The sequence below is a fragment of the Vanacampus margaritifer genome, chromosome 1 (genome assembly GCF_051991255.1).
Source record: "Vanacampus margaritifer isolate UIUO_Vmar chromosome 1, RoL_Vmar_1.0, whole genome shotgun sequence".
NCBI lineage: Eukaryota > Metazoa > Chordata > Actinopteri > Syngnathiformes > Syngnathidae > Vanacampus > Vanacampus margaritifer.
The window spans coordinates 52,660,769-52,732,857 of NC_135432.1; the positions used below are offsets into that span (position 1 = coordinate 52,660,769).

The window sequence follows — 72,089 nt, forward strand, 5'->3', positions numbered from 1 at the left end:
TAGTCATCCAGTCCAGTCATGGTGACCAGCCTACTCTTCTCCAGTCCAGTCAAGGCGACCGGCCTACTCTCGCCCAGTCCCGTTGTCATGGCGAAAAGCCTACTCTCGCCCAGTCCCGTCGTTATGGCGAACAGCCCACTCTCGCTCAGTCCCGTCATGGCGGTCAGCCCACTCACGTCCCGTCCAGTCATGGCGACCAGCCCACTCATGTCCCGTCCAGTCATTTTCTAATCACCTTACTCTCTATGTTTCAATCAAGTTCCTCACATTGCCCTTCATTCCTGTCTCCCTGCCGTGTTTCCCCGCATTTGGGTCCACCATCTTGCTGCGACTCACACCCAGCATGACAATGGCATGGGCAAATGTGAAGGCACATAATGTACAACAAGAGTGTGGCTTTGTGGTAAAATAGTGTGAGGACTAGACTGTCCTGTCAGCAGTGTAGAATTGTCTCCCATTGAAATGTGTTGTATTATGAAGCTCAAAATGCAAAAACAGAGGTTAAGCAACTGAAGTTGTGCTTCAAAGAAGAATGCGGAACAATTCCACCGACAAAGCTTGAACAATTAGTGTCCTTAGTTCCCAAATACTTGCCAAGTGTAGTCGCAAGGCAGTGACTTGGTAAAGCTCATTGATAAATATAATTAGTTAACACGGTACAAACCAAATCATTGTTTACGTTTCTGAATTATAGAATGGAGCTAGGATCCTCTTGACTATCAAGACTAATCGGTCAGTACAGGAAAAGTGAAGCAAACTAAACTCAGTTTACTGGGATAAGGCCATCGGGTATAACCAAAGAGACACTAGCATCATCAGCGGACAGCCGGTTTGCATTACTCACTAACGTGACTGCAAGTGCATGCATGAGCTCTTCAACCTGCCTGTGTGTTTTTTGTTTGGGTATTTGGTGAGAGGCAAACGACGAGGAGGGGTGTAATAAGGCAAACAAAATATGGTGATGAAAAAAAAGTCATTTGCAGATATATATCTGCACAAGTTTGTTATCACAGTCTTCATGGATGAGCGCATACCAGGTGTCGAGCAATGCAAGTAAAAACAAAGGAAGAAAGAAATTAAGATGGGCTGTAATGCAGAACACATGTAAGTCAAGTTAAAAGGTCAGAGGGGGACGCACTATTTATGAGCACATAATTTTTGGGACTAAAGTGTAACAACAATGCTGGTTTTACAACAGCAGTCATTGGATCCTGCATGTGGCCGTAAGTGCCTGAGCACAGAAAAAAAAAATTCATGTAAATATTTCCATATGTGGAACTAATAAATAATCACAATTCTCTAAAGAAGTAATATCTACCAAAACATCTGTGATTCTTCATTATGCAGGCAGTGCTTTACACATGGGGATGGATAGTTTCGAAGTGAATAGAAAGAGAAAACGAGGGGTCCAATGTGGGGGAAATGTTGGAAAGAAAAGTGGCTTGTCGACAAAAGTGAAATATCTGAGGCTTGGCTCGGAACCAAAGTCCTGGGTGGGGAAGTTTATTGTGATAATCTTTGCTTTAGAGCTCCAACACTCCCACTTTTACTATTGGATGTTAGGCGGTTAGGGACACAGATGCCATGGAGGATTAAGGATTGTAAACCCTGAAAGAATGCACTTCAGTCAACCTCAGATATGATTCCTGTTGTTGTGGCTGTACAGAATGAACATGGCAGGATAAAATGTTGCTTGAATGCTTGGAGTGGAATAGTTTGTTTCGCGAAATCACTCCGATGGGGTGAACTCAAAGCTAAGGAGGGAAGCAAGAAAGATGCCATAAAAGCTTCTTCCTGTTTCTTGGCCCTCCATCAAGCTAACTTTTTCTTCCAAAGTCCTTCAAAGTTAGATATTTCTGATCGGATGCCAGCCCAAATAGGTGAAATTGTCCATTGACAAATTAATTATCAATTGCTGTTATGCTTGATATTTTTGTAATAATGATGTGATGATTACTACTGACAAACATTAAACAGGGACTGTGGCCGCCATGGTGGAATATTACGAAATAATGCCAGTTTCCCCCCCCAAAAGACAAATGATGAGCAATTTACATAAGTTTTCTATTCACTGACTTACTTTCATCCCTATCCTCTTAGTCGTCATCAGATGACCGTAGGATTCATTTCATTTTTTAACTCCAGCTTCAGGATTTCCATGATCACACAGCTGGTTCACTTCTCTGTGGTTTATAAACCTGAGAAACTAAATGGAAAAACTGCAACTACAAACTGACTTAAGTATTGAGAAAACAAGCTGTGGATGGAATACAATGAAGTTAGTAATCAATTTCTCTCCCTTCGGAGCTATAACATCTTGAAGTTGGAGTGTGTCTGTGTTGATATTTGTGCATTCCATGTCCAACCAAAAAAAAACACCCCCACCCCATTCCCCTTTAAGATGTTACTGATGCATAAGCATTAACTTGTGGAAGTTTCACACCTCTTGTGTGACAATTGATGTGTCTCTGTAAGCTTAAATCCACAAAATTAGAAAGCACTTGTACTTTTTGGCCCTACAAAATCTACATACAAGTGCAGAGGTGGCGTCCATCAGTCCGCCAATGACGGACGCCTGTTTTTCTGACGAATCAGGAGAAACTTAAAAAAAAAAAAAAAAAAGACAGACTGACTGAAATTCCCCACCTTCGCAAAAGACCAAATTAGTTGGCCTTGAAAAATGATGTTAACCGACTGATTATTATTACCAAGTGCATGAAAGATGAGAATGAATGGTGGTTATAATAATTGAGCCTCAGCAGACTGCAACAGCTGTATGTTTGAGTGCATTCCAGATGTGTAATGGCATGCACAATATTTCAACGCAAACGAGGAGGTGCGAGGTTGTGTTCTTCTTTCCAGATGTTTTTGCGATGCTCTTTTTGTTTTGTAAATGTGTACAATTGTGTGAAATAAACTAATTACACAACTTGTATATTTTTGAGTGTGTCAACAGTGTGTTTTAGGGATCGCCCACTGTTCTAAGCTGCTGATTAAGACTCCTGCTCCTGCTTTGTTTTGAAGGAATTCAAGTGGTCCTGCTTCTTATTAACCTGTCAGAAGGACAAAAGAGGCTGATAAGCATGTCTTGGCTTTCTTCAGTAGTGCCTGATGCGAATATGTTGCAGCTTCTGTTTGTCTCCTCCAAGACCTCTGAAGAGGGTTGAAGGCTGATTATCAGGAAACCGAAGCAACTGACTTGTTTGTGTGCCCACGTGGGAGGCCAGAGATGTGTGTGTGATGGTTTGTTTACGGGGGCTTGGAAAAAGGAGTGTCCAGATGACCCTGACTCTCATCACTCTTCGAAATCTGACTGCGTCTGCTTCCAACTTTCACCATGCAGAGGGACGTCTGGAGATTAGTCTGACCATGTTGGAAAAATACACAGCACGAATATTTCAGCTCAGATGGACATCTGGTAAAATCCTTCCTCCTCTAACGCATGAAGTGAACAACCTAATAATCTCTGAAAACCCCACAAAATAGTGAGGTACAACCTAAAGTAAATCCCGTAATGTATGAATTTTGGACCCAAATACAAATCCGTGATATAGTGGATCTGCGATAAGTGAACCGCAAAGTAGCGAGGGACCACTTCATTGCTAGTTTGTGCTTCCGTGTCTAAGAATCATGGGAAATGTAGTCCTACTGCTGCGCCTGCTGTTTCAGAGCCTGCGCAAGCTGAGCTTTTCTGGCGACATTTCCAATGTTACAATGTGGGAACGGTGCGAGATAAATGGCACACAATGTTTAGCGTTGTTGAATTGTCAGACAAGATAGCATTTAGCAATAGTTAGACATTATGGAGACTGTAATTTTGAAACTGTATCATTAAAAAAAAGCAATCAGTATTTATACATATACTGTAGCACACCGGTCCAGCAATAAGGCCACGATTCAGAGTGATGTCCAGATTTTTCTTTAATTTCTCTTTCTCCACCAATGAGGTTATCAAATCTTGAGACACTGTGAAAATTAAAATAAAAAACAGTTCCGAATGAGTCTGATGCCAATAAAAACACACTGTACAAGAAATAAATTAGTCATATAGTGTCAATAATATGTCCATTCAATAAACAAAAATATAATAAAATCAAGACACAGTTACCGTGTGCGCCTCTCTGACAATGTATCATGTGCTCCTGCTTTCGTGTGTTTTCCGGCTTCTCTACCACACTCTCCATACACGGCACAACCTCTACTCACTTCCGGTCTTGTGTTCACAAGCCTTCAAAATAAAATGTCTACTTATCGAAGTTGTTCGATATTATAACTCAAAACATTTAGGACAACATGTTTTACACAAAAAAACAATAATAAACAATCAGTTTGTCTCTTATTTACTCTCTTATACTTAGATTCCTATTTATCAACCTTTTTGTCTAAATGAACTTAAACCCCTCTGTATTCATGAAAATATTAAACAAATTTACACATTGCAAAATTATGCCACACTGACAGCTAGATACACATTCATACATAGACTTTCAATTGGAGTAATTTTCTGGTTGTTAGCGTGTCAGCCATATTTTATGTGTTCGTGCGCCCGTAAACTAATGCAAAAAAAATGACAACCTACAAAGTGCCCATAGTTAATGGCTCCATTTAAACGCACTCATAGATTTTGGAAACAGATTAAAACCAAATATATGCATACAACGTATACATTTTTTAAATCAGTCAATCAATCCATCCATCCATGCGTTTAAAAAATATATATATTTAAGTGTATACATTCATTTCATACATTTAAGTAGTTTTTTATTTATTTATTTAATTGTTTAGATATGTAAATGTTCCTTTAATTATTAGAGCCCAAGGGTTTGGGGGGGTGGGGGGGTTAAAGGCTGCTGACATGTGCCGGGTGCGGGGACTGGGGGGCACTGGGGGTAACTGCTATGTTTGTTGACAGATAATTGATTGAATTGATTGAACACCGCCAAACAGGCCAATGCACTCATCATTATCCAACCTTTTTTGCTCGGTCCCGACAGCTATTGGAAGTTGGCTGTGCCGTTTACCTCACGCCGGTCACACATTGTAACAGTGGGAATTTAACCGCTAGAAAGCTCAGTTTGCGTTGTCTGACCACTGACCAGTGATTGGCAACCGCAGAGAATAGTAGGACTATACGTCCCATGATTCTTGGATGTAAAAGCAGGAAGTAGTTCTAGTTCCAGTCAACATCTCCTACGTAAGTCCGTGCTGCTGCCAAATGTGGTAATCCCTCTTCCAAGATAACCAGGCTGCAATGGGCAACAATTTACACAGTTTGTGATACTAAACAATATTAACTAGAATAGTGCGAAAGTTCATTTAGGAAGTTGAAGCACTGCAAGAAGACGTCGTCAGGGGATTGGGTTCTCATCCAAACCAAGCCCGTTAGGTCGGGGCAGCTATCTCCATGACAGCAACTCCAAGGCGATGGTCTCCCTGGATCTCGTCCCAGTCAACCAGCGCAGAATCCGTAAAGCAGCATCAAAATCAGTCATTGACACCCAACTCCCTCTCCATCCGCCAGGACGTGGGACTCAAGACTTAAAAACAGGACTGTCCTGGCCAAAACGCGACGTCTGGTCACCCTATAACAGTGGTTCTCAACCCCAGTCCTCAAGTACCCCTATACAGCCTGTTTTCCATGTCTCCCACAGCCAATACAGGTGAGGATCATTATCAAACTTCATGCAGAGCTGATTAGCTGATCGTTTGCAACACCTGTGTTGGCTGAGAGACACATGGAAAACAGGCTGGATATGGGTACTCAAGGACCAAGGTTGAGAACCCCTGCCCTATACAATAGGTCTGGTTTGGTTCTTTATTGAACATATAAACACAAAGAAAACACATTACAAGTCTAAGATATAAGTTGAAGTAGAAAAGAAAACAAGAATAGGAAGAAAGAAAACAGTTTATATGTTCAAAAGGGGTAGGAGGAAGTTAAAAACGTATGTAGTCTTACCCCTTATTCGTTTTATGTTAATAAATAATAAGGTAATGTATTTCAACAAAAGGAAATGTATAAACGTATTTCAACAAAAGGAAATGTATAAACCTAATAATATATGCAAGTGCACTTTAACATACGCACATTTGCCAGCGACATACAGGTATGTACATGAAATTAATAGACATATACCATAATACATTTATAAATTATACCCTCCAAATAAATTACAGCATATGTACATTTTTAACAGCTCATGACTGATGCAAGTAATTTTTTTTTAAACTTTGCTTTTAAACAATTTTTTTAATTCAGCAAGTGACTGACATCTTTTCAGGTCAGTTCCAAAATTATTCCACAGATTAACACCTTTTACAGAAACATACCTTTGCTTAATATTTGTTCTTGTTTTAATTTTTTTGTAGACACTTGTACCCCTTATTTTATAAGGACTCCTACCTAAGTGTGATGTAACATCTGGTCAAAAAGTGCGATGTGTGTGAGGCCCTGTTCTCATTTATTCGCAAAACCTGTTTCCATAGCCAAAATTGCCATTTTCCTTTTATTGACACACTGAAAAATCCACACCCTCCAAGCTTGAAAACTTTTTTGCAAATGTTGAATTCCTGATGTCTCATTTACATCTAATCAGTTAGTCAGCCAGAATGCAACAGGGAGGGCAAAGAGATTGACATTAAAATGCAAAGGGAAAAAGTTCATTTTGCCATTCATCATTTTTACAGTTACAAACTACAAGAGTGTATAGTGGGTGGGAGTGCCAGAGAAATGTGTGTCACAGTCAGGAGTTTTAAGATAAACTAGCCTGACGAAATAAGAGCCCTCTGCTTTGCTGTGGCCCCCATCATCCATCTGGTGATGTCACCTATGATTGTGTGTTAGGCAGACTGCGTGCACACATAGATGCGTGCGTGCTTGTGTGTGGAATTTCAGCCCATTAAGTGACCCTGCGGAAGGACCTTTGGGAAGTGAGCAGGCTCGATATGGCTGTCAGGTGGAAGGTTGATGCATCTCTAGTGCGCCACAGCTGCAAAGCTGTTTGCGTGAGGCTGTGCACGCGCACACCCTGAAAGCCCCGGGGTATTGTAAAAAGAAGCACTTATCAAACCGAGACCCCGCCCCATGCTCATTGGGAACCTGAAACCATTCCCAAACACCGCAGGAGGAAAGGGGTTAAAAGAAGGAAAAGAATTGTAAGGACAGAGGTCTAGTTACCTTACCATTGCACTTGGTGAAAGCCTTTTGCTTGGATTAGTTTCGCACTCTCACTGGGACCCTGAGGTGAAAGGACCGTCCAATCAGGATTAACGAGCAGCAAAGGGCTTTAGATAGCTTGGTGATGAAGAGGAAGACAAACTGACTGACCCCGCCTTTTTCCCTGACAAAAAAAAAAAGGAGGCGGGACCGAATGCTTGGCAAGAAACAGATGTGTGTGTGTATGTATGTGTTAATGAGAGACAATTGATCTCAACACTGCACTAAGCGCTTAAATTGTCATTTTGAATGAAGGACAATGAATGAGCTTGCCAAAAATGGAAGGCATGCTAAATCTAAGAAGCACAACTGCTTGATAATGAGTTTCTGTGGCATTGTGGGTGTGAGAAAGTGCAAAAGTGCATTTGTGCGTGTGTGTGTGTGTGTGTCTGGGTTCACACCTGTTAGCTCAGACACAGACGCTCATTGCTGCTCTTAATTATCTCCAGCATAAATCAACGATGGGTGTGTTGCCATGGCAGCCAGTGCTGGCGATGGCAGGAAGATAAAACCAGACTTATTTCATTAACCTTTAAATAAGTTTATATTTATTTTAGTAGTGGCACTATGAATACCAATTCACCATTTTTTTGTGTTCTGGTAAAAAATTTGTGATGAATCTCTCTCGTGGTCTTTTTTTCCCTGCAAGGATTTCCTATACTGGCTAAATGACTATATTGCATATCATCCAGCAAGCTATTTTCTTCCACTAATATGGGGTGAGGTCGAAGGGGCAGCAGCTTTAGTAGGGAAAACCAGACTTCCCTCTCCCCAGCCACTTCATTAACTAATCCGGTGGGGGTCCTGAGGCATTCGCGAGCCGGACAGTTGGACCTACCCCCGACCACCTCACCAGGGAGGCGTCCAGGAAGCATCCTAACTAGATGCCCAAGCCACCTCACCTGACTCCTCTCAATTGTTGATGGGCATGGCAGTTCTCTTAGGTGAACTGAATCATTAGAATCAGTTCATTAAAAAGAACCGTTCAAAATATTCGTTCATCAAATCGTTCATCGTTCAAAAATTCAGTAGACACTACACAGTACACAGAGGGGATAATAAGATTTAGGTGTAGCCTACATGTGGACATGTTATTTATTGTAATAATATATTTCAATTAAAGATATCCCCAACAACATCATCTCTCTGCTGCTGTAGCGTGAGGCAAGTCGTCATGTGCTGGTGACTCGAGAGACTGTAACTCGCTCTATTTTGTTTTCATGCGCTTTCCCCCGAACTCCACATTAGCCGTTAGCTTAGAGAAACACATGACAATGAAAGCTTGTCCCCGCCAGCACGGAAGTAGTGGTGTTTCGGTGAGTAGTTCCTTCCTAAGCAAATCGTGAATCACTCATGGCAAAACTACACTCACTGACTGAACTGGTATGGCAGTACGTTCACTCAATAAATCGTATGCAAACGGGAAATGGAGGTAGCATGTTCACTCACTGAGTCGTTCACCTACTGATATGTTTGTGAACCGGAAATGGCAACAAATTTATTCACTGGCTCGTTCACTCCATGATACGTTCCTTCTTCGCGAACGGGAAGCTTCCTCACTGACCTGTTTATGAACACCAATAGCGAGGTTGTATGTTTAACAAAAGCCCACCCCGTCTGACACTGGCGGCTGATTGGTCGTTCGCGAAGACTGACGGCATGAGCTCAAATAAACTGAAAAAAGAACGATTCTCTTCAGGAAGTAAACCATTCACTCACGTTCACTGAAAGGATTTGTTCTTTTTTAACAAAACGGTCGTAAACGACACAACACTACTCTCAATGTAGAGAAGAAGCACCTTGTGACCCTTGGTGAGGGTAGGAACCTAGACTGACTTGTAAATCGAGAGCTTTGCTTTTCGGCTCAGCTCCTTCTTCACCATGGCAGACTAAAACAAAGTCCGCATCACAGCAGTCACTGCACCGATCCGCCTTGTCGAACTCCCACTCCATCCTCCCCTCACTTGTGAACAAGACCCCATGATACTTGAACTCGTGCACCTGGGGCAGGATCTCCTCCCCGACCCAGTGAGGGCACTCCACCCTTGTCCGACTGAGGACCAAGGACTCAGATTTGGATATGCTGATTTGATTTTCATCCCAACCGCTTCACTCTCAGCTGCGAAACCCATCCAGTGAGAGTTGGAGATCGCAGCCTGAAGACACCAACAGTACCACATCATCTGCAAAAACCAGAGAAAACATACTGAGGCCACTGAGGCCATCCGCTCAATGCCTTGACTCCATCCATCCATCCATCCATCCATCTGCTGCTTATCGGGTCGGGTCACGGGAGCAACAGCTTTAGCAGGGAAGCCCAGACTTCCCTCTCCATAGTCACTTCAACCAGCTCCTCCGGCGGGATCCCAAGTCCTTCCCAGGCCAGCCGAGAGACAAAGTCTCTCCAGTGTGTCCTGGGTCGTCGGGCGGAGTAGGTGCAGTCAAGGTGTTAATTCCACCTACAAACTCTGTCCATAAAGATTATGAACAGAATCAGTGACAAAAGGCAGCCTTGGCCGAGTCCAACCCTCACTGGAAAAAAAAAATCAAATTGCATATCACTATACTGTATACAATGTTATCTAAAAATCTGATTGGCCCAGAAGTCGCACACTTGAGAAACAAACCAAACTTTAGATAGCAGCTAGATAGCCACCTACATCTAGCTGCTACGGATCATTACTTGTTATCAGAGTGTTGAGTGTTTGGTGGCAGTTGAGGTTACTTCTTGTGTTAAAAAAGTTTTCATGCCTTTTTCAGACTCCATATTTTAGTTCCTTCAACCGTTTTTTTAAATAGAATTTAGTTACAGGACATTCGAGAGGAGTCTGATGTTTTACTGTTAGCCATTCTTGGTTGTTTTGGATCATCATCCTGTTGGAGGACACATGATCTACGACTGAGAGCAAGCTGTCAGACACTGAAAGCACATTTCGCTTCACAAAACCTTGACAGCCTTGCGATTCGAGACATCCTGTGTTGGATGCTGAAAATCAGCCCAATAACATAAACATGTCATGTTATACCATGTTATACAGTAAGTTATTTTATTTGTGTGCTTCAGTTGTGTGTCTGTAAACATAACTTTTCAGACTCCATATTTTAGTTATCACTCTCCCAGGAGCTTGGTGGCTTGTCAGTATTTGAAGTTTTCAAGTCCTAACAGTTCAAATTATTTCAGTGACCATTGTTTTTCTTCTCTCTTTAATAGCATTGTCCATGTGTGTAAATAATGAGTTGCAAAGTAAGAATGAAAATCTGCTCTGGCATGTATGGAAGCCAGTTAATAATTATTAACATCTTGTACTGTAAGAAAGAAACAGCCTCATAAACTACATCTGTTATCAAGTCTTGACCTAGTAAAATAGAAAATATTTCATCATAAAATTAAAAAACAATCATGATCTGAACATGTTTTTGTGAGATCCCAGTAGCAGTGTATTCGTATGTCTTATATACACTTTAGCCTGGGAAGGACATCACTGGACAAAAGGCAGCATTAGCAGTTGTGCCTTAGGGGTAACAAGGGCAAGAGAAGGGTCTCTTTGTATGCTGGGATCATGGACATTTTGGCTGGGAATGGCGTTTTAAAAGGAGCATTTTCCAGATGCCTCAGCAGTAAGTGAGGCCTCTGTAACCGCTAGTAATTCAATTGTGCCACATGATTTCTTGGTGAGTAATCCACAAATGGGCACTCAGTGAAAACAGCTCGGAATCCAGGCATAATGAGTCAGAGGTAGTAAGGAGGCGGTGGGTGGGGGGGGGGGGGACAGAGGGGGCAAATGCCGGACCCAGGAGGATGAGCTGAAAGATTGATGGAAATGTGATGCACAGTTAGCTGAATGTGAAAAGAATGTGAACAACGGTTAAAAAGAAGTGAAAAACCAGATGAGTCAAGAACAGTGCAGCCAGGAAGTGGAAACCGCAAAAGTACTTATAAGAGCTAGTCAGAGTAAAACATTGCACGTTTGCCATATTTGGCATTGTTTTCACGTGCGTAACAGTTTGGCACTGAAGATCACACCACAATAGACACACAAAGCAAGCAATGTTAACTGACAAGAAGCACAGACGCTCTACGCTTGGATATTGGCCATATGTGGAAATCTGGATTGTTTCAAGCAGAGTAAGGAAAGTTCTTTTGGGTAGAGCCAAGAGATGAGATGCACCCCGCCTCCCATGTCCCCAACCACCACCCTCTAACCATTGCGCCTACACACACATTCAGGAGTACGTTGAGGACTCTCATTCATACAGCAGTGAGAAGAACCACATAATGGTTCATGGAATTCCATTCAAATGCCCAATTTGAGGACCTTAAGAGCTTCTGTTTTAATGCTAGACTCACCAATCAACACAATTTATGCAGTTTGAAATTTCAAACAACATAGAAAAAAACATTCACAATTATCACTCGAGTGTTATATTTGAAGACTTGCAAGTGGATGCTATTGATTTGCAGCTCCTCAAAAAATCCAGTCCAAATGGACCTAGGAGAGGAAAGAAGGGCACAGTTTCCATAGCAACCATTTTTCGTATAAGTGGTCTTTGTTCCTTCTTCGTTGTTTCTCTCACGGTTCCCTATTTTTGGTGGAAATAAACCCCCAACAAGTTTGGAAAACAAGCAGCCCAAGGTGGGAACATTTGTTCATATTTAAAGAGGAGAGAGGGATTTGTGTTGCTGGAAGAATGTACATACAATACAGTACAGTAGAACGAACAAAACAGATTCAAAATCCAGATGCACTTCTGGAAAAAGGCCTTAGTGACATACAGTACAATAAAGCAGGGTGATATGGTACAACTAAATCTAGACATGCAGTGACACAACTATTCCTGCCCTATATTTCATATTTAATCTGCTCGGCCTGAGGATATCTTGGCCCAGTGCTTTGTGTAATCTTGTCGAGGGGCAGATGGCACTGTCACAGAGTCAATCGGATCCCCTGGATTGGGATGGTGTAGGAGGCGAGTTCTCCAAGGGCCACGGCGCCAGGATCAGCAGGTTTGGCTGGTGAGATGCAGAATCAGCAGAGTCGGCAGAAAGTCACTTCACCATTTGTTCAAGGCTTAGCTAAGATCCAGAAACATTCAACACAAGGTTAGAAAAAGTCTTTGGCAGAAATGTCAAATTGGACTTCCACTTTTATCGTATATTCGTTAGACATATTCAGAAAATGTTTGTTTTCTTCAAATGGAATATGACAAATCCCTGAAACTAATTCTGCAGCCTTGCTACCAAACTTCGTAACCCAAATGGCATGGCTCAGTGGTAAAGTGGTCATCTCCCAACCCAGATGTTGTGGCTGCCATCCCCAGCCCTTGTGACCATCTAGAAGTGTCCTTGAGCAAGATACTGAACCCCCAGCTCCTGTGCCATCAGTTAAGTGGATGTCAAGTGAGTGTGAGACACTTTGAGAGTCTTAATAGGTGAAAAAGTACTATGCAAGTGAAAGACCAAAGATCAATAACCAAGTATTAAGCAAGTGTCAATAATTGTGCCAAAGTTCATGCCGTCAGGTTTGCCACACTAGAAAGAATCATCTCAATTATTTGGATTATTGTCTAAGTCTGTGAGACTTTGTGCTCCATCTTCATAGATGGAACATGCGGAGAAATAAAATCACTTTGCACCCTTGGTCTGCCTTTCAGGTGGGAAATTGAAGAAATGGCCAGTGGAATGACTATTTGGTAGCAGAACGTTGGTCTAAAGCTGGGATAGGCACGGTCATGATTATGTTCTGCAGGAGACTCTCAGCTGTGTTCGAGGAGGGAGACATCAAAAACATGCAGTACTGCGGCTCTCTAGGACCGAACTTGCCCCACCCCTGGTCTAAAGGATACGCCTGGTTGGACCATGTCTAAATATTGGTGCAGATAGTCACACAATTTTGGTCAGATTTCTCCATGCACGATGTGAGTGTGGTGTCACATTTAAAGGGAATGAAACTTGGACTAGCAGCGAATAAGGTTGGTGCTTTTACATTTCCCTGCCGACCGGAAGTTAACATGGCACCTTACACTGTGCACATAGAGTCCAGTTGGAACGGACCACAGACCACCGCTGCTTTAGCTAAACAAACCAAAAACTAACTAGAGTCAGATTAAAAAGTTTGGAATAAAATTGAAATTGAAATTTAATTGAAATTTAAATCAACCTCAAGGGTAGGAAAGCATCCCAAATTCATGAAAGGTAGAAGCAGGTACACAAATCATAATGTGAAAGTTTCCTAGGCAATATATTTAATAGTTGCTTCGATATTTCAGTGTCAAATCACTCTGGGAAACCAACCAACAAAATAGGATGACTAAAATATGTGAAAGCAGGCAGAAGCCTTACATCACACACTGGCAGTACGTTGACAGGCTGCTCTAATTTTAAAACAACCACGCTGAGTTCAACACTAGTCCTCACCAGACCTTTTTGCCTCCTGTCTGAGGATGTTCTTCAAGGGCTTTGTGACGCTACAATGCACAAGGGAGATTTTTCTATCAGCTTACCTTATATTCCAAATTCACAGAATAACACTACAATGTTTGGACAGTCAAATTTGCACCACTGCTGGCAGTCAAACTCAAATTGGCCCCAAATACCCAATACAATCTTATCTTCAATTACCAGATGATGTGAGGGAATGTGTGTGGTCTTCTTATTGGACGAGGGAAAAGCAGGGACTGTTGAATGGATCTGCTGGTGTCCCGGAGCACACTAAGGACAAATGAATGAATGCATGGGACAGTAATGAAAAGGGAATGAAAAGGAACGGAAGGAAACATGGCACTGAGGTTTGACTTGCTACTGACAGGATGAAACAAGCACTGTATGTGTGTGGTTATTTGTAAGATGTTATATTATGAATTGACACATGACGCAAAAATACACTAAATAAACAACAAAATAACTAACAAGTGTGAGATGGAGTCAATTGGCAAGGCAAGTCTATTCGGGAAATGTTTTGACGGTATTAACCATCTCCTCTCCACCATCTTCTTTTCACGATTTTTGATTAGTTTTGCATTTTTCCTGTGCTCCTTCACTAAAGCAAAGCAGACCAGGCATTTTGAAAAGATAAATCAAAGGAAGTAAAACAGGGTGAATAGACGTCACAGTTTAAATGAGACAGTGCCATTTTGATAACCTTGCTCTCGCAAGATGTATTCTCACGGTATTTGTGAGTTCACAAACTCCCGAGAATCCATCTTGTACGGCTCCCATTGATTTCCACCGATACGAACCACTGGTGGTTCCGACCAATCACAGAGCGACATTGCATTTGGGGGCGGGATATGCAGCTGTGACGAAAACAAGAACCGCCGAAGCCGTGAAAAGAAACAAAACAAACATGGCGACACCGGTGGACGAATGCATGGACGCTGCATTTGATTCTGTTCTCGCTGAATTAGGGTGTATTCAGACCAGAAAAGTCCTTTAGTCCGCTTGTTTGGTCCGGACCAAAAGCGGACTTTATTTTTTTCGTTTGGTGCGGTTCATATTCACACTGTGCTTTTTGTAAGTGGACTATATTGCGTAATTACGTCGACCGCGTGACAAGCTGTCCCATTGGACAAAAATGACGAGGGCTGAACGGATAACCTGCGAAGCTTGGCTACAGTGGCTTGTTAAGCCCAAAAAGGCGCATATGTCCTGCAGTTGGAGCGGATCAGCCGTGGTTCGTATTCAGACTGCCAAGCGAACCGCACTGAGCGCGTTTGGAAGCGGACCGAGACCACCTCAAAAAGTGGGTCTCGGTCCGCTTGTTTGGTCCGCACCACGATTCGTTCGTATGTATTCAGACCTGCACAAAAGGTCCGGATCAGTGTGGGAAAGGAACTCTGGTCCGTCTAAAGCAGACCAAACAGTGCAGGTCTGAATACACCCTTAGTCTCTTGTATCCGCATATCAACATTGCAAAACCAACGACATAAACTCAACGCCATGATATCAGCTAGTCACAACAGTCCATGTCGGTGACGACATTTTCATCCTTTGCCGTGATTGGTGATTGGTCACGATTCTGCTTCGTCCAATCAGCTCGAAGTGTTGTACAGCATGCCCCACCTTTCCCGAGCAAATCAACACGGAGCAGTCCCAGATTGATATTGTAGAGGCTACCATTTTGAGCCTTGTGTCTCGAGTTCCAGCGGATTTCACCAGCCCCATAGTTTAGGCCATGTCCCAGCATCCCTTTTGTTTGTTTTTTGCGCAGTCAGTAAGTTAATTTTAGGTTAATGTGTATATCAATCACACAGTGGTCTTGGCGATTCGTACGATAAATGAATTTAAACAAATGAATTTAAATAAATGAATGGAAAAGTATTTTAACTTTAATCACTTGCAGGCGTGTTTTCCTCATATCAACTACTTCCTGCTTCTGTGTCTAAGAATCAGGGGAATGTAGCCCTGCTAGCCTAATGCTGCGGTCGCCGGTCAGACCGAAAACATTTTGAATGTTGCTAAGCGGGACAGGTACGAGATCAACGGCACAGCCAGCTTAATTCCAATTGAAGAATGGATAATGGTGAGTGCATTGACATATTTACAGCTGTTGAACTGTCAAGCAATATAGCATTTAGCGTTAGCTAAAGTAACAACACAACCAGATTGACTAGCGATTAAAATTATTTTAAATAGTTTCTGGCGAGAATTTTTGCACAGTATATTTGATTTTTAGCAAAATTATAGTGTCCTGGTTTTTAATTTTGAAAATGTGGTCACCCTAGCACAATCGTAACAATGGTAAAAGACAGTAGGTATGTGACCTGTGCAGATTTTTCAGTTTCAGTAGCTGGTCTTTGTGAAAAGTAGCTCAATCAAATTGAAATCGCAGTATGTGGCTGTAAGAAGAAACCAACCTCCTTCTTCACTGTCCAGCTGCCCTTCACACACCAGTTAAAGATTGAAACGTGAAAACACGTTGAGCTGCGTAAAGACAGACACAAGCGAACTTCAGCTCACTTTCCCATAAAATAGCACAGAGGAGAAAAGCAGAAGTAAAGAATGGGAAAAGGTTGAGTGACTAAACATTTGCTTTGGCTGCCGCAGAGTAGTCTGCTCGTCCCCTGACGTCCACCCAGAGGAGCCCCTCGTTTTGACCATAAATTTGAATGGAGTGGGAGTTATCATACTTTCCCCCTGCATCCCCTCCCCAACTAAACCCCACATTCCTCCCAGACACTGCTTCATCCAAACAAAGTGACTAGTTCCCACCACTAGACATTGGGAAAGACAAATCTTTGTCATGGAAAAAAAAAAAGACGTCTTAAGAGTCCTTGGGACATTTTATTTTGTCAGTGACAGATCAACACTTCTTCTTTGTACATGCATAAAACATGTTCATTCTAAATTCCTACAAGGCGGAAAGTACAATTTGATCATCTAGCATGTGCTATCTTCACTCACACACTTTTATCTAGAACAAAAGACACGGGTGTTGAAGAGGAACTCAATATATGGAGCGTGTTTCAGATGGATGAAAACGGTTATAACAGAGACAAACGCACTGATGAAATGAGTGTGAATTCAGAGGCCAGTAGTTATAGAAACCCTGGCAACACATTCCAATGGTGTCTGCCTCCTCCCTCAGAGCGAGTCTTTTGTGCTTATTGAAAAGCAGGGGGGTTACAGGGTTTCTCCCTTTAGGGTACTGAGAATAATACGCACTCCCAAGACAATGACCTCATCCTGACACTTTGTGGTTCGCCTGTGAGCGATGGTGCTCGCGACATTGTACTTGCGGATGGCATGGTAGAAAAGGGAGTGGGATACAGGAAGTGTTCTGTCAACAATGGATTATGAGGAATGTTGCAAAGACCCTCAGGAGGGATGTAGATCTCTCTCCACTGTCTTTGTTTGCCCAACTGATCTGTGCATGATATTGGCAATTGCTGGTTGGCCGTTAGTGGTGGAGTGTCAAACACACACATAAAGACAAGCTCGGGTGGGTGGTGAGCTTCGACAGGAAATTCCTTTACAGCTTTTCTGCTGACTAAGGACTACAAGTGAGAACTGAGTAAGAAGGAATGTAATGTATAGTGTCTGTGTAATTTGGGGTCCAGTTTGGGCAACATATGCAGAAGACCTTACTATACAGCTGTGAATGAGCTGCTGTGGAACTACAGGAGCCATAAAATAATTAAATAAGCAGATAAGCAATAAGCCTAATTTCTTCTTCTTAGTTGCCAACTCTAAATTGCTTAGTTGGCCTTTATAGCATGTTCATATTATTTAACAAGACTGCCGGGGTGAATAGATTTGTTAAATGCCTAATTGTCTTTATCACACCCATCAATGTTTACATGCAGGAGATCACAGATCAAGTTTCTGTTGAAACATCCATTAAGTAAATTCCAATCTTGGTGTGTGATGTCAACGATAAATTTAGCTGCTGTCAATTTAGATCAGTCTGGATAAGGTATGCGCTAATAGTCATCAGTCCATTTAGTCCATGCAATAATCCCACCAACAACTGTTACTACACTCCACTGATCTAAACACAAATGACAAAAAAAAAAAAAAAAAACTGAGCAGAGAATGCATATTGTAATTGCTCAGGAGTCCTTTCACAATGACCTATATTAGCTCAGATGCTGCAAATACAAAAGCCACACACATGGAAAAGCTGGATGATGGTTGGTTGAATCCCACTTTTGGCAAATGACGAGACATTCGGTGTGAAAATAATTTGCATAAATAAAGCCACAGATGGTGAACAATGGCAATGTGGGGGAACATGTGGTAAGCACGTCTGCGTGACGGATGCCATAGCCAAAAGAAAAGGAGTGGCAGATTGGAACAGCCAAACTGGAACAATAGCGACCTCACGTGGTTTATGTTGGATATTGCAGGCAGTTTTGTACAGACGCACTGATCTCAGCTCCAGGATGAAGCCATTATTGTTCCATGAAGGTATGGTGTTCTTTTGAGTAGTGTTGCTTTTATAACATATTTCTCACGTGTGAGATTTCATTATGGTTTGTAGGTTGAACTTTTAGAAGGACTTTAAAATGGTGGCAGGTGTACTCCCTTGAGATGGGTTTGAAAGTGTTGGTTAATTCTTAACACAGCAGCTTCCCAGTTATGAGGGTGTGAATAGTTGCGCAAACATTATTTTAGTTGTTTCTTTTTACTTTCCCACTTGAAACACATTACTAGTGTTTTGAATAATTTCTTGGTCTCTTTTTATTTCATAACAGCTTGGCATTTGAACAATGTGTAGACTTAACTGCAGGTTAAAAACAAAACATTCAAATTGAGTTTGACTATACTGTATATCACCACTCGTATGGGCCCATAGACAGAAGAGGTAAATTGATTGTACACCGATGACTAATTCGATCCAAGGTGTGTATGTAACATTTGCACTATAATAATGCACCACAATATCCAAACACTTCTGTAACCTATAAGCATATTAATGTCTGTAGAATATAACATTCTTTAAAAAAAAAGCTGTAAATAAACCACACATTTTAATTTCATGCTATTATGAAGTGTCCAGTATGTAGTCTGCTTTGTGATTTTGTTTGTTGTCCTGCTGAGATTTTTGGAATACACTGAGGATGAGGAAAGAACTTCAGGTATGAGTGGCAAGTTCCTGTACATCTTATACTATAATTGAAAATACCAAACACCCCACTAATTACAGTACATTTCCAGTCGTCTCCGGTTGATCCTCTGCAACAACATCTGGATGATTTCGTGGTGTAAGAAAAATGAAACTTAGTTCGCCATGAAACTTTTATTGGCATGAACAATTGAGATTTCATTTGGAAAACAACTCATTATGAAAATAATGTGGCAAGCTTTAAGATGGGAAAACAGAAATTGTGTTAAAGTGTGCTCCAACTTCCAAGTGTGTCTCACAAACGTACAGTGGATGACAGACATGCAACACTCTGTCCTAGAACGTATCTCCCAATACGTAACAATGTTTTGCACAATGTTAAATTGAGGAGCCAAAGGACTTGATAGGAAATTCTGTGTATCGTTTTTCTTTCCTCAAATCCATCCAAACTGGTCACCAAAAAAAAAACACATGGCACATAGACAAACCATTCACACCAAAGGACAATTTAGAATCCTCAATTGATCCATTATGCATGTTTTTGAAATGTGAGAGGATGCCGGAGCACCCGGAGAAAGCCCAGGCAAGTAAAAGAAGAACATGCAAACGCCACACGAGCCCAGAATTGAACCTCCAATCTAAAAAAATGTGCAGCAGATGTGCTAACTACTCGCCCCGCAACCTCCCCATCAGATGCTCCTCAGAATAGAAACGGAAGCATGCAAGCATTGCTGTAGTGTGCAGTTGCTTTATTTGACAGGTCACCAGAGGAAACTAGAACTATTGTCAGCATAACAGGTGCAATCAAAAGCATCTCTCCACTAGAGTAAGACAGACAGATGAACACGACAGCAGTAAATGTACCAACATAACAATGAGCCTGCAAGATTCTGTATTTTAAATTCATCAAAACTATTCAGAACAGATGGCTTATGCAGACTTGTTTATACAGAGCCATGCAAAAGTATTCATCCCCCTTTTTTTGTTTTGTTTTATGTTTTTGTTACAAACTATTTTTAATATAATTTATTTGAGGGATCAGGGGCTGGAGTCTAAGTGCACATTTTCAGTTTTCAAAAAGAAAAAGAAAGAGAAAATGTTAAACAGATGAGAGTAAAATGAATGTTTTCGACCATCAAGGAAAACTATGTCTGCACTCGGGGGGCAAGACAAAGACTGATTTTATTTTATTTTATAATGGCTGTGTCAAAATACAACGTACCGACTTTAGGGAGTGATGCACATCACATTTTTTATACTATTTTAAAATTTCATATAAAGAAATCATTTCAATTAGAGGTTGTAGCGTAAGAAAATGTGTAAAAATCTAAGTGTGTGAATACTTTTGCTAAGGACTGTAAATATTTGCATCAACAGCAAAAAAAAAATGAAGGTGGGCAAAAAGGGTATGCTTAATAATTGCTCTTTAATCAAAATTGACTGTTGTCATATTGGGGACAAGCAGCACTTGCGTTATTTTTAGCCAACAGTTAAGCCAGCAAAGACATACACGAACTAATAGTACAAAGAAAAAAAAGAGGAGTTCCACCATTTGTTGTGAGAAGACATCTTGATGATTACAACCTCCATCTATTTAACTTGTGTCATTTGCTCTGCGTTCCAAAGTAACTCCGAGATATAGTCAGGGCCTTTGTTATGTCACGTTGCCTGACTTAGAGGCCTACCTAAATCTTGTCTCCCTTTACAACTGGTTTGCCAAATTGGTCCAAACCTTGCAGTGAAATCTCCAACTGACCATTATGACAAGGTGACAGTGTGGACAAAGATTCAACGAATGGTTCATCTGCTGAGAACTAGCTTGGATGGCAGGGCATGGTTGGTGCTGCGGAAGCCGTCATTCCCAGTTCTCCCAGTCTTCTTCCAACTTGGTTCAACAAAGGAAAAATAAAACACTTAAGTATTCCACCAATTGATAAACTACTGTAAATGAGGAGAAAACACAAACCTCTCCAGAAGCTTCAATTTTAGAAAGCGCCATTTGAACTTCTTCCTCTGTCATGTCGAGATCAAAGTCTTTCTCCCAGTCCTCGCTCACATCAGTACTTGAGCCTAGTGGACAGAAGAGGAATTACAGCCTTAAACTTTCTGTCAACTTGGCTGTTCCATCAACAAATGATTAATGACGACAACAACAAAAAAAAAAAGACAAAAAAATAATAATTCTCATATGACTGTACCTTTTTTGCCGTTGTTAGAAGGCGTAGACTTGCCACTGTCGGAGTTGAGCTCAAACACTCTCAGGTCGTGAGGTCCTTCCTCCTTTGCAGCCTCTCCTTTTGGGGTCGTTGCTGTCACTCTCTCCACAGTGACCTCAGACTGGCTTCCAGTTTCCATTTGTGCCTCAGGAGCCGAATCGCAAGTCTGCTCAGGCATCTGCGCTTTTTGCATCTTGTCTACAACATCGTCCACAGTGACCTCGGTCAGCTTTTTTGCCAGCTTGGTGACGACGGCCTCGGGCAGCACCTCCAGCTGCGTTGGCAGACTGACGCTGTCGCTGCTAATCGAGAGGGTGGCGTCACGTTCTTCACTGGGAGACAGGGTCGCACTACTCAGCTGCGTGGTTGTTGAGGGGGTCGTCGAAGGTGCAAGCGCCTGCGTTGAGCTCGTTTTCAATTGTGGCGTGGCACCGAGGAAGTCGTCTAACAGGAACAGAGAAAGACATCAAGGTAATGTGAGTGAGTGCAATTTAAAAATGAAGTCTGTAAGTGGTTAATAGCATACCCTCCTCTTCCTCCCAGCCAAGGGTCTCTGTGTGGGAAGTCTGTTCTGCTCTCTGCTTCAGCGCCACTCGCCGTGCCTCCTCCTGAGTACAGAAACAATACATGTGTCGAATTATTTGCACCAATATAACCATTGCACCCACATATTTGTTAATCAAATGATTTTCTTTAAAGCAAAGAAATTAGAGCAGCACTAAATTGATGAAAACCATCCATGTAATTAACATTTTAGTCATAAACATGCATGTAAAAAAACAAACTATGATGTACATTTTATGTATCCAACAAGTCGATATGTACATGTGGTGGGAGGCCTACAGTATGTGCATGGCTGACACTGGCAGAATGTTTCTCTGCGTGAATTGTATCCTTTGCCATCCTCATTTACTTGTATTTGTATCTGTCTGAAAACAACTGGTATCGAACATCAGGGGGGGAAGCTGCATCCAAGTTTTACTGCGCTGTCACTGACAATTGTATGCAAATTCGGATTCTTGCAAGCGCGAGAAGACCTCATAATGGCGGCCAATTTAAGGCATACATGAAGGCAGATGCGATTTTTTTGGAATAAGTAATTTTTAGAACAATTGACATCTTGAATTTAGTTCCCCTTTTAATGGTAATGTAAGAGTTGCAAGACAGTTTAAAATATTTTTTTCATGTTTACAGTTTAAACTATTAATATAGGCAATTATAAACATGGGAAGGCATCAACAAGGGGGATTAGTTAGACCAAATTTGTCATATTCCAACTAGGCAGCAGGGGGCACCAAAGACTATGAAACAAGTTGCGAGCAAGCCAACTGGCCCAAGAGGTTAAAAATGAAGGACTATAGTGTGTTCTGAAGGATGCGTTTACCTGGTCAAGCTGGAATACTTTGTAGAAGTACCTCTGCCAGAACTCTGAATGGGCAACCGCTGCTGGAACCTTTAATTGAAATATCCAAAAACAAACACATCTCCTGATTATTTTCTTTCGCACTAATGGTAGCATCCCAAAAGTAAACATACCATTTTTGTGTAAAGCGCTCGTATTGAGGGACTGCTAACCAACAGCTCAGAGATCTCTCCTTTCTTATCCTCCATACTGAAGTTGGATAGCCAGGTGTCAAATTGCTCTGCGGGGCCTGGGGGGAAAACAGTGTAAAATACAGTGTAATAACACATCTGAACAAGTGTAAAGGCAGCCAATACCACACAAATCTACACACCCCACTAATCATCCTACTCTATTGTGTATAGGCATCTTACATCACCATCTCATAATAAAGAGAACTAAACGCAAACATGTATGTTTCCATACAACTCCTCAGAGATAACTCGCTGCAAAAGATATTGAGCAAGGCGCTAAAGTTCACAAGGGAGTTAAAGAGGCTGTTAAGTCAATGATGACCACTCAAGCGATTCATTTTTTCCTCCCTAACCAATGCACGATCAATTCAAGGCTTTATCCTCAGAGGGAAGTTATAATAAAAATATTGATGACTGGTCTCCAGTCTACTTAGTCGTAAGTGCTTTTAAGTGAATGAATGAAAAAGTAAATGGACGCCATTCTGCATTTAGCATGGACACATGAATCATGTCGCTTTGGTCAACCAATCATATACTGAATCAATGGACTGTAATTATTTCCATCGAGGTGCATTTAGTATTTAGTGTAATAGAATATTAATGTTTCATTTATTCATTTTTTTTTTGGGGGGGGGGGGGGGGCAAGGTGAGGAAAAGCATTCTGTGAAACTAGAAGCCAGTTTGGAGTGCACAGGTCTGGTATTTGTAATGTCTCATTCAGACTAGGACAATTCTAAATTTAATGGTAATAGAGAATAGAATAGAGAGAATTCACGGGACACATTGACAATTGTATGTAACAAAAACATTAGAGGTGGTATTCATGGATGCTTGTTTTGGGTAGGGAAGGGCGAGTACCGACACCTGGTATCTGTATCGGACTGATACCTGGCCTTATTTCAAGGAATCAGTACTTGCGAAGGCAACCGTTACCTCTTGTGGCCGTTTTACCATGAGGAACCAGAAATGAGAAGAATGGAAAAGTGCCATTCATGTCATGCAATTTTAAGGAAAATTTATTTTAAATTATGTCATTTTTTGGTGAGATTTTATGTATCAAAAGTACCGGTGGTGATTACTTCTACTGGTATTTGTCTGGAAAAAAAAAGTGGTATAAAACATCCTAGTTTTGAGTCAATGTGTTATTAGATGGCAAAAGTAAAATTGTGTAATCCATATCAAGCAGGTACACATTTTCTTGGCATATTGTTTGAAATAAAGTGTCTGTTTGTGCCAATACTTTTCGGTCAGGTTTCCAAATAAGGAGATAGTATTTGCTTTAGAATAGATTAACCGTATCATGTTGCACTCACTTTTTGAACCGTTGTGTACGGCCACTGGCCAGTGACAAAGACGCCTTGCTTTGCGAAGGTCCACACCCGGACGATCAAGCATTTAAATTAATTTGTTAAAATGTATATTTACTTGTACATTTATGTTTCCATAATTATTTACACAGACTTTTTTTTTTTTTTTTACAAGTATCTAAGTTGATGTGTCAAATCTGCTGCTCTCCCTCATTCACTCGCATTTACCTATGGTATGCTAGCATCTGATTGGATAGTGTTAGTCAGCTGATAGGGGATCAGGAAGTGTTGTCGCTCTGGCTGCGGTGAATGACGAGTAAACTTTTAATGAAAGAATTAATCCGTCTCCATCATTTCATTTTTTCATTTGTGTCCCATTAACCACCATCGAATCCTCACATGATTAGTCTACAGCTACGCTACGTGTATTTCTCATAAGTTTGTGAGTTTTTTTTCCTCTCAAATCTGCCACTATAAAGTCGTAAAATTGCGATATAAAATAAACATTTTGTAAAGTCGCAAATTTGCGATAAAAACTCGTAAATTTTCGAGTTCATAAAGTGACAAATTTGCGACATCAGGCTTAGAAGCACCGGACAGTATTAATTGTGTTTGCAGGACCTCTTTTTGCTCTGTCCCAAACGTACGGACAGAAATTGGTATAAAAAAAGAAGAAGCTTTTGGGTACTCAGCACCATCAGCCAGGAATCTTCTACAGAATGACTTAAAGCTCAAAGAACTGGTGTCCTTAAATGTTTTTAAATCTAATTTAAAAGACATGGAAACAGCTTCCATACAGTGTCGATGTTTTTAGCTTGGCTGTTTGAACAATTTTATTGCTCCTTTAATCCAAAATGTTGTACTTTGTACATTTTTTAATTTGTCCTTCTCTGTACTGTATGCCTCTAACTTTGTGTTCTTTTGCTGCTGCCTGTCTTGGGCCTGGCGACGTCTCTCTTAAAAAAGAGGTTTTTAATCTCAATGGGATAAATCTGGTTAAATAAAGGTTAAAAGAAAAAATAATGTTATGCTTAAATATATATATATATATATATATATTATTTTTTAAGATTGAAGTGCCATTGGAAGACCCCCAAAAAGTTGCAAAAACCCTGTAACGGGTTCATAATTTTAGTGAAGCCTTAACATATCAAAGCAGCCTTTGAGACAACATCATTGAACAATAGCTACAATGGCACCAGTGCCTCAACTTATGAGTTTTTTTTTTCACGAGCAAGCTTCATACAGTGTAAGTCAGTGCTCGTGTGAAATGGGGGGGGGGGGGGGGGTTGAGCTGTTATAAGGTGCAACTAGCAGAACCTTGCTTTACAAACAAACCAGTTTTTAAACAAAATTTTGGGCCTAATATTGTTTGAGGTTTGCAAATAGTTTTCACATCCATGCACAACACTTGTGTGCTGTCGCACACTCGCATAGCGTAAACATCATTCGCTATGCAAAACTCGTATTTCCGGTATCTTTGGAGTTTGTTTTTGTTGTTAAGCCTTCAGTATGGCTACCATGATGGCTTGTTGTTGACAGAACAAATTAAACTCTTAAGTCAAGGTACGACCATATTTGACTTCACATCTCCGATCTGTCTTACCATCAGGCTCATTGCAATATGTGGCGGGATCAGCCTGCAGACTGTAGAGACGTGCCTGTAAGGACAAAATATGATGTTATGCATTTACACTGGAAACCAGGCATTTGCATACACAATTAAGACAAAAATGCTTTTTTCCCCCTCACTGCCTAATATTAAATTAGACTAAATGTTTCTGTTTTAGGTCAATTAGGATTACCCAATTATCAAATTATTTTTATTTGTTAAATGGCTGAATAAGAAAATACTATTTTTAAGACGATTTTCATTACTTTCTTCAGTCATAATTTTACATACAGTATTTTAAGATTGTTTTGCCTTAAAATAATTTGGGAAAACCAAGCTCATAACAGCATGCCTTTGAAAGCTTCCGATTAGTTTATTGACAACATTTTGCTCAATTAGAAATACACTTGTCACCTGTGGATGTAATTGAAGGCACACCTGAAACACGCTGCTTCCTCAAGCAAAATCACTGGAAAATCAAAAGAAATCCGCCAAGATATCATGAAGACGATTGTGGACTTGTACAAGTCAAGTTATTCTTTGAGGGGAATTTCCAGGAGCCTGATCGTGCCACGTTCATCTGTTCAATTGCACGCAAGTCTAACCACCTTCGGAATGTCCAGCCATCATTCCACTGACGGAAGCTTACAAGATTGAGAACATCATCTCGGAATTGGGAAATAGCATTAGTGGAAGCACCATGTTGTGGGGTTGTTTTACTGCAGGAGAGACTGCAGCACTCCAGAAAACAGATGCCATCATGAGGAAAGAACTTTATGTGGCAATACTGAAGCAATATCTCAAGCCATCAGACAGGAAGTTGAAGCTTTGGCGGGTCTTCCAGATGTATAATGACCAAAAGCATAAGCTAAGCTAAACTGGTTACAAACAGGCTTATGGGAATCAAAGTCAACATTTTGGAGAGGCCATCACAAAGCCTTGATGTCAATCCTATTGAACATTTATAGGCATACTTGGCTCGGATAAACCAATTCTGTCAGGAGGAATGGGCCAAAAGTCCTGCCAAGTGCCAACTATGACAAAATGTGGAAAGATATAAAAAAATATATAAAGATATAAAAAATGTAATACAGTTTAAAGGCAATGGTACCAAATAAGTATTTAGAATGGTGTTGAACTGTCACAACGCTGCAACAATTCTGTTAACTGTCACAAAAAGTAAGATTATGGCCACACCTTTGAACTGTCGTACACTTCTGTAGTTCCTGCTGGTGTTGCCACCAATGTGATAACATCGCAGTCAATAGTTTTATCCGGGGGTGGAGCAAGTGTATCTGTTATGACTCCTAGGAAGCTAGAGAGGCTCTTCTTCACCTTCTCTGTTGTCTCTGATGAGCCTTCAACCTAGAAAGAATCAGTCATTTTGTTGAGAGTTAAGCATTTTTCTCAGTCCAAATGATTCCCCAAAATTACAAATTTTCCACAAAACCAATAACGTTCCATAAATGTCAAGCCTATTCAAATTACTGACAAAAAAATAAATAAATATGAGGGGCAGAAGCAATGAAAAATGTTAAGTGAGTAACTTACCGCTAACTTGTTTTTGACAGCCGTGGCTGTGGCCACAATTGAACAGGCTGTGTCATGCTGTACCACTGTGGAGAACTCTGTCAAGTCCCTCTTAATAAACTCTAAGGCCTCAGACGACTGTAATGAAAATAACTTTATTACAATTTGAATAAAGATTCATATAGCCACAATGAGCTACCATAGCCACAACACAGTGAATGTCTGCTGTTGTTGCTGCTGAATGTTATGCTTATTGTGCTTGACGTCACAGGTGAGCTGGAGCCTATCCTATCCCGCATCTTTAGGTGAGACTTAATATGCAAGTTTTTCAAAAGTGGAAAGGAAGTCTCAGTAGAACTCAGGAAATATCAGCAGAACGTTGTTGAATGGCATATGCAAACTCATCATATAAAGCAATGCTTGCCAAAAGCGTCACTGTGCTGTGTGTCAGAGTTGTTCATATTCTGTAGAGGGGAAAAAATAGTTACCTTTATATTGCATCGGTATTGGAATAAGACAGCAATGTTGCTGAAGCACTTACAAAGATCTTCTGAATAAAAACAACCTGATTTCTGTAGGCATTTAAATGTAATTTGTAAACCCAAGCTATTCAATCTAAACACTCAAGAAACATTAGCTGTAAAATTACAGTTTAAAAACACACGCAGCTTAGAATATGATGTGGACAATGAACAGTTACCTTGTCTTTAACGGCCTGGAAGCTTTGATGAAGCCAGCCTCCCCACCAGCTTTCTCTGTCATGGTATGCACATTAGATTCACATCAGCTAGATTCACACCAACAGCAAAAATCTGCATGCCCCTAGAATCACTTTCCTGCTGTAAAGTCATAATAGACTGCGCATAACCTCGCGGAATCTGCGTCAGCTTGCTGCGAATTGGCTAACGGTTGGTGACAGTTTGAGGTAGTAAGCTAACAGTCTAGCAAAACAAACGCTTCGCTGTGCTCTGTTATTGATGCTTTGCAAAACTATTTGACTGGTTAAATAAGCACATCAGACGTGGACATAAGGAATATTTCCATGTTATTATTCGTTAAGTGGTGATTAAAGTAGCAAGAGAGCAAATATGTCAAAGCTAAGCTAACGGTAGCTAGGCTATATTTTTGTAAACAAACGCACTTCCTGTAATGATTCCGAACATTATTCACAACACCAGTTTGTGCATATCAGTTTCACGAAATAATGATAGCAACGCTTACGAATTGCAAATACATCTACTAATAATGTTCTCGAAAACACATTCTTAGATAAAACAACTTTTAGTAAAACTAATATTAGAGTTCAGACTCACCCTTCAGCCATGATCTTTCTGCGATGACATCATCAGTATTTACTGAACTCTAACCCCAGTTACGTCAAAGAAATGCACATGCGACGAAAACAACATGCAACATCATCAAATATTGATATATACGTAACAATCAGACACTTTGGTTCACATTTTGGTCAGCTTTATTTCTCACTTTATATGTATAGTATATTCTACTGTCGTCATATTAGGCTGTCTACGGTGGTCTAAGAAGACCAATACGGCTGGACAAAGCTGATAACTCACGTAATACACGTTGCTTTGACAAATTAAAATGTATTTTATGGTGAAAAACATTAAGATGAAAAACATTCAGACATAATAATAATAATAATGAAAATAATAATAATATTTTTTATTGTTGGTCTTTTTTTTCTTTTTTTCTTTTCTTTTTTTCTTCCTTTGGTTGTTGGTCTTGAGGGTCCAGCATTTTTGAAAAACGTTTCATAAATTTTTTTTTGTCATGTTTTCAAGGAAAAATAGGTAATTAACAATTTACATATTTTGATGAGTTCTGATCGACCGTCAATGGTACACTTGTTACCATAAATTGTATTTGCCATATAATGTATTGTGCTTTTACTGTTTAGTGCAACCCTGTTACAGGCATACATAACTTACTAATAATTCTGAATAAATCCTTACTCTTAAAAATAAGTTACATTTTACTTGACTTATTTTTAGTATTACTACTGATAATTAAAGTCACAGGGTTGCAAATTTAAAGCAGAAGAGAAGACTTACCTCAGGGCTGTTAACTTTTGACCAAACCTTGGAATGAGACATTGGTTGGGCCCCAGTAGTCAGGTGGGCCTAGTTACCGTATGAAGCTTAAAGAATTTGTGTGATGGTAAAATAAAAAAAAACTATTTTAAAAAACGGCAAATCAAACCCATTGAAATTAGTAAGCCATACAAAATTTGAGCAACTCACTAAGGGGGGACTGAGTACACCAGGAGCAGAGGATAATGTAACAGGCAATACGGCGGTGTTTAAGATTTATTTTATTTATTCATCAAAGCAATGTTGTTACTGTGTGTATTTTCAATTTTTTTTTTAGAGAAAACATGGCAATTAATTAGTTAATTTACAGACATATACAAGTGTATCTAAGGTTCATTCCAGAATTGGAGGACTTTTTACGCTGCACTCATCACATTTAAAAAATTCCACATGCAGTTTCTGAGTAAATTTACTTGTCCTGAGACCAAATTTTAAAAAAAAAAAAGAAGAAGAAGAAGAAAGAGAACAGAATGCTTGAAAATAGCTAATAAGTCTGGAATACTCCCTAAAATGCAATTTTTCTCTTGTGCTCGTAAGTTTACGAGTTTACATTGGGGCATGTAAACTTATGAGCACAATAGAAAAATTGCATTTTACGAGATACATTATAGTCTACAAATTTTTTAAATCTTTGGTTGTTCAATCCCTACCATGGAGAACAAATTATGTCCAGGCCATGCATATGCGTGCGTACGTCTGTGTGTGTGTGCCTGTGTTGCGTGTGTGTCCTGACCCCCCACACCCCACCCACAGCAGCTGTGTTTTCTACTCATTAGTATGTATTCCGTTTTTTTGGCGTGGAGTGGGGGTGAGTCGTCTGTTGGCTTTACTAAACTCAAAATGAAAAGAAAAAACAGACAACACAGCACTGGAAGCGTGTTGTCACTTAATTGAAGATTGCCCTCATCCAGACGTTACACCATGTGTGCATATGTCCTGCAATATGTATCCTCTGTCCAGTGTCTCTTTTGCCTTAATTGGCTCTTTCAGTCTCCCAATTAACTCTGTCAATGCAGATTGAATGAGCCAAGTTAGACAAGTGTTTCTCTATTGATCAGAATCTGATTTAGTTAACATATCCATCTGTCAGAAATATCATAGAATTAATGAGTTTAACTGGCAAGGGTTTTAATGTTTCACCCCATCATTTTATTGGGAAAGAACTTACTTAGGGTCTCCTGACAACCTCACGACTCTAGCTGGATTCTGAAGTATTCGGTTAAGGTGAACGGTATGGGATTTTTAATAGGTTTTAGGCGAACTAATGAGTACGCACTCACACGCACGCACACATGCACACACACGCACGTGCACATACTGTACTCACGCACATACAAAAGAAAAATTTAAAAGAAAAATAAATTTAAAAAAAAGCAATGATGATGACATGTCGAATCGGTAAAATTACCGAATGAACAATACTGAACTCTCAAGAAAAAAAAGGGAAAGAACTAACTGACATTTTAGCAATCATTTTTAACATAAAGTACTCTGAAAAGGTCATAGGCCAGCATTGCGTTGTGTTTGTTTTAAACATGCAATGACAACCATATAATGTACAGAATAATAATTTGTCAGCCTCTCTTAGATTAACATTGCAACATAATATAAGTTACATTATTGAACATAGTCATCTCATTACATGATATAATTATATCTCATAGTTACACAGCTTACAGTTTACCTCAAAACTATTCTTAAACTTATACATAGAGAAAAAAACACACAAAAACACACACATACTGTATGATGCAAAAAAAAAATTATATTTTGTTTAATTATATTACAACACTGCAATTGGCTGGCAACCAGTTCAGGGTGTACCCCGCCTACTGCCCGAAGCCAGCTGGGATAGGCTCCAGCACCCCCCCCCCCCCCCCCCGACCCTTGTGAGGACAAGCGGTTAAGAAAATGGATGGATGGATATATTACAACACTGAATGTGAGTTAAGTTTCGCGACTAATAACCTGTCTGGTAGTTCCTGCTTAGTATCTATGCGCGGAAAGGCAAGTGGTGGCCCACGGGCTCTTGATTAATAAAAATAATTTAAACACAAGAAAGAAAGAAAGAAAGAAAGAAAGAAAGAAAGAAAAGTTTTTAAAGAAAAAATTATAATTTTTTTTTCCTGAAACACAAAAAATATTTGTCACAAACACTGATAAACATTGACTGTATGTTTTTCCACGGGGGTAAACCAACAAATCTTGGGGAAAAAATGGGGAAACAAACAAAATAATAAAAAAACCTGAATTCACATGTCAAACTACGAATATGCATTGACAGTAGTTTTCATTTGTAATATCACTATTCACCACTAGACGACAGACATGGCTTAGTTGCACCGGAACCGTATATTGAGAGAGTTTGGCAAACTCTGCTTCGGCAGGGTAACAAGATGGCGTTCGTATGTCAAGTGACTAGCAGTTGACCAATCACAGCGTGACCAATCAGAGCGTGAACTGGAGTTGGCCAAAACTCTCTAAATACGGCTCTGAGTTGCACTTATACCGCAACATCAGTAAGCCTAACATTTTTTTTTTTTTTATGATATGCAAGACAAACAGAGTACATCAATAATATTAAGATTTTGGGTGACTGTGGAAAAAAATGCACAAAATGAATTTTTGCACTGAATGTTGATTTGCTGTTCAACAGTTTTGTGTTGTTCTTAATGGTAATTTTTATGCATGGGAGCCCTTTGTACTAAATTTATATATAGAGTTTTCTCCGGGTACTCCGGTTTCCTCCCACATTCCAAAGACATGCATGGCAGGTTAATTGAACACTCCAAATTGTCCATAGGTGTGATTGTGAGTATGATTGTTCGTCTCTGTGTGCCCTGCGATTGGCTGGCAACCAGTTCAGGGTGTACCCCGCCTACTGCCCGAAGCCAGCTGGGATAGGCTCCAGCACCCCGCGACCCTTGTGAGGAAAAGCGGTCAAGAAAATGGATGGATGGATATATATATATATATATATATATATATATATATATATATACTTTTATACATGCATTGACAAATGTATTATGAAAATGAAATATCTTAAGGTCATGTATTTTACACACACGCACATATTTTGTCCATATCATCATACATCTGGTTAGAAAGTGTGTGAACGGCGGCACTGACTAAAATAATAATAATAATAATAATGATAATAATAATAATAATAATAATAATAATAATAATAATAATAATAATAATAATAATAATAATGCTCCCCTAAAGCATTTAGGTTGCCTATTCCTGAAGTAAGGTATATTGGCAATGTGCAGTTCAATTCTTCAGTGCGCTCCGGTAAAGGTGCATACACTCAGAAGTGCAGCCAGCGGCTTAGCGCAGATAACAATTTGAAATGAATGAAAATGTTTTAAAATGACTTTTCTGAAGCATTGTTCATATACATCATTGTGACCAAAAGCTGCTGAGGCTGCTTAACGTGTCGCCTTGATGACAGCAGTGGCTGACCGTAATGGTCCACAGAGGACCTGCCCATATTGTATGATTTAAGAAGGATATCCATTACGCAGCACACTCACACCCACGGACACGTTTACTCCAGACTGCTGATGCCACACCGTGGGTTCACACCATCTGGTGCCGATCAGGAAACACCAGCTTTGCACAAGTCAATGTCTCTAATTATCTACCTTGACCAAAGGGAGGCCGGTCCCCACTAATCTCCGCAATGTGTTCTGCTTCCCATTCCCACCTGTGCCCTGATAAAAGGGGGGCCTTGTGGGAGGACCTCGGGTCTCTGTGTCAGGGGACCAGGCACCAGGTGATGCGGCAATGGCGGTCCCCACGCCAGAAGCTTCCCTGCTTGGTTTGGCTGGCAGCTGCCTCCCCCCACTGAGACATCCCACAGCTGACAATTCCCCAGCACTGACAGGGGCTCCTTACAGTGTCAATAGCCTCATATATTAGAGCTAACCGCCTTTGTGGTGAGTGAGGGTGTCAGGCTTTTTGGCCTGACAGCGCTTGTTACCATGATGAAATGTAGATTGAATGGAGGGGGCCTGTGTCTCAGGCACGAGAGCTCGGACACCCCCAGCCTTTGTGTCCCACGCATGGCTATTGTTCAACCCCATTCAGGGCTCTCGGGAGAAGGAGGAGGCCCGAGAGGAAGGTGGGTGAGAATGAGTTACATCTCTTCATTTCTCCCCTGATCTGCGGCTCATCTGTCAGCCGTGGGAGGATAAGCATGTATTTTACACGCTTGATTTGTTGCTAAGTGAAGGCAAGTCATTGTTGTGTTGTTTGCCTAAATCATGTTCATGGTTATCAGTGTGTTTGCACTTTAGCTGATTAATCTATTTGTGGACATTTTATGGTTGGGATGTGCAGAAATATATTTATTGTATTTATTTATTTTTAATTATTTTTACTTTCGAGAGTCTGGTCACCTTGTGCCCTCTGCTGCAACTTGCTCTTTGTGTGTAGATAACCAAGTCATTATGAGACAGTGACAAATAGTTGTCCTAGAGCTTAAGGACATAGCTACGTCCCTCGCCTGCGTCGGACAAAAGTGACGCGCCTTCCTGGCGCCTGTGTTGTCCTTTCATCTCCTACACCCTGTTGAGGTAAAGATGGATGGTCCCCAGGCTCAAGAACGGCACATTCAGCTTCTGTGTTGTCGCATTGTGTCGCCCTTCTGTCCCTCTTTTGCTCTTTAAGAGGTCAGTGCCTCGAAAGCTGGTTAGCAACCAATGATATCCTTAATCTACTTTTCTTTCTTTTTTTACCCTTCTCCTTTGTCCTAGTGGCAGAGATGGGAAGTGATGAAGTACAAATACTTTTTTACTGTGCTTGAGTAGTTTTTTTCCATTATTTTGTACTTTCCTGAGTATTTATTTTTTTACACTACTTTTTACTTTTATCCGTTACATTTTAACATGAGTATCTGTACTTTTTACTTGTATATCTTCAAAACAAGGTCATTACTGTTGTTTTTAAATGCGTAAAAACGATTAGCTGACCTCAATGTCTCCTGGCTCCGCCAATCATATGAAGCGTACACGGTCCCGTGCATCCCAGCTTGTGATTGACTCTACTACATGTTATCACATGACATGCAATTGGCTAGATTAGAACAACTCAGAGAGTCAACTAGCCAATGTATACCCATTTTTGCTCTATTAGCTAATATCTTTCATATTCACATAGCAGGAAACATCTGCTAAAAATACTTTTTACTTCTACTCGTCAAGTAAATTTCAGAATCTGTACTTTTTAAAACTTTTACTTGAGTAATTATTTGAGTTAGTACTTTTACCAAACTACTTTACTTTTATACTCAAGTAGAGAATGTCAGTACCTTCCCCATCTCTGCCTAGTGGTGTCCAAGCTTTTGTGACATGTTATTCTGTGCTTTTATAAGTATGACAACTCAACTCTTTCCATAAGTTATGTCTCGTAAAAAATGTAAATACTTAGAAGGTGGTGTATTTATTTAAAACATAAGAAGTATCATTACACCCCCCCTTCCACCCTCCTCTTGTGGCCAATTTTACAATCAGGAAATAGAAATTTAAATAATAGAAATTTTAAATAAAAATGTTGAGCTATATGTGTCTTTCTTTAAAATTATCTGCTGTGTGTGTGTGTGGGGGGGGGGGGGGGTATCAAAAGTACTCGTGGTATCATTACTTAGTATCGATATCAGTGACTATTCAGGAGTTCAGTACTCATATTGGTATCGGCCTGAAAAATAAAAGTGCTATCGAACATTACTATTAAAAAGTATATAACATTATTTTGTAAAGATATAATAATACCAGCACACAAGTTTTATGATCATAACAAATTTAATTTAGGAAAATAGTAATCCTGTACAAAAAGACACACAAAATCAATTTGTTGACAATCATTGCTCTTCATCAGATAAATTACAGTCTTTGCAACTCTTGATAGAATCCCTGGTGCAGTTTTAAGAGAATATTTCTCTTAAAGCAATACAGAAGAGACTAGTTGAAAAAATAGCAGCAGTTTGCATGTTATAAAAAGTATTTACATTAGATACAAATTGTGGTTATCAGGTCCGCAGTTTGCACAGTCCCTCATGCTGATATCAACAGAAGTAGTCACAGTTACTTGTTCATTGCCAAGCCATGCAATGAAGAGGGGCCTGTGGGTAACACTTGGCAGAGTGAGCATGGGCAAGGCATGCCAGGGAAATGCCTGTAGGCGCTAGTCAGGTGGAGCGGGTCCTTCAGAAGGCCTGGAGCGTGAAAGCCCAGAAAGCTGGCGGACGGAGGCGAGTGCGGCGCTGGCACCGCTGCTGTCGCTGGAGTGGATGAATGATGCTGGGTGAGGGAGTGCAGGGACTGGGCCAGAGGATGCAGCGGCAGATGGGCAGGTGATGCTGCAGAGGTGATGGATGGGTGGGCAGTGCGGCTCTGGACGGCAGCATTGGCTCCGTAAACGTCCCCCACCAGCTTCTTCATCTCCTCCAAAGAGCTGGACAGCATGAGGATGTAGTTTCGGGCAAGGAGCAAGGTGGAGATTTTGGACAACTTGCGGACAGATGGGCCGTGAGCGTAGGGCATGACCTCTCTCAAGCCGTCCATGGCCTGATTCAAATCGTGCATCCGCTTCCTCTCCCGACTGTTTACTTTCAGTCTCAGGTCTTGCACCTCATCCTTGTTGGGCTGAGATCGAGTTTTGGTCTTACCAGCCGTGCTCTGGTCGGGCTCCCTGCCTGAGTGGTTTTCATGGCAGTATGTCTGAAACATCTTGTTTGAGAAGAAGTTCCCAGCGGAGTCATCCACAACCAGGTCTGGGGATGATGAGCGGCTGCAGGTGGAACCAGCATCAGAATCCATCTTAGTTGAAGCAAGACCAGCACAAAAAGGGAAAAAAAAATCTGGGATGTTGTCAGATGCTTCCCAGTTTTTCTTGATCTGTGTGTGTTCCTCGTAGTGCAGCCACAGTCACACTCCCCTTTTTTCAGTCTGATGACCAGTCTGTCTAAACTGTCATCCTCTGGGCCCACTGGGGTCTATTTATACAGCCAGCACAACAAAGGAACAATAAGTCGCATAATGAGACACTTAGAGCTACAGCCAATTGCCGAAGGGACACGTTCACCCTCAACACACACACACATACACACACACACACACACATGGCGTCCTGCAGTCCCCATTGCACCTTCCCACACTCACATTTAGCCCAACCATCTCCCCCCAGCATCCCAGAAGAATCACAACACATTAACTAAAAACAAGTGTTAACAAGAGTTAGTTAACAAAGATAGTTAAAACTTTCATTCAAGTGTGATGATGTCATTATATTTAAAAAAAAACATTAACTTATTACATACCCTTAGACCACAAATACTTAAAACAATTCAGAACTAAAATCCATAAAGGAAAATGTTGCAGAAAATCACAAAATCCTTTTGCAACTTTTACAAATAGAATTGTGGTTGGAATATTGTTACATCAAAATTACTGTATATCACTTTCTTTTATTATATTTTATTCCAATTGCATTGTCATTATACCTTTATAGTGGCTGGGTGAACTCTTTTATGGGTGTTTGTACAAAGTATTATCATGTTTTTAACTAGAGATGTTGACCTTTTTTTCCCAGACCAAATCCAGTACGAGTACTCAGCTAGTACTTTCCCCCCAAAAACACTGAGAGCATTTTAAAGAAAGGCCTGAATATCCCAATATAGCATTTTTTTCCTTCAAATTACACGAAATTAATGGCAATTTCCTGTTCTTCACAAGAGGGCATCTGATCCTGGTATCAGTCACCATCACGAGTACCGATACCTTGAAATACCTTTTATTGGTGCTCGTCCAGCTCTAGTTTTAACCAAATAAATGCATGATAGTGATATTTTACTTTAATTGCTTTATCTAATGATATTCTAAAATCTTCATGTTACAATAATCATAAGTCATATACAGTCATGTATTGGTTGTTTTCTTTTCCAATATGTAATCATACATTTTTCATTCTTGCCCAGCTTTCTTTGTCAAAAGGCTGGGTGCAACTTTTTTTTTTGTAGTTTACTACATTTTTTAAATGGAATATTTGATACTGATGAGTTGTCAGTATCAATGGATTAAATGTGAAATTATATGTGAGATGTCAGTTTTGACTCAGGTCCAAGTTACCAAATATAGTTCATTTTTATAAAGATTCATTATTAAACGTGTAACACTCCGCATTTATCAGTGTTGTTATTTACACAGTACACGTGCACCATTCGAGGCAAGTGAAGCAAAAGTGAGAGTGTAGACAACCTTCTTAATTCCCTGCACCGCACCACAGCCACAGATATATGATGCCTGGAAGGCCTTATTTACATACGGTATCTATGCGACACTAGGAGAGGCATGAAGCACCATATGAGGTGCTTGAACATGTAAAGAGCAGTGTTAATGGCAGATTAGATACAATTCAAGCAGAAGCCAAGACAAAAGAGGTCAGATAAATTTGACTTGGCTCTCCAAACAGTCTGCGAAATCGCATCACTATCACTAGAAGGGGGCCCTGCAAGCGGGGAGGAGGTAGTTAAAAAGATACTAAAGAGTGGGCACGGCATTGTCTTCCCCTAATTCAACCATAAAGCCACTTGCACTCTCACATTTTACAAATCTGCTTGTCTTCAATATTAAATGGAATATTTTGTGGTATGGCACCAAAGAACCACATTTCAGATTTAAACTTTTTATTTTTAATATATTGATGTAGCGCACCAAGCTTGATATTGAATATCCCTCTGTAGACATTTTGAGTTTAGATTTAACTGTTCAAACTCAGCAAAACTTGAAATGAGGTTAAAAAATGTTTTTTAAATTTGATTTAATATTCCCTAAATAATAATTGAAAATCACAATTGCCTTCTATAGCATAGCTCAAGAAAAAGTAGTATTCAAAATATACATGTTGAGTTAATTAATTAAGCGACACAATACAGCCATGCTTGTTTCAAAAACAAATGACGGCAAACTTTCAAAGTCTATAATTGTGTTTGTCAGGGGCGCCTTCATTGACTTGCACAGTGCGTATAGTCTCAACTGATGCAGTGTAAGATATACTATTCTGTGTGTGCTTCTCAAACACAGAATCTGAATCAAGGGGGCCCTGAGGACCCCCCACTAGAGCTCCATCAGGGGGCCCCACAGACTGCTTTGCCCCTGCCAACATGTAGTGATATTATAATTGGGGAACCTTGAGCGACAACATGGGCCGTTTATTTGGAGCATATGGAATTTCCCATGGTTAGGCTCCGCGCCAACATGGCTGCTGGATTTCCCCTCACTAATTGGGTCAGATCCTAATTAACTATGTCGGACACAATGGCCCTGATTTCATTCTTCGGCGGCCTTTTCAGACTTTTTAATGCTTCTGCGGCACAGTTTTCAATGTGTTTTACAAACTGCAAAGTCAATGTGTGTTTAAAGGGGAAGTAAAGGCAAAACAATTGACAATTTACAATATGATCTTTGCAGTTACACTAGTCTAAACATGGTATTTTGATTGATATTGTGTTTGTGAATTTGAATTAAGCAGCAAAATCCACCTGTTTTATTCCATCTCAGACGGCGGCCATTTTGCCACTTGCTGTCGACTGAAAATGACTCAGGGCCTGCTCAGGGCTCAAGTAGCCTAATGACCAATCACGCCACACCTATTTTGAGAGTTTGGTCATGTGACGTTTGCGATCTGAGCCAAGATTGGTTGTCTGAGCCTTGAGCAACTTTGATGTCATTTTCAGTCGACAGAAGGCTGCCCCCTGAGATGAATAAAAACGGGTGTATATTGCGTCTTAGCTCATATTTTACAAACACAATATTAATCAGAACGCCTTGTTTAGACTAGTGGGGCTGCATAGAACACATTACTGTCAAAAAATGGTTGTATTGACTTCCAATTTAAAGGTATGATTAATTTAATTTTAGTCCAACTGTAATAGTACATGAGATTCGATTTTTGAGAATCTTCATTTACATTGAGATACAACAAACAAAACAAAGACTGAGCAACTTTTTGTTAGAAACTGAACAGTTGCTATCCACATATGCATAGATCATTGTTAGGGGCTCAAGCGGAATCAAGGAAACATAATCAATCTCTCCCTTGAACTACAGATATATGCATGAGCCAAACAAATCTCTTTCTCCTACTCTTTCTTGTTCTTATTCATGTGTTTGCGGAGGCAACGGGCCACACAGAGAGACACAAAGGTCTCTGAGCTTTGCATTTTACAAATGAATGCATAGCCACCCTCCATGTTTCCACATAATCCTTCAATTTTTAACCCTGCGTTTGGCTGTTTGACTTTCTTCTCTGTTCGGCACCTTTTGGGACCCTCCACCCAATTGGAGGTTCTCTGTGACAGACGTTCTTAAGGTTTAGAGACCCCCTTTCTTTTCCTGCATGGGGTACACGGCAATGAAAGTGCTCAGGTGACCAGAAAATGAGGGCATTATCACAGGCATATGCTTGTAGCAACAGAGGATCAGGCTAGATTAAGGCCTATCATGGCTCAATAAAGTGCTAAGCTGAAAGACAAACCTGCTGTGTGGACCAAAAGGCTTCCTTCACTCTCTGCTGACTATTGTTCAACTGGATCAGTGGCTACATCTTCTGTACACGCACACATGGGCTTTAATCTGGGCATGTGGTTGAGAGCATTCCCCTTGGAGCCTCCAGCTGCTTTTGTGTAGCACCATTTTTTTTATTTTTTTTTTATTTTTAAAGCAATGTCAACTTGAATATGAAGGCTTTGAGATAAAGATATTAAAAGTGAAAAGGCACCTTGGGCAGGATTTGACTGGATACATCTATAATCTAAACATCTCCTATGTTGTCCCAAAAGTATCAAAGTCTGAAAAAAACTATATAAAAGTGTAAAACAACGTGTCCAAACGGGATGACAAGTGTTTCAGCGAACAGGGAGTGCTGCCCTTTGTTATCTCTCGCTGCTGGAGCAAACTGTCCTGTGATTTATTCATTGACACTGCCGGCAACAATCGCATTATTTCAGCGACAACAAAAAAGCACAAAGGTGCTATGAAAATCCTCTAGGATGTTTATGAGTCACTTAAGAGCCCAATAACTTTCCCCTTCGTCTTTAAGCAGCCACGGAGGATCACCTGCTGTGGAGGGCTGCAGGGCGAGGGGAATCAGAAGAAGGTCCGTGGAGAAGTGCCGATTATGAGCGGGATAAAAGGAGTCCGTGCCTTCTCTTCTTGGCTTGAATGGGCTCAGTCAGCAGGCTGCCCATACATTGGCTAGGCCATGCTGATAGAACTTCATAAATTACCCCACAATTACCCCGGGGGAAGACAGAGGGTGGAAATACTGGCCTGAGGGCGAAATAGTGAAAGGGGCAGAAAGTGCAGAACCGGTTGCCGTGCAGACCCTCATCAGGAGGAGTAGGGCCCAGATCCAGATGTTGGCCTTCAGGTTGTGGTGATGCTAATGATGGTTTCTGTCAACACAACTGCTTAAAAGTCCAAAATGTAAACTACAAGAATCCTATTATTTGATAAATAAGCATATGAATGGCTACAACATGAATAATTAAATAAAAATGACACGTAAAAATATTTAGAAATGCATGTACAGTATATCTAGTTTTAGAGGAACGGGATGAATATTACATACCGTAGTTAATGATGAGAAAAGCTGTTTTTTTCTGTGTTGTCTGGTTTTGTGATGTCGTGCTGACCATGCACAATAGCGTCCCTTCAACTCTTCAACACAGCAGATAGGGATAGATTTGGGGCACACGATTCGTGCGTCTACAGCTTAATGGCATCTGTGCATGAGTCACCTCGATGTTCAGTGTTCAGTAGCATGTGAAGTTCTGGTGTTCTGTCAGATCAGCATACCCGTATAGTAAACTCTGTCTGGAGCCTCACCCTAAACTCTGTATATACTGTATATATATATACTACTGAAAGGTATATGAAGTATGTACTGTATGTGTACAGTATATGTATGCACCATATGAATGTGTGTATATATGTATGAACATATACAGATGTGTCAAAATGGCGATTCATCAATCATCAAGTTAGTCAACAACTATCGTCGTTTAGAGCCGTTGTTCAACTAAAAACGGTTCAAAATCTCTTATTTCAGCTTGACAAAAGTAAATATTCCCTGACTTCTATAGTCCTTCATGACAGCAAACTTTATGTTTAATCAAAATATGACATTAGCTACTACCTGTTTTTACTTTGGAAAACAATGATCAACGTTTCCACCCTATTTTCTGACATGTACGTATATGTGACCGGCTCTGGTAAAAGGGTCATCATGTGCCAAAAAAATCTACATTGAGATACAGTATTGATATATAGTCAAATTCTGCACTTAATTCCCTTTAAAATGATATTAACATATCGCAAAAATTGACAAAGTTACAGCAGTTTTAATGTTGGAAGGTTGAAATCCCTAGTTTTGAGAAAAAAGGGTTTGTAGTTTTGATACTTGCATCTTTCAAATGTCCATAGCAACCAGTATTTTAGGAAGAAGATATGAACCTGAAATTTTCAGGAACCATTAAAATATTAGTGGAAAGTCGATTCCAATCGCAGGCCATTCTCTGATATTTGAACCCTTTAAAAGTTTTGGAAGTTTGACCTCTCAACAGATGAAATCAGCCTCAACTTTGAAAATCCTATTCATCTTACAATTATATTCTGAGGCATCAGCCAAAGTTTGGTTATTTTATTGTTGCTCCTTGTGGTATTTCTTTGTTTAAATGAGGTCATAATACCACAGTGGGAAATTTGAATAAATAATTTTGCGTGAATTAAAATATTATTTGCAATTTGGTGTGGCCTGTGACAAATACTTTTATTGATAACAGCATTGATGGTATGTCTCAAATCAAATGTCTTTGGTCATATAAAGGAAATGAAAAATGGTTCAACAGAGTATAATTACTTATTTTCATATACTTCTATTACACTTTTCACCATTGCGCTGCTGAGAAATGAAACTAGAGACCTCAAGGAGTTTTGGGAGAAATCTCAAAATTGACATTTTCGTGTCTAACTCATTAAACATCTCGCCGACATGCGGACATAGACCAAACCAGTAATGGAATCATAATCCATTTATGACATCAAGTTGTAGTAAATTTTATCTATCGCAAAAATAATCACTATTTGCAGACGTAGTATAAATAATCTGTAATTGACATTAGCATGACCTAAAGTAACCTCATAATATCATTTTCAGAAAAATCTGTGAATACAACATCACTCCCTCTTGTGTGATGTTGATTTAATGCTGTTTGTATTTGGCTGTGTTTCACAATTAAAAATACTATTATTATTATTCATTAGCCATCTCTTCAATTTGTCATGGATTTTCCTGCTGTGGCCAAGTCCATAGAGATTGGCTACATTCCTGTGGATCTTAAATGTATACATTAAACTGATTGGAGATGGTATCATAGCCTTTATCTTTAACATGCTTGTCAATAATTTTCTTTCTAATCTCCTGAGAAAACTCTCTCTTCCGCTTCCTCTGGTCCATGTGTAGTATGGTATGCATGCATGCACAATGGGACTACTTGTCAACCTTTAAATGGGCCCACTGACAAGTTTAAAGGCACCTGTGATGCTAATTTGAGGGCACACCTTGGTTGAACATGTCTTTTTTTATTTTTTTATTTTATTTTTTATTAATAATAATTCTGTTGAACCACAATTCAAAAGCAATGTCTGGTTTTATAAACAAACTGCATTATAAATATTAGGTTTTGCCATTAGTAGTTTTGCCTTACAGGAATTAATTGACAGGTCAAAAAAACTATATATATATTTTTTTTAAAGAAAAGATATGGTAAGTGAAGTAGTTCATTGAAAAAAAGTAGCCTATTTATGTGAAATCAAGAAAGACTGAAAAAAGAGGGGAAGGCAAACGCACACCAAGAGTGCAGGAGGCACAGACGCCAGGAAAGCGTACACACACACACAAAAAAAAAAAAATAGCATCGCACACCCAGATAAAATACAAGAATAAAATATGTACAATTAGGATGTATAAAATATAAATTACAATGCATATGAGAATTACAAGAAGTATTTGAGGTCAAAGTCAATATTTAGTCCATAGAGAGTGAGGGTTTTTAACTGATGAATCCAATAATTTTCCCTCCAACAAAGCTGCCATTGTTTTTATTTTATTATTATTATTATTTTTAAATAAAAGCAAGTTATTTGTCAAGATAGACTGGCAAAACCGGTTGTCGTTTTTATGTTGAGCCGGTGTTATTATTGCAAGTTGCTGAATGTAACTAAAAAAGTAACATGTAATCTAATTGAGGTAGTTTGTTGCCACTTTTGATGTCAAATAATCAGTAAAGTACCAAAGTTACTTTTTTCAAAGTAACTGTGGCAACACTGATTAACAGGCCAAACATTCAAGGTTATGTAAACTTTTGATCTGGGCCATTTCAAAATTGAGTCTCTAATATTGATCAATACAAAACAAACAGACCAATTGACACACACAGACACATTGTATTTCTTTGGCAGCGTGCATGTCACACTTTTGAACAGTTGGCCACTCACTGAGGCATGTGGACGGCATTGTGTCGGCAGTCTGCAAACTTCTGCCACTTTTTGCTCCCCCATCCCCACCCCTCCATGCCCCCCTTGTCTCTGCGTTATCTGGGTTGATAGAAGTGGGGACATGCTCACCCAGTAATCTTCATCCCCAAAGCCCAGGCACGACTGTTGCTTTCATCAGCACCATTGTTTCAGTCTGTTACCTCCGCGTGTGCGCCCTCACCATGGCAACAAACACACAGAAGAAACGCAGGCCCCCCCACGGCCCCCTCCTTGTCTCTGTCCCATCTGTGGATAGGCCTGCCATGTGTCTATTCAGAAGGGTGCCGGCGGCAACGCAACTGTATGTGGAAAGTACATGATGCTGTCCTTTTGTGTGTTTCTTAGTCCTCAGCTACTTAACGCTGACCCTGGGGTCAACACACACAATAACCTGAGTGTTGGTGGCCACTGGCCATCCTCATTGGCGCTTGATTGACGAGCTGATCAATGGTCCGTCCGTGTGTGTGTGTATGTGCGTGCATGTGCCCACGTTTGGTTTCGACAAAGCCTGCACAGACCACTGAATCAACTGTGTCTGTTTTCGTTGAGTATTCCCCTTTAGGAAGGCATTAAGCTAGTTAGAGACACACAATTGATTTCTTTCAGTTTTTCACTTTACTCAAAGAAATAACTGCAAAGTAGCTCAGTTATTAATTTGGCACATTGCTTGCATTAAGAACACTCCAAAAATGTGCACCCTAGATTGTGTTTCATCGGAGTAACTATAGATGAAGTATTTAATATGCTTCTTCAATTACCATTTTAATGTAATTTATTATTGTTTTTTTTACCAATCATTTCTTAAGCTCTGTTTCAAAATTCTGCCCTTTTTTATTCATTCATTCACTCCACAAGTCACTGTGGACTCAGATGGGTAATTACTGGCATGCATTAAACCTTAAATTGCACATGGGTGGCTCTGAATGCTGATGAGGAAATCTGTGATGCATTATCATCCAGTTGAAGCAAACCATAGATTTGATGGCTGAGTCTTTAGCTTTTCTTATATTTTCATTTACACTTAATTATTGATCTTCAAAGTAATTATTATTTATGGCACATTAGTCAGTTCAGTGTTGCTTTATGAACAAGATTAATCTAACTGTCTAACTTTCTTATTCTTTATTTTTTAATGACAAAAGGGAATAAAATATGTTTGCAAATTCTCCTCAAGGACTACATACAGGTGAAATATCTTATTTTCTTCCACATATGAACAAGATGATTAGATTACAGTGCTTGACAAATTAGACCATGTCACAAGAGACCATCCAGCATTATTAAGTGCTTTGACAGACTATTTCAATTTTACTGAGGTTAGGAATGAGCAATTTCTAACTCAATTCACTTTTTGACATCTATATTTCAGCTTCAATGGCTATTATATGTTTGACATCATAATCTCAAGTGTGATTATTACTATTTTTCAATTTTATGTAACAGTTTAATTCAAGTTAAAGATGGATGGATGGATGGAGAAACATTAAAACATATTTTCCTATCACAACAATTTGGGACAACTCAGGCATACATTTTAAATTAGTTGGTGTTCAAATACATTAGCTAATCAATAATAATGTACTTTATATATTTTTGATTTGGCACTTCATAAATCAATATTTTGCAAATTCATTCATATTTTTTTCAAAAATCTATATATTTGGTCAGTTTGCACGTGTGGGTGTCATTTTTACAAATTATTGACCAATCTAAGGTGTTGAAAATGGCTTTCTGCCTTTGATGATGCAATGTTAATGGTTGAACAAATCTGCCATTTTTGGGGTCTCCTGAAAAGTATAAGGTTTTGGCCCGATACCAGCGATAAGTTATTTTTAATTTACGAGCAAACCTGTAAACTCAAGGTGTTAACATGACTCTCCTTTAGCTACAGTTAGGCTTTCCACACTAACGAGTAGTTAACATAATATAATTTTTCTGCAAACTTTTACGATTCATGTTCTTCATGTGTTAGTTAGTTACCAATAGAATGACTAGATGTGTTTCCATTAAAGAATAAAAAAGTGATGGGATCTGATGGGTTTCCAGTATGTCAATTCCAATGCACACCTACAGGAATTGACACTGTCATCAATCATCACATGCGAAAAATTGTGTCAAAAAATAAAAATAAAATTGGGCCTGAAGAATTGTCACCTTATCTGGCTTCTGTGACGGAAAATCTGTGACAGAAATGCTAATTGTTGTATAAGGAATGTAGAATTAAAAGAATTCTTCTTATTTTCCGGTAATGAGTGCTGTGTCTCTCTTCTACAAGTAGACAACATTCTGTTACCAGCAACAAGGTGAGAAGCAAAGTTAATTGGATGAATGACACCAGTCAGGTGTCGTTGGGCCAAAAATAACATTTACCTCTGTCAAGGGGAAAATGTTAACCCTTTAGCAGACAAGAGCCAGGAAAAAAACTTCCATCCATCCATTTTCTTAACCGCTTGTCCTCACAAGGGTCGCGAGGGGTGCTGGAGCCTATCCCAGCTGGCTTCAGGCAGTAGGCGGGGCACACCCTGAACTAGTTGCCAGCCAATCGCAGGGCACACAGAGACGAACAACCATCCACACTCACAATCACACCAATGGACAATTTGGAGTGTTCAATGAACCTGCCATGTATGTCTTTGGAATGTGGGAGGAAACTGGAGTACCCGGAGAAAACCCATGCAAGCACGGGGAGAACTTGCAAACTCCACCCAGGAAGGCCGAAGCCCGGACTCGATCTCACGTCCTCTGCACTGCGAGGCGAATGTGCTAACCAGTCTCTCACATAAAAACAAAAAAACTCACACTCATCAAATTACCCCATACACTTAAATACATTTCTCACTTTTACAACACTTTATAGACATCTGATGATTACACAAGTATTGGATCACCAACATCTAATATATCAATTACTTTTATTGTCATGTATATAGTATATAGCTAATTAAACTAAAGGTAACAATCGCTGCTACATTTAGCTTTAATTTAACGCAATGCAGTATCTTTCCAAGAAAGTTAAACAGCTGCACAGTAAGATGCATATTATGTATACATACATTTCTTATTATCTTGTAAAGAAAACATTTTGTTCCAGCTCTTGTATTTGATTCCTTTAGTTGATTTGGTCAATTTAACGTAGCAGCTGGCTAGTGTACAGTCAAATTGATGCACTATGCTGTCATCTCTACAGGTCAGATGGAGTCAAAGCTCACAGTCTGTTCCACAGATGCTCCACAGAGGCAAAAACTATACAGCTGTGTGGCCTCTCCGGGCCATTTAGTTTGTTCTCGCACCTTTGTCATTGATATTCTTTGTCTCACTTTTTCTATCTTGGAGAAACGCAGGCCTTCAAGCTCTGCAAAACAGACCCTGTCCTGCTGAGTGCAGCATTAAATATCAATACATGTTTATGAGGGCCCGTAAATACTTGATACAGACAAGAAGCAATGAAAGAAACATCCAAGCGCAGCATTTCTCCCGTGTGCATGAAAGTGGGGCACAGATGGAGGAGAGAGCAAACACAAAAGCAGCATAGATGTAAAAGAATAAGAAAAGGACACTGCAGGCCATCAGATTAATACCTGCCTTTTTTTAGCTGTTTGTTCACTAATGAAATATATATACAGCATGATTAAGATATAGCGCTTTTCAACACTTCCACTTTTCTCTGTTAACCAAGTAACCTATTCTGATGGTTAAAGTGTCGAAGTGTTGAAGTCAATCCATCCATCCATCCATTTTCTTGGCCGCTTTTTCCTCACAAGGGTCGCGGGGGTGCTGGAGCCTATCCCAGCTGGCTTCGGGCAGTAGGCGGGGTACACCCTGAACTGGTTGCCAGCCAATCGCAGGGCACACAGAGACGAACAACCACACTCACATTCACACCTAGGGACAATTTGGAGTGTTCAATTAACCTGCCATGCATGTTTTTGGAATGTGGGAGGAAACCGGAGTACCCGGTGAAAACCCACGCAAGCACGGGGAGAACATGCAAACTCCACCCAGGAAGGCCGAAGCCCGGACTCGATCTCACGTCCTCTGCACTGGGAGGCAGACGTGCTAACCAGTCAGCCACCGTGCTGCCTTGAAGTCAATCCAAAAAGGTATTTATTTATTTATTTTTTTTTTTTTTACATTATGTTTTATGCAGCCCCACTGGTCTAAATATGGTATTCTGGTTAATATTGTGTTGACGGAATATGAGTTAACCCTTTAATTTGAAGAAGACATTGTGAAGAAGAAATTGTGTGAAACAATGCACTAATCATGAAAGAATATAATGATGTCACACATCAAATTAAACTGCAGAACCGGGCTACAAGAATATATTAGCCATTTACATGCCCCAAACACAGCTCAAACGCCAACTAATTTGATCATCAAATATAGAAATCGGTATTGTATCATACAGTGAAGTAACTGATTGACTCTCCCACTGTGCTGCTTCATACAAAACACACAAGTGTTCCCTTTATTAGGACACAATAATTATTCAAATATACCTTGTGGTTGCAGAAACATCTTCTTTTTATTTTGGGTACGTAATTTTCGAGCAAAAGCCTGAAAAATAGCTTAGGGCTTAAGAAGTTATAAGCAGCAAAATTCAGCCCTTTTTATCCATCTCAGGGGGCAGCCATTTTGCAACTTGTTGTCGACTGAAGATGGCATCAATGTTGCTCAGGGCTCAAGCAACGACCAATCACAGCTCACCTGTTTTCTGAAGCTGAGCTGTGATTGGTTGCTACCTGAAACCTGAGCAACTGTGATGTCATCTTCAGCAAGTGGCAAAATGGCCGCCCCCTGAGATAGGTAGAAATGGCCGGATTTTGCTGCATAACTCATATTCCACAAATGTAATATTAATCAGAATGTCATGTTTAGACTAGTGAGGTCACATATAACATATTATTGTCAAGAAATGTTTAAGGTTGACTTCCCCTTTAAATTCCTAAGGGGGCTTTAGGGTTCGTCGAGCCATTAAGTGCTTTGACTGTACACAGAGCGCAAACAAAAGCTCCCATAAAAGTACAACTCTAGTGACTGTGTGGTAGTATATTTTAGGTGCTGTAGGTAGGAGGAGATATGTCCCAGCTCCGGCCTTTAAAAGATTAACCCTGAGCCTACAAAAGCACAGGGGGCTACGGGGCTAAGCAGGGGCATGAGTGGGCCACTCGCTGGTTAAACATTGGCCATCTTGGCTCTGCTGTCATTGTCTAGTTAGGAGCACTACACTGGTCCCCATTAGTGGTGCAGACACACATCTTGGCAGCCGGAGTGAGCCGATACAAAGGCCGTCGTGCCCGAAAGGCAGCGATGGAGATGTATGAGTCTAGGGTGGGCTACTCGCCACGTGAGGCCTGTGGTCATAAAGCCCAAAGCAGGACAGATTGGACGGCAAAGCCCCCCTCAGTCCTCCTCTTTCTATGTGTTTCTGCGCAGTGACGGTGATAAACGGGACACACAACCGTCCAGCCAGAACAACAAACAGACACAGCCTCATTTCCCCAATGTGGGCGAGGACAGGCAGAAAGGAGGTGCCATCCCATTAGAGGCTGGCCTCAATGCTGCTGAGGTTGAGGATAAGTGTGTGTATGAGGGGGGGCGGCATTAACAATAGATCCTCAACCAACAGGGTGACGACTGCGGTGTTTTGCTTTCTCCTGAAATGTGTCATAAAAGCTCTCCTTAATTGGTGTTCCATAAAATTAGCATCTCCAAACTGATTAGATTTCCTCCCTTCTCAGCCACAATTGTGTCTCGCCCAGTGACCCCATCCCCGCCATTCATTTTCTTTTCCTTTCACAACTTTATTGGGTATCCCTGAAAGAGGGAACTCATGTAAGATTGTGCCCTTTGCCCTCTGCGTCCCCACCTCCCATTTGTGTTAGCCAAGTCCAACCTCCTCTTGGAACAATTGCCTTCTGCTCCTTCACTGTGAGCGGAACTCGTGAAAATCCTTTGGCTTGAATTTCAATAAGAAACCGTGTTTAATGCTACATACAAAATGTTGTTTAAGAGCTGTATTCTAAATTCTGCTCTTAAAAAGATGCTTAGTCTTGATTGAGACCCTCAGAGTGGTAGAATACAAATTCAACAATATGTTTAGTTTGCAGTGATGTAGAACTGCACTACATAATACTGTGTTCGCCCTTGTAGATATATAATCAGGGTCCCGCTGTAATGTTCTTGACAGAATTAAAAAAATCTGAAAATGCCGACAAATTGCTCTGAAAGGGAAGTTCTAATTTTGTGGCTGTACGCATTCTGACTATTGTAGTCTAAAAAGAAGAACATATCTGCCTCTGTATAAAGCATACAGCTTAGAAAGCAGGTTTATAATTGATCCCAAAATGAGTGATACCCTGGATGGATTTTGAGTTAATCTGAATATTTGTTGAATGCGGACTTATTTTCTACATTTTGGCAAAATGTCAATGCTTACATTTAATCATAGACTTTCTGAATGCATACAAATCCATTGTTCTGAATTTATAGTTGAATTGATGAGCTCTACATGACGGATTCAGGATTCTTGCAGACATATTAATAATTAAAATTTTTAAAATGTAGTAGTTATTAAGATCAAACTTTTTAATTAATTTCTTAATTTTTAGTCAGCAAGTTTATTTTTTTAATATTATTTTTTTAAATCGCAAACACCTCCCCATATGTGGTACAATACAGCAGTCCCTCCATCTCTTTCATCGTGGGGGTTACTTACATTCCAGAAGCCCTCTGTGATAGACTTTTGTGATCAAGAAAACCACTTTAAAAAAAAAAAAGGAATCAGGTAGAAATGAAAATAAAAAGCCAGTCTCCCATGGGGATGAAAAAGAAGTGGGTGACTGGAAAAATGAAGCAGGTGCTGAAGGAGGACCAAACGAGTCCATCGCTGCTAGCTCCAACGCCCGTTAGTAGCACATTAATTCATGTCATTATTGGTAAAGTTTCTGAAGTTGTGAAGTTGTGATTCAAATCAATAGACACGTGCTATTTGAGCTTCTCATTGTGGCAATGTTGCTTCTTGACTTTGCAGCCTGTGTATTATTAATTCCACAATTAATAATTTCTTCATTTATTATGTTGTGATCCGAAACACTATTGCCAATAAATATTGAATAGTTGTTGGTATTTAATATATGCATATGGAAACATACCCATTGTCCGGTTATTGGCAGACGTATGGGTTGTGTTTGGTGCACTTAAGCATATGAAACATTTTTGCCATTGCATTGCTGTTTGGTCACTTGCATTAGGCTTAACAAGGAATGGGCGAGCACCAACACCAGGTGGTATATTATCGAGCTGATACCTGGCCTTATTTCAAAGTATTGGTACTCGTGACCAATACCAATATTGGCCACCCTCTTGTGGTCGTTTTACAATCAGCAACTAGAAATTAGAAGAATAGAAAATTGACATTAATTTCATATATAGTGGATAGTGGGATATATACTGTAGGTTTTTATTTAATATTATCTTTCATTGGGTTTTTTTGGGTGTGGGATTTTATGTAACAAAAGTACTAGTAGTATCGGTATTGATGTCGGCAAATAAGTTGTATCGAATATCCCTATGCCTAACTACTTTGTTGAATACACTTTGGCCAAATTCAGTTAAACTATTTTTCTATTGAGCATTTTCATGCTGTGTATCATAGAAAAGTTAATAGAAAAAATGAGAACCTCTTTATAAAGTAACTGAAGTCATGAAAATCAATTATTTTCTTTCACATCTTTAATAAGGCAATATTACTTGTTAAAATGATTGTATTGCTGGTTTTGAATGAATTTTGCTTAAAATAAGAAATACCATAAGGTGTAGGCCAGGGGTGTCAAACTCATTTTATAGATATGGTTTCCCACAAAGGGCCATTATGACTGTGAAACCATGTAAAAGTTTTTTTCTCCCCATTATTACATATACATGGATAGCTAGTTTTGAAATCAGACCTCAAGCATAATGGTTTGTTCAACTATTGTTCAAGTTCAAATTCATGAATAATCATACCACTTTTTATCTGGGTCATCATGTCAAGGTCAAATATTGAAGCGCAGATGAATTCCGAATGGGGAGTGAAGCTGCTTCAAATGTGAAGTGAATGTCAGGCAGCAGTGGGAGGGACAAATGTTGTTGTTGGGGAGGGGTGGGGTCATCATTGATATACGCATATCATGGGGAAAGTGAGGGCTAAAGAGCGGGAACATACCCACACATTGTGATGCAAAGGGTACGGGAGGGTTAAATCAGGTTCTACTCGGCCCCTTGACCCAGGAACTCTTTGATGCTGGAGCCTTCAGGACGTGGGCCCCAAGGGAGCTCAGTGTGGCGCAGCCCTGGGACCGGACCGCTGCCACACAGTCAGCAGGATTCATGGACAGGCCTTTTGTCCCCAAAGAAAATGTACGTGGCTTTGGGTGGGGCCAGGGGAAAGGTTACATGTGAGGATCGTGAGGAGCATGAGGAGCGAGGATTACGATCAAAACAAACACACTGGAGAGGCACATCATCTCACTTTCTCAGCAACTGTTCAAGTAGCTGATTACGCGGCACATGTGTCTCAATTAAATATGCTGCAAGTTGATCAGGCCATGACAGCAGATACGATATACAATTCTGTGAGAGACTGTTTGCTTAATGCTGTGGTATTGAGCTAATTTTGATAGATTAACCATATGGAACAATGAAATTAAAACCACAAACTTGAAAAATTACGATGTTGACATGGCATTGTTACAAACCTGATCAGATATTAAAAAGATCAAACCAAGAGAATAGGGCTATTATACTTAACTCCCACCCATTTTCACTGAAAAAAAAACCCTTCACTCCCAGCTATTTTACTGGATTTTGACTGATTTTGCAAGGTTCACGAAATATTGTGTTCTATTGCATGGAACCTACCAAAAGAAAGATGAGCAATTGGCATTTAAATATAGCTGTCTCATCATTATTCACAAACCTGTTGAAAACACTGGGAAAAAAGAGCTTTTAGCAAAATGTCCCTGACTGATCTCTTATACTCTGCTGCCACCTGCTGGTCGTTTTTTGTAATATTTACCATTTCTCTAAGTGACCTCCTCACGTCAGAAGCAGTATCAAAGCCTTCGGTATGCTCTAGAATAAAAACACATTTAAAAAACATATAAATACATTTTTGTGAGTGCGGGACAAAGTATTAAAAAACTTATTTATACTTTTTGGGGGTTTGAGTGGATAAAATAGACAATGGGTATTACTTAGCACCATCTAGTGGTGAACTAATCCTTCATTTAAAAGAAACACTATTAATTTCAATAATGTGCAAAAAAATATGTTTTATCACATCAACATACATTTTTTTTTAAATATATTCATAGGTCTACTAATCAATAATTATATTACAAGAGCTCTTATTAGCCGATTCTTGCTAGCCACTCTTGGTTGCCGCTCACTCTAGCTTTTGCTTGGCAGGTTGCTATTATTCATACTGTATCTTTAATTGAAATATAAGTTTGTTTTGCCACATAGATAAAAAGGCAAATGTAAACAAAGAGGCTAAGTGGAGTTTGGGCAATCATGAAAATCTGGGCTAATATAAATAAAAGTATGATTCAGAAACAAATTAAAAAGTTCATCGAAAAGTAAGGGACACGTATGTAGAGATGTTGGGGAATGAGGGAATAATGTTTTGGAATACTGTGTGCACTGTGTCGTTGCAACCTCACTGACATCAGCTGCACACAAATAAGAGACAATAACCACGAAAACAATTAATTGCAGTTAAAATAATACACTGACAAGGTAGTTGGTTGTCCCAGGCAAATAATTGAAATTGGGCGACTTGCTGTTATTCTCTTTCACTTCACGTTTGGGCGTTTATAAGGAGCACCCAAGTTTGAGCTGATATAGAATAATTTACAACGTTTGGTGTTTTCTATTACACGCCACGGTGCAATATTTCTCATTATTGTCATGTAAACTACCAAAACAATGCAACCTTAGAAAGACTTCCTGATACATTTAAAGGCCAGAAATTGATCAACACCACTAATGACAGTAGGCAGCAGCTAAACCAACACAATTCTATGGAATCACCTTTGAACCTGAGAACCAACAAAAAAGGCCCATAGAAATCTTGTTGCTGTGTTTCATTAGATTGTGCGTACACACGTGGTTATTCTTGACTAGAAATAATCATCAGTGTGATCTTTACTTAGACGTGGCAACACAAATAACTGCAAAAGCAGAATTGTTTCTCTTCTGGAAGTAATTCATGTTGAAGAGATGAGATTAAGAGTGCAATTTTATTTGACGGTCTCAGCAGGAATGCTGTTGTAGCCTATGATGAAAAGTGATGGAGGCCATTAATTCAGGAAGTCGCTGTGCTTGCACACTGAACAGGTTAGATGGTAGCACAATGCCTAGACGCAACCCCCAAATGGATGTTGTGCTTTGAAATGCTTTAAAAAACTTTCGTAGTCATTACTGTAATAATTACACAGGTCAAACTATTTGGTGGTGTTAATTGCTCCTAAAAATCTGATCATAATTACTTCTAACAGCCACACAACATAAATGTTCTCACTGGCCTTTGTTATTATGTACAGTTTACAGCTAGTATAACAGTAGACTATTACGGTAACTCTTACACACCCAATAAAATGGTCAATTAACCGTTTTATCATGTGCATGCAACTGAATGATTCATATTCTGAGGGAGATGAATATCCACGTAAAGAGCTTTAAAACTCCCAAAAAGGTTGAATGGCAAAAATGCGGCAATGTATAAAAAAAAAAAACGAAATTTAAAATTTTCATTCACTTAATAAAATAACACCATTAATTTCTATAATATGCTAAAAAATATAGATATTCTAACACATCAACATACATTTAAAAAAATATGTATAATTAATTTGTAGGTCTATTAATCGCTTATTATATTACATAGGTCACACCGCTTCTTACAGGAGACTGACATGTTTCGCCGCTATCTTCTTGCTATAGATATCAGAATGAGACAAATTTAACAACCGTAATAATTGGTGGTCAGCTTGCAAAGTGTGGTCTGTCTGAGGCACCGTGGTGTGCTGCTTCACTATGAATTTAGGTTATTGCATTCTATTAGTTCACCACTAGATGGCAACAACAAAAAATCTACACACTATCCCTTTAAGGTAAGGGACACTAAGTTTAAAATGTTATTGTTAAAGATTTTTCTACATCATGCATGCTCCACCAAGGCCCAAATGAATACAAAAAGCCCTGACTTTTTAGCTGCGCCTATCAGCGGATCTTACCTTCAGTGTGTAGTGTTCGGGGAGAGCAATTCTGCTTGGGGGTAGGGAAGGGCGGAGTGGTGGAGGCTTACGTCATTCTTGTCTCCGCGGGCATGTCGTGTTGTGTTAGCTAGCATACAAGATAATAGGGATAGATGCAGGAGCTTCACACAGAGGCTGCAGTTCCGCTTCAGGCCAGAGGTGGCAGTCATGAGTAAAAATAAAAGTTACAAACTGTGCAATTCACCTTTAAAGTAACAAATGAAATGTTTGAATCTCTGAAAGTGGCTTACCAGACCCACAAATTATGTGGCTATCCATAACCTATGCAATTGTATCTAACATTAATTGCAATTTATGCATTTTGATATGATAGTTTGTCAGTAAGTGTTATAGCTGCCGAGTGAAAAGTAAAGAAAAAACACTGCTCTCATCTTGCTCGCTCATCTTATAGTGTTCCATCATACACAACTGAACCCTCACATTACATATATAAGCCCTCTAGTGGTGATTCTCACCATTAGCTTTTTAGTTCAAGCCACAGAAAGGGGCACTCCACATTTGTATTATGTAAGTACACACCGTATCCTACTGTATACCATATATTGATTATCATTTGTAAAAAGACAAATACCTTTTAAGCATGACCCCCTTGTCCTGCTTGTCTGCCTCACATTTCTGAGGTTTTGGGTTTGAATCTCAGCTCTGAGTGGAGTTTGTATATAGGTTCTGTCATGTCTGGAAAGATCTGGCTTTGGTTGAGGGCCCTGAGTGGGTTCCCGCCCTTCCGCGGGTTAACCAATCTGGGCCCTCAGCCACTTGTGCCTGGCCCCAGGTGTGACTAGTCTCCTAATTAGTGTGGGTGTATTTAATTCCCGGGTGGTGATCAGTTGGCGTGGGATCATTGCAGTTTGTCACGGTCACCCCTGGAGTGCGGTCTGTCATTTTGATTTGATTTTGGACAATAAAATACGTCAGTCTAACCCACACTCCTGCCGTGGTTCTCCTGCCTCCCTGCATTTTGGGTCCTCTACTCCACACGCCGACAGACATCACGCCGCTCCGTGACTACACCGTGACAGGTTCAGGTTGTCTCCCACAATTCAAAACCATCTATGTTGTCCGTAGATGTAAATGTTAGCTAAAGTTAAAACTCACTTGTGACCCAAATGAGGACAAGTGTGAAAAACAAAGAAAAATGTATGGATGGATGAATGAGTCAATATGCTTATCTCAGAGTTGATTTGGGAGGGATTGCACAGTACTTTTTATCACATTTTTAGCACCTTTCCTTTTTGTACTGTATCTCCCACCCAATACTCAGCTAAAGGCTAGAGGCACTCACTGAACAAAGACGGAGTTATACTATCTGAGTCTCTCATTTCCACTCATCCGATGAATGATGCGATGCAGACAGCTGATAAAGCACATTTGCTTGTCAAGATGAGAGGCCGACACATATACAGGTAGTTACTTGAGAGCGCTGTGGCTGATGAGGTCTGACCATCCTTTGAAGTTTATCACCTTGAGGAGGGTTGAACATTCATGGGAATGATGAAGGAGCCGTTTAAATGAAAATTATTCTAGTGCTTAAAATATCCCCCAGGGTTAAAAGTTATTAACAGGGTTGAATCACAGGTCACTCAGACGATAAACTATGTAGCTCTACTCAGAGAAATTCAAATTTTAATGTTCTTAATTTGCATGACAATTTATGATCAACTTCACAGCAAAGATTTTCCTTCCACATAGAGTCATCAGTCAAAACATCGGTACATCTAATGTAAAAAAAACTCCAAAACAATTCTGCTTTTACAAAGATATTGATGCTCTTGAGTGGCACCGCCAGAAGTACACGTCACATGCATCAAAGTACTGGGACACCCGGCCTTCACTAAGTTAAAGTAGGAGACAAGTGGAGCTGATCATTCATTTCCAAGAGACATCTGAAAGGTTAGATACTGATAATATAGCAACATTAAAAACAACTGTATAACAATATATTGTGGAGTCAATTAAATTCAGATGAACTATACCTGTAGGTCCAGCTAATCAGTTAGTTGAGTGGAAAGCAGATTCAACAAGATGTTTACTATGGCAGTTGTAGTCTATTATATTGGGAGAGCTTTCTACTCTTATCTGATATAAACCAAATTTTCAATGTGCATGACTGGATGGATGTAGGATCACAAGTTGCAATCAAGTTGAAACTGATGAAGCAATTTCACAGTCAGAGTGATTACAAAGTCCAATTCCAATGTAATTGGAACGTTGCATAAAATGCAAATAAACCAGGATACAATGGTTTCCATAATCTTTTCAACCTATATGCAATTAAATACACTACAAAGAAAATATGTTTAATGTTCAAAATGATTAACTTTTGTTTTGTTTTTAATATTCACGTCAATTTGATGCCTGCAACACATACAGTATAACGGGTATATTTAATTAACACTGTGCTACATCAACTTTCCTTTTAACAACACTCATTAAGCTTTTGTTGAAACTTTGTCGGTTGAATTCTTGCCAATTCTTGCTTGATTTACACTTCATTTACTCAGCAGACTGGAGTCTCTGTTGTTGTATTTTGCGAGTCATTATACACCACACATGTTCAGTAGCACGAGTGGACTGCAGGCAGAGGAGCTTATATCACTATGAGGCCATGCGATTGTAACCTGGCAATAATAGCCAGATTGATATTGTGATTCACTCAAGGGAGTTCTCCACAATATCAATCTGGGACTGCTCTGCGGTCATTTGCTCGGGAAAGGCGGGACATGCTGTACAATCACAGGTGCTGGCTTTTGAAATTTGTGCTGGTTATATTAACGATCCTTTTCCTCTTTGGCCTGGAGGACATGATGTCAATGATTTCTTAAAAGGAAGCCTAACTGTAATGACATGTTTGCTCTTCTTGATTTATTTAGTTGTTACTAACATATCTATTAGATTAATTTAAAAAAATCATTTCCGGTTTAATACATTTTGTAGAGACGTTATTTGTACGGACGCCGCCATTGTTGTTTGTCGCAAGTATTCAGTGCGTAATGACGTAGAATGGCGGCTGGCTCTCTGCCGAGCAGTGTGAAATGGATATAAAAAAAAGCGAGGTAAGCCTCGTAGCGTTCCTAAAGAAACAACATGCAATGTGAAGAGTCACTCTCCCCCACGCCGTGATCTCGTCATTCACCAGACACATTCAAGAGTTTTGATCGTCCCTTTAGGAACGCGACGGAGGCTTACCTTGCTTTCTTTATACCCGTTAACTGTCTTTGTTTTCCTGAAGTCTTTCTGAACCCACATGGCAATAGCCTTAACACATTGGGGGTCATGGGCCTTTCCACTTAAGTACGTTTGAGTTATCCAGATTCTCTGAAAGTAGATAATGAAATCCCTAAATTACTTGTTTACTTGTTATTCGTAAACCGTTGGATTGTTTTCTCATGCAATTGTTCACAAAGTGGTCAAACTTGTATACAAATATATTATACAAATACAGTGCAGGAAATGTTTTCAACTGGATTAAACGCTTCCTTCTATACATGGTAGAGTCATGCATTTCATATTTAATGGCAGTATGATGTATTAGACCAATACATAGCTCTTCTCGCATTCATGAGCGTTAATGCACATAGCGTGGCCGAGCAGAAAAGCCTCCTTTGGGAAAACCTGCAAACTCAAAGAAATTATTAATCAGCGGCACTACAAACCGTGCCGTAAGCAGGGAATCAAGGATGAGCTCTGGTCTTTACTGGCATGTCTTTCCTCCAAGCAAATGTTAGAAAAATGCTGATGAGGCCCGAAAGGATCACACTTCCTGTCTTCGCACTAACAAGCACACAGCAGATTTTCCTCGGCCGCGTCTCTTGTATTTCGGATTAAAGCACACGAGGGATGTAAGCGTAAACAACTTGATTTCTCTTGGGATGTTCATCCCTGCTTGCAATTTGCTTCTGTATCCAGACACTTTCTGCGGGCACAAAAACTTTAAACACCCCGCCACGTGGCGACAAAGGTAGAGTTGTGTATCCGGCGCCGGAGGACGGGTTCCGAGGCGGTCAGGGTGGGGGGCATCCCTGCACCAGCCGTAGCCAATCTCGTTAGCATGCTGCTGGAGTCTCGTTCATTATCAGAATTAGCCGGACAAATTGCTCCACCCACGGAATCCAGAGAGAGCTGTCCGGGCCGGGTGAGGTTTCCCGTGTTGAGTCAAATTAAGCCACAGGCTCCACTCCTGGTGGTTCCCCTTCGTCAATTCCTTTAAGTTTCAGTTTTGCAACAATACTCCCCCCGGAAACCAAAGACTTGGTGGTTTCATGGATGCTGCCCGGTGGATCATGAGAATAACGCTGCTGAATCTCAACTCACCATCGTTTATGGTTGGAACTACTGCAGTATCTGATCTGACTTTCGCTCTTGATTAATGACAACAGTCTTTGCAAATGCTTTCGCGCAATACGAATGCCCCCGCCCGTTCCTCTCAATCATGGCCCCAGTTCAGGAAGGAAAACCCACAAAATAGAACCGGGATCCTATTCCATCATTCCAAGGTGTGCAAGGTGATGCACGAGCCTGCTTTGAACACTCAAATTTTTTCAAAGTAAATGCTTGGGGGTGGGACACCCAGCCAAGAGCATCCCGGGGGTAGCTGATAGGTAGGGACTGGCAGACCATCAGCTCGCGTCCCGAGATCAACTACGAGCTGCAGCAATTTACAAACGCACTTTGCATGCACCAATCTCTCAAAGCCCGAGGCAATTATCTAACTCTTTTTTTAATGTTGTGTGAAAATTCACTACTTATGATGCTATTTTTTTTAGTTAATTTACGTTCACCTGTATGATCGCAACTTAAGAATGCAATGAATAAATTATTTTGCTATATAATAAATACTAGCTTGTATGATGGCAACCCTTTGACCCTGGACAGATAAGCAATCTGAACTGACTGACAACATGTTAAAGCAAAAGGCCTCGACAAGTTTTGATGCCATCACACAAGAATGGAAAATTCATGAGTATGCAGTTTCTCTCTTGTAAAACCTCTCCCCACATCCCAACCTTCTATTTTTAGGTGGTTTTACAGGCAAACAAACCCTTTCCCTCAGTGATGGACCTGAACGAGTTCAATGAATGAAATTACATGAACTTCTTATTTTGTGCTAATGTCAATATCACGAAGTGTGTTTCTGCCTGATGGACAGTCTTGTTTGTCTATGAAAGTTTTTTTTTTTTAAATGACAGTTCATGACTGCCAGGTTTTGTTAGACTTCCAGGAGAAAACACATTTTACACACGTTAAACGAGCCTTTATTTAAAGGGAATAAAGATTTGTATACTTCGGGGACCGTATAAAAGGCTGCATTTACGTCTTAAACAGCTTAACGTTGCTTAATGTCGGAAAACGGCTTTAAATCTTTAATCATTACCAACATTTAATGTATGTGCATTTCTATCTATGTCCTCATCAATCTCTAAAAATATCTAAACAATTGTCTCAATATTTTGGCTTTTATGGACATAAGATTTCCCTCATTAAGCTTTAGTGAGGAAGGCGTTAATCTTCAAAAAATCCAAAACATTTATGCAATCGTTTATTTTCAGAGGGTGAAGTGGTCATAAGTACAGATATGCATGTGAATGTTTAAATTGTTGTTTAAAAAACAAACAAACTATGATCTATTTCATTTTTGCAATGGTGAATTGAGTATGAAATTCGTAAACGGAATTTTCCTCACATCACAACCTTCTATTTTTAGGGTGTTTTGATTGGCAACAAACACTACATGCAGTTTTACTGACCTCAGGAGAGATGTGTGACGAGGCTAGAGCTGGGAGGTGAGGTGAGCAAAGATTAACTTCCCAAGAGTAATTTCATCCAGTATGTTTTTATTACCATGTTGGCATGAATTCCTCTCTAATTAACATATAGAGTGGTGCAAAGGTGTTTGAGGGTAATAAAACACAAGCACACTCAAAGGCAGCTTCCCAACAATTAGGTGAAGTCCCACTTGTGTTACTCCAGATGCTGGACAGGGGGTGCTGTTGATCTCCACTTAGGCCAAATAAGCAACCAAGGCTGGCATGAAATGAATCATTGCACACACACACACACACACGCACGCACACAAAATCAAAGGAGGCCCCAAAATTCTTTGCTCCTTGTAAAGTATTATAAATAATGTATACATTAGTGAAATGGCTCTTTCAATACCCAAAATTCAGACTACGCTGCAAGTGTTTATGCAATTAGAGGAAAATTGACTATCCATTACTTGAACCAGAAATTGTCATACAGCCTGGACAACTCGACAGTCAGTATGTCATTCATTTGACACAACTGCTAGTCACACTCATATTCAAAGATTGAATTGTGTTTGTGTGCAACTAACGGTCATCATTTACAGAGAATTATCCCGTGATGGAGGCTCATCAAAATGGGGCCCACAGGCCTAAATAGCTCAGTCATGACGGGACATTGTGATTTCCTAGGAATGTTGTTGAAGTGACCATTTGAAAATGTAAACGTTTGCAGAGATTATTATAAAGTCGGACTGTTTATGTTTCCTATCTTGTGAAATCATTGTTGATAATTGTAATAAATCAGTGACTTCATATAGATGAAGATCATGATAATAGTTAGATCAGAGGTGCTCAAGTCCGGTCCAACACAGCTGAATCCAATGATCAGCTCATCAGCAACCTTTGCAGAAGCCTGATAACGATCCTGATCATGAATCAGGTGTGTTGGTGGAGAGAAACATGGAAAACAGGCTGGATAGGGTCAAGTCAGTTCTTCCGGCGCCACGTCTATCAAAATATCAAGACAAAGAAAACTCCGCCCATGCGCACAGGTAGACTGCGTTTTTCGCCAGACTTGGAACGAAAACAGAGCCCTGTATGTGCTTTGGGGACCTGGAGAATGTGTTCGACCATGTCCCCAAGGGGTTTTCACAATGATGCAGTTCAGTTCTTCACCAGTATAAATTACAACCACAAAAAAAACATGCTAAATTAACATCTATCTGAGCATTACTATATTGTAGCTCTTGTATTTGATCTATTGTTATTGCCTGTGAGTTTCTGTCTTTCACTAAGCCACAAACTAAAAAGTATTTTGCTTTAAGCGTCCCAATGAGGCCTAAATGTTACACGAGACGATAGTATTGGCTATGCTGCAGTCTTTTGGAGCGTGCAGATAAAGGCCCCCAATGGATTACAGGCATAGCAATGTATGCTAATTGCTGTTTGACCACAATATGAACTTGTTTCGAGGAGCTCACACCAACTCGAGAGATTGCTCGAGCCACTATGTGTCTAAATGGCACTGTCTGATGTCAAGTGTGTGTCTAGCATCCTGATCTATTATTTTGTCCGTTCTATTTGCCTTTCTTTTATCTTTCTTCCTTTTGCGATTTACTGCAAACAGCTGTTTTGCATCTTTGTTTGCTTGCCAAGTCACAGGTGCATTTTCTTCCTTATGTGTTTGAATTAGGGGTGTCAAAATTAGGGCATTCATTTTGAGTTTATTTAAAGTTTCTTTAACGCCACTAATTTTTTTAACGCTCATTTAATGACCGCCCCTTTCTTGGAAAGCCTGTACTGCGGGAATTCCAGTCGCAACGCATGTCCACGTCAAAATTTTGCAGTAATAAATATTTGTGGAGATTGGGGTCAAGTTGTATTTTACAATTTTAAAAATGTGCAAAATTTACTTCATGTTAGAGATTAGGTTAGCAACTTAACGTGAAACTCTGGTGGCGGTAAGCTACTTAAGTAGCCACAGCTGCCATGGAGCAGACTGACGGAAGCCTGGCTGCCAGTGTGCGCCTACAGCCCCTCCGACCACCACCAAACATTCGCACCATCCATACACCAGTGTGAGTGGCACTGCAGGCAATGTGTGTGAAATGTCTTACCCAAGAACACAATGACATGTGACTTGGAAAGTAGGGTTCGAAACAGAGGACCTTCTTCTGGTTACTGGACGACAAGCTCTTATTGGCTGACTGGCTGCTATTACACCAACTGGGAAATGGTTCAAATTGGGCAGGGTGGGGCATAATGTGTCCTTTATGGTGATTGGCTGGCGACTATGGTTGTGCCAAGATTCTCATTTAGTACGATTCCGAATCCATTTTAAATGTCCCAAAACTTATTTTATTTAAATTATTTTATACTGTTTTGGCTATGTCTGTGTGTGCCTTTATTTGGAGCGCTGGTCATGTTCCACCCGGTTTGGCCACTGAGGGGCAGTGTGGTTCCACGCGGTCTAATACAGTGCCACATTAGAGAGTAGAAGGAAAAAGTCACAGTCAAGTTATTCCAATAAAAGTTAGTTTTTTTTCAGCGTGGAGCCGTTCTTTTGAGTGATAAAAGTACCGCGAGTAGCGCGCTAATTAGCATTAGCGTGTCAGACTGGGGTAGATCATTACAATTCCTTGCACATCTATAGATTGAATTGATAGGAAAAAAATCGTTCCTAATCGAAAATCGATTCTGAATCGAATCGCAGACCCAAAAATCGGAATAGAATAGAATCGTGAGACATTCAAAGAGTCCCACCCCTACTGGCGACTAGTCCAGAACATACTCTTGCCCAAAGTCAGCTGGGATAGGCTCTAGTAGCACATGCACACAGTGTAGAATCTGGATGTATGGATGGATGTCTCATTTAAGGTAGAAGAAGTGTGGACCTACTTCTGCTCCATATGGAAACGGCTTTGAAATGGTAAATGGACTGCTTTTCATATAGCGCTTTAACTACACCATACGGTGCCCAATGCCTCACATTCACCCATACATTCCCACACCAGTCGTAGACTGTTTCTATGCAAGGCACTGACAGGTCCATTGGGAGTAAATTGGGGTTCAGTGTCTTGCTCAAGGACACTTCAACATGTTCACCAGAGCTGAGGATCGAACCCACAACCTCGCAGTTTGGAGACGACTACTCTACCACTGAGCCGTGCCACCCCAATAATAAATAACTTGAAATAACTCCTACCTTGAAATTACTTGAATAGACACTACATAAAATGGGACTGACTTGAACTGAACAGAATTATCTGCGCATAGAGTCACGTTGAGTTACTTTGTGTATGAAATGTGCTATAGAAATAAAAACAGTCTTGCCTTGCCATAAAACAATCACTGGTTGTGAAAGTATGGCTGAAAGAGTTAGAAGTGTAATATTATGATAAATATAGAATTTTAAGTCAAATGCTCTCTGATACAGTGTGGCTTTTTTTGCTCACTGAGACTAATTTGCTGCAGGCTGGACTAGATCTCCCATAAGGAGGTATATGGCCTTTAAGGGAGCTAAAACAACACTTTAAAGGTTAGATAAAGAAAGACTGTCCCTCAAAGGATGCTTTCTCCAAATTGCTAATAATGTGTCCCAGATGGAAGACGCTTGACTCTTTATTTTTCACGTTGTTCAGTAAGCGATAAAATCAATCAAGGAAGGTTTGTCCTCCAGCTCAGTGTGTTAAGCAAAATAAAATGTATGGAGGATGGTTGGTTAAATTGTTCTGGAAGATTCTTGGAGGCATACGTTCTTAGCATCATATGGGAAGCGGCCCAAAGTGCCTCACAGCATTGGTGAATTTAAAACACACCTCTTTAATATACTGTTTTGTGGAAAACACTACTTCACCTTTATATTTTTATGTAGGATCGTGAGTGGTCGGCGGCAACAATGAATACACAGAGACTTGATATGCTTTGCTAGAATAACCGTGTCTTTTATTCCCCGCAAACAGCAATCAACATTTATACTGTGCTAGGATAATCGTACGTTTTATCCCCCGCAAACAGTAATCAACACCTGTGCTATGCTAGAATGATTATCCCTTTCATTCCCCGCAAACAGCAACAGTCACAACTCGATTTGCTAGAATTTACCTTTTATTCCCCGCAAACAGAAATACTCACAACTTGCTTTGCTAGAATTATTGTACCTTTTATTCCCCGCAAACAGCAATAATCACAACTTGCTTTGCTAGAATTATTGTACATTTTATTCCCCGCAAACAGCAATCAATACACTACAACGTTAAGCAGCATAATATGATGATCATCAGCGCTTACCTTGACACTAGACCGGAGAGCCTACGGTCCGGGTAGAACGAGCTGCAAAAACGGCTGGGCAATCGTACGTGTTCCGCAACTGACTCTGGAGGAGTGTCTAGAGAAAGGAATCCCTGTTGAGAACTCTCACACAAATACAGTGAATACTGTAGGGATCATGTTAGTTGATTTGCAAAACATTTCTGTTTTAGGAGAAAAAGCGCAAGATTAATTTCTGCAAAGGAACATTTTTACTAACTGGGCAATAACACAATAAAAGAAAATGACAAATCCATCATTAAAGATATGAAAAAAATAAAAATAAATGTACTCTGACATTTAAAAATGGATTGACTTCTACGGTGCTGTAAAAAGACCCTCTTCAAAATGAAGCGCTTCAATCCTGAACTTGTTGGTTATTCAACCTCATCAGCGCAGAAGCTAATTAGCATTCAAAGAAATGTGAAGAAGCTAAATGACTCCATTAGAGGAGGTGATAATACTGTGTTAATGGCTGAATCGTGCTGCCGATCAACGCCTGCTGGGAACAGTTAGATGGGTTTCTACGGTGATGAGAAGGAGAGCCGAGGTAACCGTGAGAGATGGTGGGTGTGATGGCATCCCCAGAGAGGGTTGTGGAGGAGGATAAGGAGTCTCCGCTGAGAGAGAGATTGAAAAAACCCACGGGTGGAGAACCAAACAGTGTCTCCTCATTGTTAAAATCTGAATACAGAACTCTTACCAAACGTGATCCTTGTAGTTTCTTGAGCGCAATGAAAAGCCAAGCTTATTCAATAGAAATCATCTGTGTTGTAAGGGTACCATTTGTGCAGTAGTACCAACCGATGACAGCTATGCACCCATTCAAAGTGACGGTTGTTATCACTTTGAATATGTTATGATACAAAACATTCTGGAGCACTTTACAGTGTCTAGTGCTGTCGAATATTGATCACCGACAGTTATACAGATGCTGTATGTAGAGAGGTGAAGCTACAATGGTCAGTACAGTATTATTGTACAGCTATTTTGAATGTCTGCTCATCTTACTATTCATGGCTCGGTTGTGCCTACCTGTGGGGAAGAGTTGGAAGAGGTGGTGGCCAGGATGTGGAGGGTTCATGAGAATTTTTTATTGAGTTTGCAAAATGATCAAAGTTGGGAAATTAGATGAATGTATGTGTATGTATAGGGATCTAAAAGTCTGTGAATTGCTGGAAGTGTTCGGTTTAGGTGAACGGTATGGGATTTTTTTTAAACTCTTTTACTGCCAAAGACGTTAAATGACGTTCTGCAAAAACCTACGGAGGAGCGCCAAAGACGTTAAAAGACGTCCACCCATTTTTTTTTTTAAACGGGTGGAGTAAAGCCTTGCCCAGCTGTGGTGAAAGTTTCAAGTAGATCTAGTGAGCCTAATGACTATTTTTGGCCCCTAGAGGGCAGCGATGACTCTCTTTTGACAAGATTGGGTAGGCGTCAGTAGAAGACGTGAGGCGGAGCTAGAGGGGACAATGGCTGGGGAAGGGAAGAGAACATGGCGACCGGTTTGCAAGCAGCTCACGCTCGAGCATTTTTTTTCAAAGATGAAAAGCATCGACCAACGCTAAAGAGCACATTGATGACGACAATGATCATCATCGATGATGATGATGGTGACTCCGAGGTTGACGCCGAAGTTGGAAGCGCTGACGCGGCGGCTATGACGACGTCATAAAGGTTCACGGGCTAGCGATGCTAACACCGGAAAACGCGGAGCACAACCGGGCACGCTCAGGCGGACGTTCAATCGGACGACGAAGAGTACCCGGAGTCCAATGCATATTCATCGGAGGAGTGGGTACAGTCTGCTACTTGCTATTCCCCGGAAAAAAAGGCCGTCAAGAAAGTGTAACGTCTGCACGCGAAACGGACAATCGAAGTGAAACGCATCTGTTGTGCAAATCCTGCTCCGTCTCCTTGCACGCAGGGCAGTGTTACAAAAAGAAAAACTGTATTTGAAACATCCACATAATTGTAAATAGTACCACAGTTGCACACATTTGTAAATAGTTTGCGAAATTGTTTTGTCAAATTGTTACACTGTTGAATGGAAATAAACGTATTTTGCAATCCAAAAACACTTTTTCATTGTTGGTGGTGGTGTATTACAGAAGTAAAGCACTATTTAGGTGTTTTAGGTGTGGCATCATTCATGGACAAAAAGAAGTGTAGAATTCACTAGAGTGCATGAAATAACATCGTTTCACAAAAAGCTCTTTTTCTCCGCTTTTTGTTTTTGTTTTTCGGTGAAACTAACCATTTTCTATTGTTGATTACTGAACAACGGAATAAGGTAGAAACAAACCTTTTTTTCTGATGAAAGATGAGAGTTCAATCTTTCATTTGGTAGTATGTGTGTTTCCATAGTCCAAACTCAACATTTTCTGTGGACCTTGAAAGATCAGTCAAAATGCTTAAATCGGCTGGCACTGGCGACATCCCGTTTCTGAAAACGTCTGGCAGTCAAAGAGTTAATAGGTTTTAGGTGAACTAATGAATACACACACACTCGCACGCACGCACACACGCACATTCACATACCAAAAAATATATATAAAAAATATATATATATAAAAAAAAGGAGAGCAATGATGATGACATGTCAAATCGGTAAAATTACCGAATGAACAATACTGAGCTCTCCAGAAAAAAAAGAAAAAGAAAGGAATAAGGGGTGTTTAAAAAAAAACGATTGGGCAATATATCGCGATATTACAGTGCGCAATTCTCGAATTGATTCAATATGCGTCCGAATCGATTTTTAAACATCACTTTTTGATGGAAATATTCAACAAAATGTTTTACTTAGGGTTAGGGTTCACACTTTAAGCAACATTAAGCCTTAATATTTTATTTTCATGCTGTTCAAACATGAAACATCTTATAAACCTGTTTCAGGTAAATAAATACATTTTCATACAAATCTTGCAGTGTATAAATTTACTGATTAGTATTTTATAAATTTGAGTAAAAAAACACATGCAAAAATCGATTTATAGGCTCGTATCAGGATTAATCGCATCAAATCGAATCGTGACCTATGAATCGTGATGCGGATCGAATCGCCAGGCACTATGCAATTCACACCCTATTAGGAATTTATTGGAACAACAATAAAATGGTAGTGTAGTCAGTAATAGAGGATTTGCTGTAGAAAAAAAATCTTGGTTCAAACAGTCACATAAAATACAAATTCTGCTGCATTTTTAGCACAATATATGTAAGTACACTTTATTATTAAAATAAATGTACATTATATACTGTGTATCAGAGCAAATACTGTATGTTGGGCTGAAACACACACTACTGAAATGGGATTGTGTATGGGAGCATAATGTGTATGGAGGGGGGATCAATATTGTGTAATAAAATATTTCATCGTAGTGTATGAGGCTGTTACAGTCATGTCATTAAGAGTGTTTCAAAAAGTGGGAGCGGTAATCCATAAATTTGTTTCTAATGGCCCATCATACACAACACAGCCATCTGCATAATTTCATTAGATCCAATACAAGACCAGATCTATATTCAAGAGATCGGCCTGTGCTGATAATTATGCAGATTTTGTCAGAGATGTATTTAAAAAAAAAAAAAAGAAAGAAGAAGAAGTCTGTAGTGGTGGAGAACAATTTTGGGATGAACCCAGTTGCAATTAAAAACGAGCATTATTACTTTTGTAAGGGCAACATTTTGGATCCATCTCCTGTATTGGATTGTGCCGGTGTAACAATCCAAGGACAAGCCTGAAATGAACTAAATGATGATTGATTGCAGATGTCCTCCTAACCAAAGTAATACCTTTCACAACAATATTATGGATGTGTTTCTTTCAACTAATATATTTATAAAGTTTTAGTACAAACTGACAACACTATTATTAATGTCATGTCATATTTTAACCTCTGTCATGTTGGCTGTGTAACTGGCCACAGTTGGTTTCCATTTTCAGCCTTGAATCCGCCAACTCACCACAATAGTATCCCACTAATCAGATACTCTGCCGCTGCCCTTCTCTAATCTTGTGTGTCTCCATTGTAGGTAATTGGTTGCACTGTGTGCGGCCGCCAACTCTCTCTGGAGCCCACAGAGGTCAGTCGAGTCAGGGTTCATTAGTGTTATGATGGAGCTGCCACCAAAATCCCACAGGGACCTTTAGGTTCATTCTCAATATCTTCACTTAAAATCCAAGCAGCAGCTTCCAGTACACGACTGGAAAACAGATATTTAGATTACCGTACTTTGCAATCCACACAAAAACAGAAAACTTATAAACAGTGAAATTGCATTTTGTAGAAAAATGCCATGATGATGGCATAGATCAGGGGTCAGCAACCTTTACTATCAAAAGAGCCATTTTAAGCCAAAAAATAAATAAATCTGCTTGGAGCCACAAAACATCCAATACTTTGAGATTTATTTTTGTTTACCTTCCGTCTTCTTTCTGTTTTTGGGTTTATTTTTTTGGTGTGTGTGTGTGGGGGGTGGGGGGGGGGGGGTAATTTTTCATACATTTTTAGACTTTTCTGCCTTTCGGTCATATCGGACATTTTTGGCAATTTTATAGACATATGTAGTATCTTCCTTTTTTGACATTTTATGCTATTTTTGATTTTTTTGCTTTCTTTTTTTGCTATCAATTTTCTGACATTTTTGGCAATTTTGTGGACATTTTATGGTACCGTAATTTTTGGAATTTCTTTTGTTTTGGGACATTTTATGGTTACTTTTTGAACCTTTTCTTTTCTGCCTTTTTTTTTTTTCAAATACATTTTCTGACTTTTTGGGCAATTCCAAAGACATTTTATGTAAATTTTTTGCCTTTCTTCTTTTGTATTTGGTCATTTTATGGTTAGTTTTTCAACATTTTCTTTTCTGCCTTTTTAAATCAATTCTGTGACATTTTTTGCAATTTCATCAAAATTTTACTGTAATTTGGGGGATTTCTTCTTTTGTTTTGGGACATTTTACAGTTACTTTTTGAACATTGTCTTTTCTACCTTAAAAAAAAAGAATAATTTCAGACTTTTTTTGACAATTCCAAAGACATTCCATGATAATTTTCTGCTTTTCCTCTTTCTTTTTGCATCGCTTATGGTCACGTTTTGGACATTTTTAGGTAATTTCTTAAAACTTTTTCATCTACCTATCATTTTTATTTTTCTGTCAACTTAAAATTTTTGACTCTGACAGTTTTTGAATATTTCATTATTTTTAATTTAATCATTCATTAATTTAAAGGATACTTTATGTAAAATCCCCAAATAAATATGTTTAAAAAAAATGAGATCCACAGGGAGCCACAGGAGAGGGACAAAAGAGCCACGAGTGGCCCCAGAGCTGCAATTTGCAGACCCTGGCATAGATACTGGCCTTTGACCCAACTTGTAAACCCACGCCTCATCCTTCAAACACACACCTCACATTCTTATCCATGTCCTATTATTAGGTTTCTGGTTTCCAGGGGATAGCAGCAAGTCCCAGAGGCTCCCTACCTCCATTGCTCTTTCTCACCGTTGGGCTTCCAGTGATGAATGAGGTAATCCAAAAGCACAGAAAATGAACCTTTCATTAGACAAAGAAAGCAAACCAATGTGAGCTGTCACCTGAGTCCATCTCCCCACTTTGAGACGCATTACACGCACCGAACAAGAGGGCAGTTTCGATGCAATCAATGCTGTTTCCCTCCATCTGGCTGCACTTGGAGGACTGTCAGTGAGCGGAGGGGAAGGAGACTGTTAGTGATCCAGCTGGTGCTCATTGCAACAGCGTCTTGTGAGTGGGAGCTCAATATCCGCACCTTGGCTATTTGAGGCTTTAATATCTAATAGATACAGAATGGATACAGCGGAGATGAAAGCTGAGGACATCAATATTCACAAAAGCTATGATCATTTTTAAAACTTATTTTTAAAGTACTATTATTTGCAAAATTGTAGTGAATGGATGGTGGGTTTAATATCGTATGCAAGACTTTGTAAGCTGTGAAAATATAATTATGGTTAGTAGCATTCAAATGTAAATGTTGCTGCAAATATTCTCCTAGTCCTCAGTCTCTAGGGTGGCTTTGGAGTACGGTTGTAGCCATGAATTGCATCTTCAATTTCTACACAATTGTGTTACTGTAAAGAAGGAAATTTTAATGGAATTTTGTCTTTACAGTCTTGAGAAACAGAGTCTAGTAGTTCCATTCCGACTACAGTATATGCAAAATTAGTTAATCATGACAATCACAAACTTCACACAACATCTCAAGCTCCTCGACACTAAAAGAAAACAATCCAAATAATATTTTTGATTAAATTCTTGAAATTGTTCCAATGTTGTTCAACTTCTAAATGTTGGGCCTGTTGTTCTGGTGATGGGAAAGTAAGAATTTATTACAACCGTAATGTTCTTGAACAGATATAGAATATGGATGGATGGATGGATGGATGATAAATGGATGGATAGATGGATGTACAGACGGACAAATGGATGTACAGACAGATGGATGGATAGATGATAAATGGATAGGTGAATGAATAACTCATTCACTGCCATTGACGGCTATAGACGTCAAAAATTCATTTGAACTATTTCTATTAGTTTGACATTTTTTTCCACTTTTGTTAAAAAGAGAATGAAAAATTACATTTAGAACAGATATAAAATTTGTGATTAATCGTCAGTTAACTAGTGAAGTAATGCGATTAATTACAAAAAAATTAATCGCCTAATGCCCCTAATTTTTAATAATATTTTCTTCTTTAAAAAAAAAAATGTTTTAATTTTATTTTTATTTTTTGTTTTTTATCATATTTTCTTTAAAAAAGAAAAAAGAAAAGATTATTAAAAATTAGGGTTGTCAGGCGATTCAATTTTTAATCATAATTAATCGCATGACTTCACTAGTTAACTCACAATTAATCACAAATGTTATATTTGTTCTAAATGTACAATTAAAAAAAATTCTAGGTTG

The 72,089-nt window shown here is 39.8% G+C and overlaps 2 protein-coding genes across 4 annotated transcripts; both read right to left on the reverse strand.

The window, feature by feature from the left end:
- Nucleotides 1-18,939: 18,939 nt before the first annotated feature.
- Nucleotides 18,940-28,520, reverse strand: bsdc1 (BSD domain containing 1). The gene is made up of 11 exons (XM_077585959.1): nt 28,355-28,520; nt 27,742-27,796; nt 27,063-27,179; nt 26,709-26,876; nt 25,506-25,560; nt 22,533-22,648; nt 22,381-22,449; nt 21,523-21,604; nt 20,979-21,440; nt 20,747-20,850; nt 18,940-20,665 (listed from the first exon to the last, which is right to left on the reverse strand). The coding sequence occupies exons 1-11, from the start codon at nt 28,363-28,365 to the stop codon at nt 20,636-20,638; spliced, it is 1,269 nt and encodes a 422-aa protein (XP_077442085.1). The 5' UTR covers nt 28,366-28,520; the 3' UTR covers nt 18,940-20,635.
- Nucleotides 28,521-35,024: 6,504 nt separating this feature from the next.
- Nucleotides 35,025-55,784, reverse strand: olig4 (oligodendrocyte transcription factor 4). Of its 3 annotated transcripts, none has more exons than XM_077580786.1 (4): nt 55,651-55,784; nt 55,038-55,146; nt 52,817-52,872; nt 35,025-35,953 (listed from the first exon to the last, which is right to left on the reverse strand). In XM_077580786.1, exon 4 carries the CDS (start codon nt 35,890-35,892, stop codon nt 35,248-35,250), a length of 645 nt encoding a protein of 214 aa, XP_077436912.1. In that variant the 5' UTR covers nt 35,893-35,953; nt 52,817-52,872; nt 55,038-55,146; nt 55,651-55,784; the 3' UTR covers nt 35,025-35,247. The 3 variants fall into 3 exon arrangements, with proteins under 3 accessions (XP_077436912.1, XP_077436896.1, XP_077436904.1); XM_077580770.1 differs by having other exon boundaries at nt 35,025-35,982; XM_077580778.1 differs by having other exon boundaries at nt 35,025-36,158.
- Nucleotides 55,785-72,089: the final 16,305 nt, after the last annotated feature.

Excerpts from the sequence above, each read along its gene's own strand:
- bsdc1 (XM_077585959.1), bottom strand. Across the intron at positions 26,877-27,062 it reads CTGTCAAAAACAAGTTAGCG|GTTGAAGGCTCATCAGAGAC; the intron begins GTAAGTTACTCA and ends GATTCTTTCTAG. Across the intron at positions 21,605-22,380 it reads AAGTATTCCAGCTTGACCAG|GAGGAGGCACGGCGAGTGGC; the intron begins GTAAACGCATCC and ends TTCTGTACTCAG.